We start from the raw sequence: 72,089 nt of genomic DNA on the forward strand, positions 1-72,089 counted from the left end.
TTCAAATCTAACGGCCAGTGATGATTGTAACCTCCTTATATCAAAAGCAAATAGTTTCATTATATAAATTTCTATAAATAAAAAAGGAATAAGCTGCATTTAACATTAACTAATATATTAACCAAGTTTTCAACCAAAATTTGAAAACTTGGACATGTGGGTCAAATTGGTCACCCACAATCCTAAGTCAAACAGCTGAATCAGCAGATACATTAAAAAAAAAAGAAAAAAAGAAAAATAGAAAAACCAACATGAAAAACACATAATCAAATAACTGATTTCATATTACATGGAGTGTAAATGAAAATTAAAATGCAAAAAAAATTTTGGATGAAAAGGCGGGGAAAAAAAAAAATCTATAATAAATAATTTTTTATTGGATTTAGAAAAACTGTTAAGATTTTGTAGATCTGGACCATGGCAAAGTTGGAAACAAATAAAAAAATTGGGGAGGGGGTGGGGTTTGGTTGGGTTTTGACCTCATGGTAAAAGAACTCAACTTATGGAGCAAAGGGTAATTTTGGTGAGACTATTCAATCCCTATGTAAATATCCTTTGATGCTACAATTGAATATCTCGCGAAGCAACAAATTATTGTGGGGCTTTAGAAATGAGAGTTGTATTAAAATTCATATCATATGCATTGCATCTTTTCAGTTTTGTGGACATGATAGTCACCCCTTCAGCCTTTAAATATAGCATGGCCCTTTTTCACTTTCACTCTTTTCTTTCTCATCAACTCTTTGTCTTTCGTTCTCACCCTCCATCTCTCCTTCCCTTCTCCCTCAATCTCTCTCTTACATTCTCTTTTTCACCAAATTTCTAGAATTATAGATTTTCACTACCCTCTCTTCCGCGTTTTTTGTCCTCTCTCTTCGGGCCTTCTTTGTTTTTCCACATGCGTCCAGACAAATAGCCAAGTTATATATCTTGTTATTATTCAGTTTTATGGAAATGGTTGAACAAAATATGAGTGACATCTTACCCGAGGGCATTTATGGCCTTAGGCAACTCGGGTTCTTAGGAGCCACAATGGGGTAGGTATTAGGCACCAAGTCCCTGGTAGGTATTAGGCGCCATGGCGGCGCCGTCCTACATACATTAGGTGCCCACCCAAAACCTGTCAAGCCCTGCTGAGGCGCACCCGCCCACGGACCTGCACCATAAGTCCTCCAAACTTGCCTAGCCATTGGGCGGGCCGGTCGTTTTCTATAAATGTGTGATAATTACTTTTTATTACATTTTCCAAATATTAATTTATATTCATCTCACTTAATGAGTCATTAATCATACTCATGTCATCAGGTCGAGAAATAACATCCAATAATTATAAACAAACAACAAACCATTTTTACTAACTGGTTTATGTTTCTCCTCATCCAAAGGAGTCTTAGACTCCTTATCAACTCAACTATGTATCTTTCTCAACTTAAATTTGGAAAAACAATAATCACTAACTGCCAGTTGTTGGAAATGTATCCTATCAGGCTATTTTTCTTCCAGAAATTCATTTATTCAATAATGGTACAAAAGCCTCATTGAAGTATATGGGAAATTCCATGTAATTAATATGAGGAAATGACATATACAGGATCCATTTTTTAGCTTTAATAAGATGTATCATTAGAGGAAAAACCTTGTATAACTGAAGGAAAAACCCGGTGATGTGTTTGGATTCCCTGTAAATTGTGGGAATACTTGGATGATATCTTATTATATGTGAGTTATTAGTGGACTAACGACTAGCTCATTACATAGGATTAACAGTTTGGGGTTGGTTGGTTGGGTTTTGACCTAACAGTAAGACAACTCAACTTATGAACCAAGGGGTAATTTTGGTGAAATTATCCAATCCCTGTGTAAATATCCCTCGATGTTACAATTAAATATCTCGGGAAGCGACAAATTATTGTGTGGCTTTAGAAAGGAGAGTTGTACTAAGATCTATATCATATGCATTGCATTTTTTCAGTTTTGTGGACATAATAGTCACCCCTTCAACCTTTAAATATAGCATTACTCTTCTCACTGTCACTCTTGCTTTTCTCATTTGTTCCTTTGAATATAGCATGGCCCTCTCACTTTCACTATTGTCCTTCTCATCAACTCTTTCTCCTTCTTTCTCGCTCGCCATCTCTTTCTCCCTTCATTCTCCCTCGGTCTCTCTCCTACATTCTCTTTTTCACCAAATTTATAGAGTTGTAGGTTTTCTATGTGCAGACAAATCGCCAAGTTATATATCTTGTTATTATCTAGTTCATGGAAGTGGTTGAACAAAATATGACTTATATATCTTGTTATTATCCAGTTTCATGGAAGTGGTTGAACAAAATATGGCTTATATATCTTGTTATTATCTAGTTTCATGGAAGTGGTTGAACAAAATATGAGTTATATATCTTGTTATTATCCAGTTTCATGGAAGTGGTTGAACAAAATATGAGTCACATCTTACCCGAGGGGCATTTGGCGATAGGCAACCCGGGTTTATGGGAGTCTGCAAAAGGGTTTCGCCAACCTAGGGCAAAAGAGTTACTCTAGGCGGCGCCGCCAGGGATGCGTTAGGTGCCACCCAAAACCTATCAACCCATGGGGCACCCGCCCAAGGACCTGCACCCTAAGTCCTCTAAGCCTGCCTAGCCATTGGGCGGGTAGTTTTCTATAAATATGTGATAATTACTTTTTATTACATTATTCAAGAATAATTTATATTCATCTCATTTAACGAGTCATTAATCATACTCTTGTCAGAAGGCCATTAAATAACATTCAATAATCATAAACAAACAACAAACCATTTTTACTAAATGGTTGCTTAACTCATATGTTTCTTGAAGTATTCGACTCCTTATCAACTCAACTACGTATCTTTCTCAATTTTAAATTTGGAAAAACAATAATCACTAGTTGTCAACTGTTGGAAATGTGGCCTATCAAGTCCATTTTCTCATAGGAATTAATTTTTTCAATAATGGTACAAAAGCCATATTGAAATATATGTGAAATCCCATGTGGTTAACATGAGGCAATTCCATATACATAGATCAATTTTTTTAGCTTTAATAGGATGTATCACTGGAGGGAAACATAGATCCATTTTTTTAGCTTTAATAGGATGTATCACTGGAGGGAAAAACTTTGAATCACTAAAGGGAAAATCCAGTGGTTCCCTATATCACTAGAGGGAAAATTCAGTGGTGTGTTTGGATTCCTTGTAAATTGTGGGAATGCTTGGATGACATCCTATTATATGTGAGTCATTAGTAGATTAATGACATGTTTAGCTCATTACATAGGATTAACAGTTTTGTGGTTGGTTGGTTGGGTTTTGACCTCAAAATAAGAGAACTCAACTTATGGAGCAAGGGGTAATTTTGGTGAAATATTTCAATCCCTATGTAAATATCCCTTGATGTTACAATTGAATGTCTCGGGAAGCAACAAATTATTGTATGGCTTTAGAAAGGAGAGTTGTACTAAGATCCATATCATATGCATTGCATCTTTTCAGTTTGGTGGACATAATAGTCACCCTTTCAACCTTTAAATATATCATGGCCCTTCTTATTTTCACTCTCGCCCTTTTCATCAACTCTTTGTCTTTCGTTCCTTTAAATATAGCATGGCCCTCTCACTTTCACTATTGCCCTTCTCATCAACTCTTTCTCCTTCGTTCTCTCTCGCTATCTCTCTCTCCCTTCCTTCTCCGTCGTTCTCTCTCCTACCTTCCCTTTTTCAACAAATTTATAGAGTTATAGGTTTTCACTACTTTATCTTCGGTCTTCTTTGTTTTTTCCACATCGCCTGCGTCTAGACAAATAGCCAAGTTATATATCTTGTTACGATGCAATTTCATGGAAATGGTTGAACAAAATATGGGTCACACCTTACTTGAGGGGCATTTGTGGCACTAGGCAACCTGGGTTCTTGGTAGCCTGCAAAAGAGTTGCGCTAGCAAAAATATTATGATAAAGACCTTCCTCAGTGATATCATCATGACTCTCGAAGTCATGTGCGTTGGCAATACCAAACAAAATATGGCGAGTAGTGGGGTCTTGAGCTAAGCATTGGCTGAAGCTTGGAAATCTTAATGCCATGACGCCTTTCAAATCCTCCTAGCCATTATCCTACCACAATAATTCTTGCTAAGAAGAATGCCCATGTTGTGGCAATTCCACCCAAAAGGTAATGGGTTACTCCTACAACACGTCCTTGGACAATGCTCAAGGCTCTAGGCTGAGTAGCAGGAGCAACTTTTAAAAAAGAGTGTTCTTTCCTGACATAAGTTCTAATTTATAATTGTAGTACGAATCAGATAGATCTATTATTCTACCTTTATTCTTGACTAGTAATCAGGGACCCTCTATCAAGAGGATAAGATTTTTGTTCGGCAAAATTGAAAATGAAAATAGAGAAAAAAAAGATTTCATGTTCTTGTTATGTATCAAATATTCTAATAGACTCATTCTAATTCTAATATAGGAGTAGGAGTATTGCATATTTATACATCTCTCGGAGTACCAGAACCCTTTCTTAATATGAATCCCTCTTGGATCGAGTTCCAACGAATCCTTTGAGAACTCGTGAGGACTTGGCGGCGCCGTCAGGCATACGTCAGGTGCCCACCCAAAACTGTCAATCCCTACCGAGGGGCACCCACCCAAGGGCCTGCACTTTTTATTACATTATCCAAGAATAATTTATATTCATCTCACGTAAGGAGTCATTAATCATACTCTTGTCAGAAGACCAATAAATAACATCCAATAATCATAAACAAACAACAAACCATTTGTACTAAATGGTTGCTTAACTCATATGTTTCTTCTCATCCAAGGAAGTCTTAAACTCCTTATCAACTCAACTACTCCTTATCAACTCAACTACCTATCTTTCTCAACTTAAATTTGGAAAGACAATAATCACTAGCTATCAGTTGTTGGAAATGTGGCCAGGCCCTTTTTCTCTTGGAAATTAATTTTTTTAATAATGGTACAAAAACCATATTGAAGTATATGTGAAATCACATGTGGTTAATATGAGGCAATGTCATATACATGGATCCATGTTTTTAGCTTTAATAGGATATATCACTAGAGGGAAAAACCATGTATCACTGGAGGGAAAACCCAGTGGTTCCTGTATCACTGGAGGGAAAACCCAGTGGTGTGTTTGGATTCCTTGTAAATTGTGGGAATGCTTGGATGACATCCTATTATATGTGAGCCATTGGTAACTTAATGACATGTTTAGCTCATTACATAGGATTAACAATTTGGGGGTTGTTGGTTGGGTTTTGACCTCACGGTAAGAGAACTCAACTTATGGAGCAATGGGTAATTTTGATGTTACAATTGAATGTATCGGGAAGCAACAAATTATTGTATGGCTTTATAAATGAGAGTTGTACTGAGATCCATATCATATGCATTGCATCTTTTCAGTTTTGTGGACATAAAGCCACCTCTTCAGCCTTTAAATATCTCATGGCCCGTCTCACTTTCACTCTTTGCCCTTCTCATCAACTTTGTCTCCTTTGTTCCTTTAAATATAGCATGACCCTTTCACTTTCACTATTGCCATTTTCATCAACTCTTTTTCCTTTACTCTCTCTGCATTCTTTCTCCCGCGCTCTCTCTCCTACCTTCTATTTTTCACCAAATTTCTAGTTTCTAGAGTTATAGGTTTTCACTAATGACGTCAAATTTAAATTGACGATATCCATTATCTTCCAACTCTTTGATTTATTTGCACTCGAAACCAAGGCGGGGGCGAAGTCCCTTACCCACATTTTAGAGTATAAACACCTCCAAACTAGTCTGGCCTGGGCAAGGCCACGATTAGGCTTTTAAGGACTCGTGCATGGCCTTGTCCAGGGCTAGCCTAGCCCATTCCCAGCTCTACCCTGTTGATATGATCGTTTTTTGAAGATAAACATCGGTGCATATGACCTATTATGCTATCAACGAGATTTTATGTACTTGCTTACGAAGTTTTTCTCTTTTGAAGCACACATGTTTGCATATTCTTAACCTTGGGAATCATTTACCGGGGCAAAAGAGTGAAAGAGCTAGGGAAACATCAAAAAGTTCACCCCCTTTCTCGATGGCAAATCAACTCCTCAAATCACTTTTTATGTTAAAGAATTATAAGTTCCTCCATCGATTTGGTTTGAACAATATCTCTTTCTCAACTTGAATTTTAAAAAACAAGAATCATCCTCTAGTGCACTAGTTTTATGAGTTTAACTTTTCTTTTTCCCTTCTCAAAATGAGGATGAGAAAGACACTTATGTGAGATGGTCATTTCAGTGTCATTGGTAACAATAGTGCTTCTTGAACATCACAAATCTCTTTCAATTTTAGAACGAAAGTAATTACAAACCTACATTTTCATGACCAAAACGAGGATAAAAGAAACGGGGAAAAAGAGAAGAAACTGCATTTTTTTTAGGTTACGTGAATATTGATAAAAGTGAGTGAGAATGTCATTTTTTTATTCCTTAGGGTGTGCCTTTTGTTGAGCATTGGAATGCCTCAAACCTTGATTTTGGATGCAGGGCAAACCCCAAGGAATAATGAACTTGATATTCTTTATCGAATCATAGTGTAGGAATGTAACCTAAAACGCCGTGTTGTAGCACCTTGCCACGTTTTTACCTTATCTTTAGGTTTGTACCTATTAGCTGTTGTATTATTTATTTATTCGAGGGAATGTTTAGTTTGGACATTGTATGTATGAATCGACCAATTAATAAAAGGATAAATATATTAATAAACCATTTATTTTTTATACAAAAAAATCGTAATTACTCTTACTTTTAGATTTCAAATCAGGTAGTTGTAAGAGTGTCATTGACCAGACTCAAATTTTTTTGTTCAAAAAATATTGAATTTTGTAATACACCTCAAGCCTCTAATGTCTAAGAGCAATTGTGCCCTCATTGTAACAAACTAAACGGTCACACGGTATACTATCTCTTAAACAAAAGACCAGCTTAAACACTTTATGTCTAAATTAATTAATTTTTATTACAAAATAACAAATGGGTGGTTTGAATAATCTATATCTAAACTCATCGGGATACTACAAAGAGGTTAAGAAGTTGAGCATAAATATATGACACCTATTTGAATGTTGAACTTTTGACCTCGGATAAAAAAGGGAATAAATAATAAATTTTTTGATTTTGGTGTAAAAAAATCCACAAATTCAAGGCACAAATATGAGGCAACCATTTTTTAAATTGGGACCATTTTTAATGAGTGTGTATGCATATTTTTAAGGACACGGTTTCTATGCGGCCAGCCAGCCCACATATTGTAGAAATGTGGGCTTGGCAATATATAGATTTTTTAAAAATAATTTGATCCTAATTTTGTAGAGAATATATAATCTTTAACATAGAGATCATGAATATGCAAAAAAATAAAATAAAATTGGAAGCTTGAAACAATAATTATATTAAAAAACATTTGGCCTGTTTGTTACAATTATTTTTAGATGGACCATCTATTTGTATCCATATATAAGATGGATGCTTTATACCTCTAGATTGCATATTGTGGAAATGCAGTCCAGGCCGCATGAAACAATTTTTATATTTTTAATGGGTGTTGGTTCAAGCCCGGCCACCCCAGGTCCTAGCCTAACCCTAATCCCTATAGGGCCGGACCAAGGCTGCCCCGTCCGGGCCAAAACCTTTGCCCAAATGCGGCCAATACTTTATTAACTTGGATGTTATTTAGAGAGGGAAACGGCGGTGACCCAGGTACTGTATAGAGGAAAACTTGGGTATTCCGACCCTGTTTGCTTCCCGCCACGGCCATAAGGCTTGCTCCTGAATCCCGATTGCCTAGAGAGAGAAAGTACGGCGATCTACATTTTTGAGAGAGAAGTTAGAGAAGGAAAATACAGAGACGCAGGCACCTTAGAGAGAGAAGGATGAGTTTCCTCCTCAATACCTTATCGAAGAAGCGCAAAGTGGACTCCATCATCAGAGATACCCTCGACAAAGTTCTTGTCCTTCGATTCGGAAGGCCATCTGATCCTGCTTGCCTCCAACTTGATAACATAGTACGCTCTCACACTCTCTTTCTTCGAAACCCTAGCTTAATTTTTTTTCATTATTGCTTCTTCTTTCCTTGTCTTCTTTCGATGCTATTTTCCTTTTTCTTGATTTCCATTGTTCCCATATCTCCTATTTTCTGTAGGGAAATTGATAAATGGCCTTGCTCTGATAATAATTCACTTCGGGTTCATATGCTGTTCTTTGATGATCATTGTTGGATGCATTTTCCTTTCTAATTAGGGTTTATATTTATTTGATGTTTTTGCTGTTACGTCTTATTTATTTCTTGTGTTTTTCCTCTGGTTTTTGGGTTGGACTTGTTAATGTGTTATTTAGTTTTAGTGTTGAAATAGGCAGCAAACAGATACCTCTGGTTTTTGTGTTGGACTTGTTAATGTGTTTTTCAGTTTTAGTGTTGAAATAGACAGCAAACAGATGAGATTTTCTGTTTACTTTATTGAATTGCCAAGACTTGTAGCTTTATGGAACTTATATATACATGCACATTTCTTTTCTTTTTCTTTCTTCTTGAAATCTAAGAAGCTTTATTAATGAAAAACAGAGTAACTATTAAATTCTTAGTTACATTCATGTATATTATATGTTGAAGTTTGACAATTGAAGTTTTGGCTGTCCCAGTATCACTTGTTTGGTTCACCATTAGGTTCTTTACCTGGTTTTGCTCTAATTACAGAGTTACATTGATCATACAATTGATAGTTTATTCCAATCGGCTTGCTCTAATATATTTTGAAGATTACACTTTCTAACCTTCAAATATGTTATTTGGTTTGAACAGCTTGCTAAATCAGCGAGGGAAGTTTTGAAGTTTGCAACCATTGCTCTAGTAGATATAGATTCAGATGATATCCAAGTTTATGTCAAGTATTTTGATATCACATTGGTACCATCTACTGTATTTTTCTTCAATGCTCATCACATGAAGATGGATTCAGGGTACGATTCATCCCCTACCCCGCTTTTTTGAATTTTCCATGTATTTGATCGAAACTGTATTTCATGTTTGAGGTTCTTCTTTTCTGCTTATTATGAAGATGTTTTATCTCCCCATGTGTTTATATTGTTCATGACATTTTATTCTTTTACATTGGTATGAATGTTTGTAGGAGTTAATGCTATGCAGATACTCACGAAGAGAAAATATTGACAAGAATAATCTTTTTATCGTACAAAATGGCAGTCAGATTATGTGCATTTCATTTCCATTGCCTTCTAGTTTTGGATGCTTATGCTAAATTCATATCAAAATATTTGCTTTAGATGCCACTGGTCTATAATTAGGTAAACAGATTTTCTGCTCTTGTATGAGATCGATGTTGGATTGTCACTCAAGATGATGCAATGCTCATTTCAGTTTCTTTGTCATACTTAAAGATGAACCAATATTAGCATCGGACTGATACTAACCTATAGGGAAAGAGTGTAATGTAGTGTCCTCATGATCTGTAAATTGTGTGTACTTTGATCTTATGAGTGTTGTTGAGATGATGTTTGTTACAGGGACTGTTAAATCTAGCAACATGTTTTCTTGATTGAAGGGGATCTTTTGATGGACATTAACTGATTCTGCTGATCAAGATGTGTTGGATTGTATATGAGTTGCTATAATCTTCGAACTTAGTGAAACAATCCGTATCTATGTTACTCAGACACAACCATGCAACATAATGCTAACAGTGTATGCTATAAAAGCTATATACTCTCCATAGAACTGGGCTGATTGGTGATTCATTTTGTACCCATGATTTTCGAAAAAACCATCTAAACATGTTCAGCCCCAAGTGTTCAGAGACAAGATCTCAAAGGGCTGACCATCAGAATGTTGAAACAAGCCTTTGACACTAGTTGGGGTTTGCCAATAGAGCTCTCATTGAAGTTCAGCTTTATTCCACCAAGAGACATGGCCAGATAGAGAAAAGCGTGCTTTACACGTAATTGAGAAGTTAGCCACAATCTTTCTTGTAAGTATTGATGGAAATTAAATGTTGTCTTTTAGCCCCAGGATGGAGGTCTCTTCAAAATGCAATCCATGTTTTTGGTTAGGAAAGGTAATACTCATCTGTTGCACATTTTAATGTATTTCTAAACCGTATATCTTTGACTTGTTGCCCATTTACATATTGTTTGAGGTATAAGTTGGGTAGGGTAAAATAGAAAAACTTCATGTACGTGCACAATTTGACCATTCAGTTTTTCTTCTGATTCGGGACTGGTGCAGTCAGCACTACATGGTGGTTGCAGATTGAACATTTGTTTAGGCAAACAGTATGGGTATTGGGTGACATTCAGAGGCATTTGAAAGTTAAGAAGTTCATCTTCTAAATAATAGCTTGTTTGGAGTCCATTTGGTTGCCGATTCTTGTTGGCGATTGATATGATTTTTGAGTCTACATATCCTATAAGTATAAAAAAGTTCTTTTATTTTTCCCATATCCAACATATTCCTCCAACACATAACTACAACTACTTTCATGGGGAAAAGTACTACTATTCCATGTTTGACACCTAACCAATGCATCCGATTCCTTCTACAAAGCCTTCCAAATTGGACCTGATGGAGCATTTGGAAACTAGTAGAGTTCTCTTTCTAGAAACAATAAAGTGGTGAAGGAAATTATTCATGCTTAAAATGGTTGTCAAATATTAATGTACTGGATCTAGTCTATTGTCCATGTGGACATGGTGGTAGATTATGTTGGATAATCTACAGATTGGAGCTATGGGATTGCTTGCCACCTTAAATGTTTTGATCTCTTAGTTTTGGACTGGTTTATAATTTTCTATCCTTTATGAAAATATCACTTATAAAACGTAACTCAAGAAGCATATAAATAGCTTTAGTGCTTTACTTTCTCGTTTTTTTCCTTATCTCAAATATTTATGCATCCTATGAGAATCTAGTGGTGATGAAACTGTTTGGAGTTTTCATAAGAATGCACTTGTTTCTGGGAAGGTATGTTCGAATTTTTTGGCTCCTATTTCTGCCTAGTTCATCATTAAAATTTAACTCTGAAGTGTTAACTCCGTTTTATTATGAACTTTAGTTTCTCTATGGGGATAGCTAAAAGATATCAATTCTTAATTCTTTGACATGTGCTTGACCTGATTATTGGCCATCCATCTTTTAAGAAGAGATACTTGACCTTGCCAAGTAGAAAAGCTCCCCAGGCACACTTTTTTTTTTTTTTTGGGTGGGTGGGTGGGTTGGGGGGGTTTGGGTTCGGGTGGTGGGGGTGAGGTGAGTGAATTGTGCACTCTATCTCTCTCACAATCTAATTTTCTTGGAATTCATCCATGACAACGTCCTGCATGAACAAAACAAGAAGGTAGGACAGTAGCAAAACTATTCCAACTTTGATTAAGTTGGAATCAAGATGATTCTTAATTAACTTGGGTGCATAGAGCATCTTCTATGGACCACAGGGAAGCAAGAGAAATGGATGCACATTGGGAAATAGACATGGAACACCATTTACTAGGTTAACACTACCACACTACCATTACCTTGGAAGCAAGAAAGAGAGTTTTCCATCCGTACATCATCCAGCCATCTCAGTCACTTTTGCCAATAAGTGATTTGCCTAGTCATCAGTTCCTTCTCAATCAGATGCTTTGCTCTTATTACCATTGTCTCACCAGTTCCTGACTCCCCTTTCGTGCCTATACTCCGTTGCTCGATCTATTGACTTCAGCTGTAGTGCTGGTAAACCTTTCCGTATTAGATTCAGGTTGCCGATGGTGAATACACCGCCGCCTCTTCATTTCAACATACTTGCAGCGGGAAATTGATGCTCATTTCTAAATACCTGGAGGCCCAGTCAAGAACTTGGGAAGATAAATATAATTCGAGTGTGTGTCGTGCTCCTGTGGGAGCATACTGTACAACAACTCCCTTGGGTAAAAAAGTAACTTTGGAGGATTTTTTTGATCTGAAATTTTGGGATCCATCTAAGTATCACCAGATGAGAATTAAAAAAAAAAAAAGGAAAAAAAAATAGAATTTTGGATTTTAACTTCTTGAACACCTAGATCTTTGCATCTGAAAATTGGATGGTTCATGTTCAACCTTGGGATGTTAGCTTTTTTGAGGCAAATAGAGAGTTCTATTTACATGTTTTATTTACATGTTTTTTCTTTGAGGTTGGTTATTAGGTTTTAGAGGTTACATCCCCAAAATTTGCGGTCCAATAAAAATTTATATGTGAATTTTACTCGAGGGAGCAAATGCACAGTATTCTTCTGCCGGACCAGTAATTCTTTTCACATATAATTCAACCTAGTTTGGTACCTCCAACTGCTATTTTTATGACTTGGGCTCTGTCTATAGCAAGCTAAGCTTTTGTAAGAACATAATGACTTGTGGAAAAACCATTGATGCTGTGACAGTCTTCTAAATACTATTTTTCTGGATTAGTTATATTGCAGCTGACTTGGATATAAAAGTAATTGTAAGCCTTAATGTTAGTGGAAGCAGAGCTGGTCGGACCTTGGAGTCTTGATTTAGTTTCTGAATAAATGTACCAGCAGTGTAAGGAAAAACTGCTTTTGAATGTCCATTTGCTCCAGGTCTTGGATAGTGAGTTCTGGAGTCAAGGGTGTGAATCCTCTAGTTTCCTTTCTGTGTGTTTTTATTTCTATCAAGTTTAGAAGGTACTGGTCATTTGCAGTATTTCCCAATATTTCTCTAGTCCATTGGAATTAAAAAATGAGTTTCTTCACCTACAAAAGGACAAATTGAATACTTAATTATTGAGACCATACATAGCATTAAAAATGTAAAAATCTCATATTGGTAGATTTTTTCTGGTCTTGTTTCCATTCAGACTCCAATTAAGAAGAAAGAAATCTCTAAGTTTTATTGTGAATCTCTTTCTTGATAAACATTTTCAAAAGGAAATCAACAATCCTGGAAACTTTGGTGGTTGTGTTTCTTCCAAAAGTATTGATGATCTGCATTTTTTTATTGTAGTGCCTGTAGCTTCTGTTTCTTGTTCTTATATTGCTTAGTTTTCAGGACTGCTGATCATACCAAGTGGATTGGCACTTTTAATGAGAAGCAAGATTTCATTGACGTTGTGGAGGTATGTTTTGTAGGCTAGTAATATATGACAGTTGTATTCTTTCTGAGAATCTCGAGTCTTTTTTATAAAACGGTGAATCAATGTAGAGTCAACAATTAAAAAAAGCAGTAAATCAATGTATGACTGTTACACAGAGAGAGAGAGAGAGAGAGAGAGAGAGAGAGAGGCAAGGATGGTGTGGAGAGTGGGAACAGGATCACTGGGCGTCTCTTGATCCCATGGACTATGATTTTTCGTAGTCCATTGGGCTATAGTATACTTTAGTATCTTTACCATACAAATAATGTTAATTACTGAAAAGAGTCTCCGTAGCCATTTTTTGATTGTTTGGCTGTATTCAGGCAATTTACAGAGGGGCCATGAAGGGGAAACAAATTGTGAATTGCCCTTTACCTCCTGAGAAGATACCCAAGTTTCAATTGTTTTTCAAAGACTTGTAAAGGAGCGGAGTGGGGCAGTTTGGATTGATGATTCCTTTGTATTTGTACAGGTATGTACCTCTTTGAGTTCTGAAATAAATCTAGATACTGCATTATACTAATGAATTGATGGCATGTGAATTTATTTAGATTTCTACTTGTTGGGGAAAAATTGCCTTGTTTACTTTTTTTCTTTATTTCTTTTCTATGTTTTTGATGCAGAATGTTAGAGAGAAGTAGGCTCATGGGGCCAGAATTTTTAATTCAAATTTGGTGCATATGTATGCTAGCTATTGGCATATGTGTGTCTGAACTTTGAATGGGGAAACAACTAAAAAGGAGAAACTTATGAAGAGTGATCCTGAAAACAATTGGATAGATATATATAGAAATCAATATAATTGCTAGTTATCCTAAATCGTGTTTAGAAGCATCATAAATAGTGGGCTGCCAAAACATTTGGCGGCTGCCTCTCTCTTTCTCTCTCTTCCCCCAACTAAAACGCAGTAGGGCTAAATAAAGAGATAGATACTAGCTTAAAAGGATGCTCAAACAATTATCCAATAAACAAGTGGCTATAGCTAGTGCTTGAGAAGTATATACTACCACAAAATATGCTTAAAAACACGATGTCCAATAAAAAAGCAGCTAGACTTAAATTAAGAAGAGTATAAGCTGAAGTTTCAAAAAAAGAGCGAGATGGATATGCTATATAGAAAGAAAAGAAAAGAAAAGAAAACCTTAAAATGCTTAAAAGAAAAAAAGAAAAAAGAAAAAAGAAAACTAATAAAACTATGTCCTATAAAGCAGCAGCTAGAGTCAAATTTAGGTATGCACATAAAAAAAAAAAAAAATGCCTACAAACAAAATGTCTAATAAAAATGTAGTCAGAGTTAGATCTAGAAATCACATCCAATTCCATACCCTGCAATAGCATGGATGTTTCCTTCAAATGAAAAAAGATAGCCAATAAAAGATTTTGAGTCGGCTTCAACCCATATTCCTAATGCTTTCAATTCCAAAGGCATGGGGGAGACCATAAATAAGCCACCCTAATTCTTCTTCAAAGCAGGTCGCGTCACCAAAACCACAAAAGGAATCTCTCAGGATATGGCCATCATGGCCATGAATAACAACACCCTCACCCCTTGCTTGTCCAGGATTGCCTCTAGAAGCACCTTCCAAATTAGTTTTGGTTCTTGGAGGGTGAACAAACAACTAGACTAATACATTGAGCTATCCTCAAGTGCGAATACAAATCCCAACCATAAGGAATAGAACTCAAGGCCATCTTTTTGGGATAAGGCCTGCAAACCGTTGAACATCTAAAGTTTGAGACTTGTGTTATGTTTCCAGACTCCTATGACAGTGGCTGCATGTGGAAACCTTGTGCTAGGGCTTGTAGACCACTATCACAGTGTGTATTATTTAGCTGCTCTCCTATCCCATGGACCATAATCTTATAGTAATATATATTGGGGTGGGTGATGACTACATTGTCAAATATAAAATTACAAGCCGAGTTGTTTGTAGTGAGTATATCGACATTAAATAGGAGGTTAGGGAGGCAGAGTCTGGCGGGGAGAGCGAGGAGGTCTACAAATGGGAGTGGGTTTGGGTGACATGGTATTGGAGAAGCATAAGGTTGAGATGGCTGATGTCTTTGGGATGGATTAAGGGGAAGAGGGTGGGCTTGATGGGGATAAGGAGATGGTGGTGGGTGGTGGGAGGTACTAGGCGTGGTTGTGGTCGGTCCAATAATTGATAACGTGAGTACTGATTATGTTTTCAGTTATGTTGTGGAGTTGAGGGCTGAAAGCACGGATTATGGTTTCAATTATGTCAGAAAGTTGAGGGCCAAGAGCACTATCGATTAGGGGTTTTCTCACGTTGTGGAGTTGAGGGCCAAGAGCGCTATCGATTAGGGGTTTTTCACGTTGTGGAGTTGAGGGCCAAGAGCGCTATCAATTAGGGGTTTTTTCACATTGTGTAGTTGAGGGCCAAGAGCGCTATCGATTAGGGCTTTTTTTACATTGTGGAGTTGAGGGCATAGATCTATCTTGGTGAAGGGGAGGTGGCTGAGGTGGTGGGATTTAAGGAGGGGAAGAAGAGGAAGAGGAGGGGGGGGCATGCCCTTGGTCATGGTGGTGGGATTAGTATATTCCAAGCAAAGCTTGTGTGTGTGTGCATGCGTGCGCGCGCGTGCGTGCATGTGTGTGTGCGTGCACGTGTGTGTTATGCACGTGCGATGCATGTAATCTGATATAGTTATGATTGAATAAAATTTCATTATTAAAATAATATATTTAAAAGGCATCATTTAGTAATTGAGGGAGAGAGTGTGAATTTGATGAATCCAAATCTACAATTTTGCTTCTTTCGATACTAATTAGAGCAAACATATTCAAACATAAATAAATTTTGTCCATATTCCAAAAAATTATAATTGATCACAGTTAAGTAAAAATGAGTTAAATTAAAACTGTAGGGAAATAAATTCATCATCACTCTTAACTTTAAATGTGAGCATTAAAAGTAAAACATAGAAGGATTTTTTTTTTTGTATTTACTGATGTAAATATTACTTTTTTTCTTTTTTATAGTAATATATAAAATGTCCATGTAGCAAATCAATTCCTAAAGACCTCTTGGACAGTGTCTTGCGTGCTTTTGATATGAGAGACAATGCGATACTTTGTGTCTTATGTGAAGTGGAATTGAATGGTATTTGTAAGTTGATCTTGAAGTTTATATTTCCTACATGCTTGATTACAATAATTTCTTAATATCGCTTCAGCTTAATTATCATTCACTAATACATGTAGAATCCACTGTTTTTATTTCACCAAAATCCATAAAATCTCCAAATTATGAGAAGTATAAAGATTATTTTCAGAATATATGTATTGACCAATTTACTTCTTTGTCGAGAAAAACTCAGTTTGGCGTTATCAAGGCTTTCTTTGGGATGTTACATAATCTATATGCTAATGATCATAAGGATGGCAGTATTGTCCACACTATGACCCAAATATGAGATTAGACTATATCCAAGAGATGCCCACATGAGAGAGAGAGAGACTTCTACAAGAGAGATTGGTGTGGAAATGCATAATACAATACAAAATTAAAAGAAAATTAAAAGTTTTAAGGGAACGTACCTGGGAATATTCGTGATGGAAAGAGAATAGAGCAAATGTCAATTCACACTATGGCAGAAATATGAGATTAGACCATATCCAAGAGACCCACATGAGAGCGAGACACTTCTACCATTCGAGAGAGATTGGTATGGAAATGCATAATGCAATACAAAATTAAAAAAAAATGAAAGTTTTAAGGAAACGTACCTGGGAATATTTGTGATGGAAAGAGAATAGAGCAAATATCAGTCCACACTATGGCACAAATATGAGATTAGACCATATCCTAGAGATACCGACATTAGAGAGAGACTTCTACCATTAGAGAGAGTTTGGTATGGAAATGCATAATAAAATTCAAAATTGAAAGAAAATTAAAAGTTTTAAGGGAACGTACCTGGGAATATTCGTGATGGAAAGAGAATATTGCAATTATCAGTCCACACTATGGCACAAATATGAAATTAGACCATATCCAAGAGATACCCACATGAGAGAGAGACTTGTGCTATTAGAGAGAAATTGGAATGGAAATGCATAATACGATGCAAAATTGAAAGTTTTAAGGAAACGTATCTGGGAATATGCATGATGGAAAGAGAATGTAACAAATATCAATCCACACTATGGCACAAATATGAAATTAGACCATATCCAAGAGATAGCCACATGAGAGAGACTTCTACCATTAGAGACAGATTGGAATGAAAATGCATAATACAATAAAAAATTAAAAGAAAATTAAAAGTTCTACAAAAACATACATTTGAATATTCGTGATGAAAAGAGAATAGAGAAAAAACTATGGTCTATCTATTAACCTCGCTATTCTTGCCCCACATATTCTTTTCTTTGCCAATTTTGCCCTACTAATTTTTAGTTGTGCCCCATTTTGCCCTTCTACTTCACGTTTCTCTCTCTACTCTCTCGTCCCCCATACCTTCACGCACCTCCTCTCTCTTTCTTTCATAACTTCTTTTTTAATACTCTATTCTCCTAAAAAATTGGTATATGTATTATTTTGAAAATCTTTTATGATCTTCTACTTCACTTTTCTCTCTTCTTTCTCCTCCCCCATATCCTCACGCATCGCTTCTCTCTCTCTGTCTTTCATAACTTCTTTCCTAATACTCTCTTCTTCAAAAAAAATTGGTATATGTATTCTTTCCTAATACTATTTTTTCAAAAAAAATTGGTATATGTATATCATTCTAGAAATTCTTTCCTAATACTCCATTCGCCCAAAAAATATTTAGCTTTTTTAATTTTTTGAAGTTGCTATCACTTGAGTGTCGACTTCTCTATTATTTAGCTTTTTTTAAATTTTGGAGCGTAGAGAGATAAATAGAAATGTTTTTAAAATTGGTGCGTGTAGGAGAGAGAGTCATTTTAAATTTCTATCTTAACTTTTCTATTATTTAGATTTTTTTTAATTTCCATTCCAATGACATGTCTATCATGTTTCTGTCTTATCTATTTGCTATTTTTCACTCTCTAACTAATACGATGTTTTCTAAAGAAGTTTATTCTAAAATTCAATCTTTTCATTTATCTCTCTCTATAACATCACCCAAAATATTAAATCACAAGATTCTTTATATTTATTTCATGCATTAATTTTGGGAACCATTCCGTTTAAGATAGCACGTTCCAAAAATTTAAAAAAGCTTCCTTTTTTAGCCTTTTTAAAATTTTTGGAAGTTGCTATCTTAAAAAGAGACGTTCCTCAAATTGCTGCGTGAAATAAATGAAAAGCTCCTGTCATTCAATATTTTGGATGGTGTTATAGAGAGAGATAAATGGAATGGTAGAATTTTAGAATGGGCTTATATAGGAAACATGTATTAGTTAGAGAGAATGGAAAATAGCAAATAGATAAGAGAGAGATTTGTCCTTGGAATGGTAATTAAAAAAAGGCTAAACAATAGAAAAGTTAAAATACTAATTTAAAATGACTCTCTCACCTGTACGCACCAATTTTAGGAACCTTTCTATTTATCTCTTTATCTATCTCTTTCTACACTCCAAAATTTAAGAAATGCTAAATAATAGAATTCCATACTCGAGTGATAGCAACTTCAAAAAATTAGAAATGCTAAATAATTTTTGGGAGAGGTGAGTATTAAGAAAGAATTTTCAAAATGATATACATATACCAATTTTTTTTTAAGAAGAGAGTATTAAGAAAGAATACATATACCAATTTTTTTGGAGAAGAGAGTATTAGGAAAGAACTTATGAAAGAGAGAGAGATGAGGTACGTGAGGTTATGGGGGAGGAGAGAGTAGAGAGAGAAACATGAAGTAAAAGATCATAAAAGATTTCCAAAATGATATATACATATACCAATTTTTTAGGAGAAGAGAGTATCAGAAAAAAAGTTATGAAAGAGAGAGAGAGGAGGTGTGTGAGGGTATGGGGGAAGAGAGAGAGAAACGTGAAGTAAAAGGGGACAACTAATAATTAGTAGGATAAATTAGAAAAGAAAAAGGCACAAGAATAGCGAGGGTATTTCTCTCGCTTTATATATATATATATATACATATAGAGAGAGAGAGAGAGAGAGAGAGAGAGAAGGAAGAAGAGAAGAGAAGGAGAAAAATGAAACCATGGGTATACAAAAATGTATAAATTCAATCTACAATCTATGTTGTTGGCCTTACGTTATTCCATTAGCCTGCTTGCTGTATACAAAACACACTCACGCACACACACACAGGTGTATGCATGCATGCACACACTCATGCAAGCCACACACACATAGGAAAAAGTTTTTATGAGATTGACACCTTAAAATGTAGAATTAAGGCGCACATCTAAAATTAAGGCGCACCTCTAAATTCCTTCAAAAAAAGGTTGTTTTGATGTTGGAAAAAGATGTAATTGATCATCTTGACATTAAGAGGTATAAATATGGAGACAAAAAGAGATTTCAAGTCGTTAAAAATAGTACATCTTGCAACACATTATCCGCGCTGTCCATTTTCAAGATTTTCACGTGTTTATAGATTTGCTTGATTTGAACTTATTTTTGGAATTTGAAATTTTATAGTTAGAGATAAAAATAGATTCTCGCACCATCCAAACAATTTGGACACCAAAATTGCATCTCATGACAAAATTTGGAGGTACACCTTAATTTGATTGTTTAAGATTGAAACCTTATGCAAATCACACATATATATATATATATATATATATATATATATATATATATATATATATATATATATATATATATATATATATATATATATATATATATATATATATATGTGTGTGTGTGTGTGTGAGTGCGCGTGTGTGCATGAGTGCGTGCCTGACACATGGGTGTTAGCTTTGCCTGGGGGTTAACACTGTAGGTTGGTTGTGGCCCCTGAGCTTAATGATACTTGATGGGTATTAAGTTAAAACTGGCCAATATGGTAAAATATCATGTACTTTAAAATGTATGAACAAAGACCTGGTTATCTTGCTTTAAAATTTGAAAAAATGCTGGTGTTGTATCCACTCCAAGTATAAACTGTTTTATTCCATATACTTTAGATGGCCCTTTCTGCTATTATTTTAGAAACAAACTGTACACTTTATTTCATATCATAGCTGCAATTTCTATGTATGGCTCTAGCCCCCTGTCGTTAAGGTCTATCATAATGCATTTTCTATCTTGCCCAAAAATGATGATGCTAAAAGCTACGAAGATCAGTTGGAAGCAGTGTATAAGTCATCACAAGAAACTGCCTTATTGGGGATAGGGAAAAGGATTTTCTTAAAATTGTACCCTCATACCTATTTTTTCGGGTTTACATACAATGGGGGTAGATTCATTATGTATAAAAGTCGTCCCAATACTGAGGGAAGGATCTTCATGTACAAAGCTGCATTATCCATGACTTATGGGCCATCTTACCGGGTGCTAAATTTTTGTGTGTGCTATGGAGGACATAGTGGTGGTGGTGTGTTTGTACAATCAAGCTGGAGACATGGTGGCATAAAAGTTAACCATGCGGATGTGATGGATCATGGGAGTTCCACCTAGGGATTCTTTTTTCAAGAAGGCCTTGTTAAAAGATGATTCATTTCATGTAGCCTAGCAAGGACCTTATGAATGATATCCATAGCAGTGATGATATGGTCCTCATGATGAACTAGCTTTCGCCATGTCCAGATTGGCCACATGAAAAGAAATGATGAGCTTCTTCAGACACTTTGAGCAACCAGTTTGGGGTGGATATAGCATAGGGATGATTCTTTTATATTCCTTCTTGATGAAATCAGTCTGCAAACGCTCTCTTGTGAGAAAAGCCCAATGGATCTCAAATGTTCCTGCTTGATTGATGATCTTCCTATACTCCGGTCTTCTTCATCCTCATTTTTTTTCTTAGTGCTTCAAGAGATCCGGTGGAGTATAAAGTCATAAATCACAGGTGACTTACCTGAAGAATTCACTTATGATATCTTCAGTCTCTAGTAGAGTTGTTCATGGAACCAGAATAATAAATAATTCAGTGAGGGTATAACGCTGAGGATGTGTTTGAAGATGTCCCTTGCAAACACCTTATTAGCCACTAATGTGAGTCTTGATATGGTCTAGCAGGTATTTTGCAGTACCTTCCCCCTTTCACCTCTCCTTTTTCTGAGTAAATTGCAGATTTATCCATATTACTCACAATAGGACTTCTGATAGCAAGAATGCCCAGGTATTGTTTGGGAAATGAGATAGGTGATATGGCTAGCCAGACAATGATGGTAGTGAGATGGCATTTAGAACCATAGCTTCAAAGAAGGGCTCTTCAATTATTTAATGCCTGGAGAGGGAGGAATATTGAATCTGTAAAACATGAAGCCATGAGGAACTGAACAGGGTAGAACTTTATGCCCATCAAGCTATGAAGAAAGAGAGCGGGATAGAATTAAAAAAAAAGCAAAAGCAATATAAACCATTTTATTCAATTGTGCTAATCTTTGGCAGATCAAGCTCAAAAGATTGAGCTATATACATATATGACTCCTATGTAAATCATAATCTGCCAATCCTCCACTAAATTTACGAAGCCAAGAACTTAATAGTCAATATGCAAGTTTACAACGCCTAACGTTCCCGTCCATGATTAGACAAAGTAAACTTAACCTCTAACATTCTTCCATAATTAAAAAACAAAGGAATCAGAATCCATATGATATATAAGAATCAATGTCCAAGATTATCCGATAGCAGAGCTGTGAAAAGGGTTGAGGCAGCAGAAAATATCACTGCAAAGTAATTGTGCTCTCGTGGAGCATCGGAAGTTTGAGATTTTTGCTTTCCTAGCTCCTCTTGTGACAAACTTTGCACCTATGCAGCATTACCATTTTGGTTGTAGTTTAGCCAATCTACTATCCCATCAACTGCAATCTTGTTATCATAGTATATATTGTGGTGGGTGATGACTACATCATTTAATGTAAAATTCAAAGCTGAGTTGTTAGTGACGAGTATGCTAACATCAAAGAGCAGCATAGGGCCCGGTGGAGAGGGTGAGGAGATTAGCATATACGAGAGGTAGTGTGGAATGACATCATATCAAAGAAATGTGGGTTGAGATGACCGATGTCTTCAGGATGAATTAAGGGGAAGAGGGTGGGCTTACTGGGGACAAATATAGTTGCCCTGGTAGGGAGGAGGTTGGGGAAAGTGGTAGGGAGGAGGTTGGAGAAAGAGTGTATGAGGCCCACCCAAATATTGATATCGAGCACACCAACTATGTTTTTAGTGATGTTGTGGAATTGAGGAACGAAAGCATCTATTATCCTTTTGATTATGTCAGGGACGACAACTGTGGGGTTTATCGTCTCCATTATGTCAGGTAGTTGAGGGCTGAAAACTATAGGATTTCGTTCTTGGAGCTCAGGGAAGAATAAAGGGGCCGAGGTGGTGTGATTTAGGTAGAGTTGAGGGGCCAAAGTTGTGAGATTTAGGGAGAGCTGAGGGGCCAAGGTTGTGGGATTTGGAGAGAGTTGAAGGGCCGAGGTGGTGGGAGGGAAGAGTTGAGGGGAAGGTAAAGGACTGGGCGAGAGTTGAGGGGAAGGTAAAGGGTCATAGCCGGTGGGATTTGGGGAGAGGAAGAAAAGAAATAGGAGAAGGGGGACACCCATTGTTTGAAAGAAGAGTTTGGAAGACAGAGAAAACCTCGGTGGGTTAAAGAAGAGAGAGAGAGAGAGAGGGGGAGAGGTAAGATACAATAACGAAATTGGGGCATGAGCATATATATAGGGACTGACTTCTATTGAAAATTGAACTTTGCAAACTGAACTTTACAAAGTTTATCCAAGTTAGATTTGATTACATAAAAAAGTGGAATGTTCACGAATGTGGACTCCTATTTCTAATGGACAATGTTACATTGCACGTTTTCCCTTGCTGTTTCTCAAGTCTTTAAAGTTATATCCATCTATGTGTACGTATTATGATCCCTTATAACAAATTATACATTTGGTCTTACAAGATTAAATTCACCTTGGACCTAATATATTCCATCAGATAAGTTTTACTATGCCTTAACACATGGCACGTTCCCAAGGGACCATGTAATACTGGAAAAGAAATTCAATAGCCGTTGTTAGGGAAGAAATGACACTCCATCTCGTTGATGGCATGTTAGCCAGTCAATCTCGTCGTTGACATGTGGCCAGTTTGAAGAGTGTTCGAAAGACCCGATCAATATCAGAATTGCCCAATTTAGATTCAGAATCGATGGGAACCGACCCGGTTCCAATCAGAATTGAAAATAGGGACAGTTCTCACATAACCAGCCAGTTCCTCGATGGTACTAGTTTTGTGTGGTTTGGTCAGGGTATCGGCAATCCACATTGGCTGGATCACCCGGTCCTACATATTTATTTTATTTTCATTTATTTTCAATTTTTTTATTTATATTGATCGATTCTCACCTGGGAGGATTGGTCGGATGGCCAATTTGGACAGGTTTCTCTGATGGCCGGTTCACCCAACCGAGCCGGGTTTTAAAAGACTATTTTGAAGGAAATGGTTAGTTAGCATTCTAATTGAAAACAAACAAGTGCTCAAGTCATTGGGTGAACCGGGTTTTAAAAGACTATTTTGAAGGAAATGGTTAGTTAGCATTCTAATTGAAAACAAACAAGTGCTCAAGTACATGACTGTATGAACTATAACCTTCATCGTCGTCTTAGGCATACGGTAGCTGATTTTGAGCTGAAAAAAGGAGAAATTCTTATTCGGTTGCCATTGTTAAGTATGGATGATACGGTGGCATATGGCATATAAAATTGCAGCATGGTATAAATTTAATGTTAAAAATCTACTTTTCATATTAGAAAACTTTTTAAAATATTTATTAAAAACATTTCATATACAAAAAACTTCCAAAAATCACAATTAACTTTCAAAACGACATTCCCTTCTAAAGAACATATTAACAATAAAAAATGACTGCCATTCTCTATTAGTGCCGAGTTTTAACACTCGGGTCAATGGGTTGGATAGTTCACTTATGGATATGTGTCAAATCTTTGGATTGCCGATTCGGATTGGTCAGAATCGGTGATCGAAAAAGTAGTAATAAACAATATCTCAAAAAAAAAAAAAAGTAGTAATAAACAAATAAAAAATTTTAAAACAGAAATTTATGGGTTGGGAATTTAAAGGAACTTAAGAAATATTAGATAAATTTAAAAAAAAGGAAAACATATAATGAAGAGGAGTTTTAGGGGAACCAGGCTGGGACCCCTACTATGATCCTTTAGTCCAATTTCATTATGATTGGCAATTCAGATTGGAAAGTATTGGGTTTTAAAACACTGGTAAGTGCTATCCTCTCTCAGTGATGGTGCCAACAAGCTAGGGCGAGCCTTGTTCGAGAGCTTGACTCGAGGAAAAATGCCTAGGTTTTTGGTATGTGTACCCAAAAGCGTAAAATAAATGTCTACGAATGTGCTCGAGGCCTGGGAAGTCAAGATGCCAGGGTCCCACATCACGACTTCAAGAGGTTACTTCCTACCAAGTATCAAGCCAAGATCGGGAAAGGGGGCTTGGGTCATAGTGGTAGCACCCCCATACTATAGTCACGTCATTGTGGTTTCCATTGCCATTGACATCACCGCACTAACCCATTCAAAAAACTAACTCCTAAACTTTTTGAAAAAATGGATAGGGGCGCATCATCCCCACGGAATTACCCAAAAAAAAAAAGATTCAAGCCTATATTCAACATAAAAAAAGAAATGCTTCGGTGGGATGGCTCATTTATTTCAAAATCTTCAATGAAGCACTGGTGACAAATAAATAAGGAAAACGTTAAAATAAAGTCTAGTCCTTATTAAAAAAGTAACTCCGCACCTCAAATCTCATTAAATTTGCAACTCCAGAGTCGAAAAACCCTCAAATTAATTATCCCAACTTTGACTATTATGGATAGTATCTATTGTAAATCATCTAGAGCATCCATTATCTAGTATCCATAGATCCTCAAGATCTATACCATTTTGGATTACTAAATTTTATAACCAAGGTAAAATAGATTTCTAAGATATTATAGGGATTTACATGCCAGAACATCATTGTCCGATGAGGTTTGAAGTGAGGCTTTAGTTTTTTCTATAAAACCTAGGCCTTATGGAAACTTTATCCAATAAACAAGAGCTGTTCAAATAGAGGTAAGTTAACTTTGGCGCACATTAAACTTTAACCTAATCAAATTGGAAAGGACTATAATGTGGCTAAATGAAAGTGTGGAAATTTTTGCTTAAATTAAACTTTATCAATTTTGAAAGGAATATAATGTGGTTAACTGAAAGTGTGGCATTTTGTGTTTAGATTATGTGAATGGAGCCTTGTACTACATTATAGTCCTTTGTTTCGAGTGCTAGACCTTTGGATAAGCATTCATGGGGATTTAAAACCTGGCAAAATAACTGATGAGTAGTGCTAAGATGGAAAATTGTGTTAGAAGGTTTCAATAATAACAATTTGTAAATTTGAACTAAGCTTGATGAGAAATTGTCCTCGAAGTTTTCAGCAATGACAATTTGAAGATTAAAACTAAGTTCCATGTTTTCTCGAAAAAAAAAAAAACTCCATGACTATTGTCGTAGAAGGTTTTAGCAATAACAATTTGTAGATTTAAACTAAGTTTCATGAGAAATTGTCTTTAGATGATTTCAGCAATAACAAAGTAAACATAGTAACCTTTAATTGGGAGTTCAAAGTCAGTGCAGAGATGAGCCTCATTGCAAGCGGATTCTTCAATTATGTACAATCCAGAGAGAGAGAGAGAGAGAGAGTGAGAGGGGTAAGAAAGAGAGAGAGAGAAAGATGCCTGAAGGAGAAGCACCACCAACTTCCTCTCACCACAGTGGTCTTCTCTTTCATGGCTCAAGGCCTCACCATCCCTTTCCTCCCCTCACCATCCCTTTCCTCCACCTGTGTAACGCCCCTCTCCACCATGGGGCACTGCGCCACTATTATATCCACCCCACTATATGCCTTCTCCATGAGAAAGACCCTAAACCCCATGACACCAGAATTTGACTCATCGAGCTTCCTTTCCCCAAAGAACCCGGGCTACGAGCAATTGTGAAAGCACTGATTAGCTCCCCTCTGTGGACCTCTTCGTCCCCTTCATCAAAGCCGATCAAATTCTCGAAGAAATGATGACAGTTGATCCACCCATCTGCTTCGTATCCGATTTCTTTCATGGGTGGACCTTTGGCTCAGCCATTAGACTTGGATCCTAAGACTCGTTTTTCATGAGTTGGGGGCTTGGACCTTTGGCTCAGCCATTAGACTTGGATCCTAAGACTCGTTTTTCATGAGATGGGTGCTTACTCCATGTCAATTTGTAAATCACTCTTTGTATACAACCCCAAAAAAGGGCTTAAAGATACCGAGTCCTTTAGGGTTCCAAGTATGCCGAGCCGAGTTGTAATTATTCAAGTCGACTTGAGCCCACCAGTGAAGGACTTGGACCCCAATGACCCATTTTTGAGCTCCCTTGTGAAGTGGATCCTGCCTGTATAGCAAGCTACAAAACATTGTTTGAAAAATCTAATTGGTAAATCGGCCTAATTGGGCAAGTCTCAGCTGGTAAAAAAAGTGTTAAAAAATAAAAAAAATACAAAAATAATCTTTAAAAATATGAAAAGTATATTTAAAGCATGATTAAACAAAGCTCATCGAAATGAAGTTGAAAAAAATGGATTTTAAAAAATAAATTTGTGCGTGGGGGTATTTTTTAAATTTTTTGAAAAAAATGAGAAAATATAAAAATAAGTATTCATGGCCAAAATATTTTCCAATCTTTGCCAAAATGAAAGAAAATATTAAAAAATCCATTACAAAAAAATTCCTTATTTTTTGATATTTTATATAATTTTTTTGATTTTTTTTTAAAAATACCCGGGCGGATCACCAAAAATAGCCAAATCTAAAACCGGTCACTGCCCAATTCGAATCTAATTGGCCGGTTCCGAGTTGAATCGACCAAGTTTGCGAACACTGTTGGTGAACACTTTTCGCGAGCTGGAGCCAGATTGGATTGAATGCTTACAAGAGTTCTATAAAAAGAGTGTGTGGGCCTGGTGCATGGGTCCGTTGTGCCTCTACGGCCTGAACCTACTTTGCTCAAACCCGAGCCTGCACCCATGCATGAATTGGCTCGATGGGCAGGAGGAGGGTTCGGCTGTTTACGTAAGTTTTGGTACACAAGTGCATGTACTAGGAGAGAGGTATGTATGGGTAGTGAAAGGGGAAGAGGGAGAGGAGTTTGAGGAGACATGGAGGGGTTATAATTGTTAGGGGCTGGGTCCCTCAAGTTTGGGTTTTGGGACACCTGCCATTGGTCGGTTCATGAGCCATTGTGGATAGAACTCTGTATTAGAGAGTTTGGTGGCTGGGGTGCCAATATTAGGTTTGGGTATGATAGCGGAGCAACAGTTGAATGTGAAGTTGGTGGAAGAGAAGTTAGGTGTGGGGATGAGGATTTTGGAGCAGGTTGGACGTGGGATTTGGGAGGAGGTGAGGTTGTAAGGAGGAAAGTGGTGGACTTAATTAGAGGAGAGAAAGGGATGAAGGCAAGGAGGAGGGCGGCAGAGAATGCGGAGGCCACGAGGAGGGCGGTGGCACCCGGGGGAGTCGTCTTACAAATGCATTGTTCTATCTTTTGGCTTGAAGGTAGAATGGTACCCTGGTGTAGCAAGTTGTAGTTTGTGGTCCTTCCAAAGATGAAATCCAGGTACATTGTTGCAATGTAGTTGAGGATGTTCTTGCAACATTTGTGTGTGGTTCCAAGCATTGAAGAACTTGTCACTTTATATTGTGGATACATGGAGTGACTGGCTTTCAAGATGGGTCTGGAGTACCGCGGGAAATCAAAGCACATTGACGTAAGCAATTACAATGTTCGAGATGTCATGACAAATAGACGGGTCTGACTCATGTCCCAACCATAATTGTCGAGAGTGGGAGCAGGAGCAAGAGCGGGAGTTGGAGCGGCTTCGGTTTTGGGAGCCGGAGCGTCGGAGAAATGTCTGCCCAAAGCTCCGGAACGAGTTCCGGTGAGGGTAAAAGTAGCGGATCAAGATCCCGTATGAATTGGGAGCGTGTTCCTAATACATCGGGATCGAGATCCCTATTTAACGGGAACACTTTTCATGTCAAATGGGATCGTGTTCTCACATTCATTAGGATCATACTCCCATCGACAACAGGATCGTGCCCCCATCTAAGAATGACCGTGTTCCTATTTGGAAAGGATCGAGCTCCATTCAAAGAAGGATAGCGTTTTGTGCATGATTAGTCCACGCTCCCATCGCAAAACTCCACTTTTATAAAAATTTGGCTTAAAATATAATAATTTTATTTTAAAATTTTTTTTTATTTAAGAAGTTTTTTTTAGGATGTTTAGGAAAAATAGGGATAGAGTTTCGAAAATGTAGGGATGACGCTCCTAAAACTCTGGGAGTGGGGATCTAATTTATTAAAAAACGAGATCCTAAAATTTAAGGAACGCGTTCTGTGCAGTATTGGGAGTGAGCTCTGTTGTGAATGGGATCAATAATCCTAAACATAGGAGCAAGCTCCCAAAAAGTAGGGAACGAGCTCCGATCAAGATCACGGCTACGGAGCACCGGAGTTGGGTTCCAGAGCGGAAGCGCCACCCTAGTTGGGCGCTCTTGGTAACTATGGTCCCAACCCGTCGGATGGTGGTTAACCTTGTGACAGATGGTAGTCAAAGTGGTGTATCATGCTCATGTTAGGAATATGAAATTACATGTCTTAGTGATGTCACAACATCGGTGATTAGTTTGCTTGAGAATTGGAAGCTCCATCTCTAGAGTATGCGATCAAGCATATGAGATATCTATAAATCCTTTATATGATCAAGCTTCAAGGATAGAGGTAGCTGATCATACGGATAAAGTTAGTAGATGGGAAACCAATTTTAAGGTTAGGATTCTGGAGTTCTATGATGAGGACAACAAGCATTCTTTAGAAGGTGATCCCATCTATGATGAGCTAGTTGATGAAGAGGGTCTGGAAGTGACCTATAGTGATCATGGGGACCTACCATTAATATTTAATGATCATGGGGACCTACCCATTAATATTTAATGTATACGCTGACGATTAGATTTATGATGAAGACGTTGGTGAACCTGCCTTTGTTGAAAAGAAAGGAGGTCCTATTTTCAATGAAGAACATGCTATTGGCCCGAAAGATAATGGTGGTGATGGTGTTTATGATGGTAAAGATCGAGGTAATTATGTAGGCTATTGCTTTGTTTTGAGTGGAGATCTCCAACAACAACTCACCAAGTCCTAATGGAAAGAGGTCGTGGCTGCAATGCATTCATCTCAACCCATTTTAAAGTTTGTAAGCAAGTTATCTCAGATATGTTCATGGGCAACAATACTATGCATTATGTGTTACAAATGTTACCATTTTCCATGTGGACAAAACATGAACGTGATGGTTTGAGTGTCTAAGACATATAGTAATTTGGAGTGCACTTCTCTCTTGTTTTCTTTAAGTGGGTCTCATCAAAATTAGCGAAAAATGCGTATTCCTCATTGATGATAGACATGTGAATCTGGCACTTATGTTGAAGGCAGTTAAGGATTGTCCAAATTGTTAGCATGCAAATCAGTATGCTATAGATTCTTGCTATATATGGCCTTGTACATCAAGATGAGAACCAGCAAAAATCCATGGACAAGATGGATCATCTCTTGTATGGTGTGGTGCACTAGAATGAGCTTTCCCTTATTTGGAGAAAGAAGCATGCCTTAATAGAGGTGAAGCACTAAATTTTGTCCCATGGTAGAATGAAGCTTCTTAGTGGGAACTTACTTTCTCTTACTAATGCCGCGTGTTGTATTTTCCAAGATTGACATGAAGGGGTTTCATGATCAGGTAGTGCCAAATGTTGTATTGAGAGGTTGCGATGTGTTTGATTTTTTATTTGGTCCAAACTATCCAAACTCGGCGATTGTGTTATCTGTTAAAGACAATTTGTGAATTCAAGTACTCATGGAGTGTGATGCCAAATATAAGGTAGCTGCTGACAAGCATCACCCGCATAAGGTTTTTATGTTGGAGATTTTGTGTTGGTAGTCAAGACAAAAGATAAATTTCCCGTAGGGGAATATCATAAGTAGAGCCAACGCAAGATTGGACCATGTAAAGTGGTGCAGAAGATTACTGACAATACCTACAAATTGAATCTTCACAATCATATTCGCATTTTTTATGTTTCAAATATTAAACATCTAATTCTATATCGTGGTGATACCTCTAATGACGAGCTGTTGAATTTGAAATCGAATTCTTTTGAAAAAGGGGCGATTAATGCAGCTTAGAATTCTTCCTATTTGCTAAACCCTGGCTCAAGCTATAACTGCCCTCAATGTCTAAGGCAGGACAAGACAAGTACACAAGGGGAGGTGTGTGTGGTTGCCTCGATTCGCAGCCAAAGTTGGGATTCCAAAGGGGACTTGACATGATTTTGATGGTGCCTCCATGAGATTATGAGGCCTAAAGTAGCTTCGTGTGAACAACATGAGTGTTTAGGAGGGCTTGAGGGGGGAACCATGAGGCACCTGGATGGTGATTGGTCACACGTCGTGAAGAGGCCAGGGTCCACATGGTGTATATAATTTAACATACTAGGTAGTACTAACTATTGTTGGAAAAATTGGCCGTTCTAACCAGTAATCCGCTGGTTAGATTGGAACCGGTCAGTTTTGGTTTCGGTTGGTTTTGGTGACCAACTGGGTATTTTTTAAAAAAATTAAAAAGTTATATAAAATCTCCCCAAAAAAGGGATTTGGTTTGTAATGTAGGTTTTAATATTTTTCATCATTATGGCAAAAATTGGAAAAAAAAATTCCCATTAATATTTTCTTTTTTACTTTCCATTGTTTTTGGAAATTTTAAAAATACCTCTAGGCACAAATTGATTATTTAAAATTCATTTTTTTCATTAATTTACAACGTCATTTAGATGTGTTTTGTTTAATCATTCGTTAAATATAATTTTCATATTTTATTGGATTTTTTGTAGCATTTGTTATATTTTTTTAACGCCTTTGTGACCTCTCGGGATCTGCCCGGTTAGAACGGTTGACTTGGCCGGTTTACTTGTTATACCAATTGAATCACTTCCGGGCCCATGGCCAGTTAAGCGTTCCTGTTCGATTTTCCTACACTGGTACTAACTTCTCCAAAGTAATTTGTTTGTGGCTAGTTTTTAGGCTTTTTTAGAAGCTTGTTTAAAAGCCAAGTCAAGTCATGGTTATTTTAAACATACTTTCCCTTAATTAAGTTAAGGTCAAGATAAGCTTTTAAAAGCCTTGTCAAGTTATGCTTATTTTAAACATACTTTCCCTTAATTAAGGAAATTTTTTTTTTAAACTTCCCTGAATTAAATTCAGGTCACGATTGGTGGTTCAAGCTCAAGTCGTATGCTCAAAGTTCTCCACCCATGCACTCAGATTGAACAATGCCCAACTCGTCTCAGCTTGTTGACACCCCTATTTTGATGCGACTTGTATGTGACTATAACGACATCATGACAACCTGGTTTCAATCAATATATAACAAATTTGACTAAGTAATGGTGCTCCCCAGCGGTCCATAGTGGACGGTTGGAAGAGCTGCCAGTATCCTGTTTGAAACCAAGTAGATACTAAATTACATGGACTTAAGATGTGTATCATCCCCTTGGATTCCCTAGACTTAGTAGACCTGACCCCAATTAGTTGGCAAAAGGGTTTTACGATGAGACTTTGTTGACTTGACTGGAAGCAATATTTCTCTGCTGCATGTTTCATATAATTTCTTTGCTCCATATTCAAATACATTAAGGAAAAATATCCTGTGCCGATTATTGTGTTGGGTAGTCACTATATATCCACTGTTCTTATTTTTCTATAGCGGGTGATGAGTTATTACCTATTTTTAAGCTCGTTTTTGTTTTGCTACTAAGAATGATTTCTCAAATAACTACCCAAGGATAAGTATGGGTGGTGGATGTTGGGTATGTTTGTATTATGCTTGTATCTCTCATGTTCGGGACTCATGTGAAATACTAGAGGAAAAGTCTCATATCCTCATTTTTAAGCTCCTTTCAATGGTTTGGATTAAACATGGCCACATACAACTACCACAAAAAAGTTTTCTATTGTATTTTTATCTTTTTATTTAAAAATCATATCTATTTAAAATTTAAGATGTAGATGTATTTTATATGGTGCACCAAAAAAAAAATTTAAAACAAAAAATTGACCAAAATACCTTTAAACTGTATCAAGGATATTTTGGTCAACTTTTTTATTAAAAAAATATATATGTTTTTTTAAATTTTATACATCATACAAATACATTTGTATTAAATTTCAAATAAATATCATTTTAAATAAAAATAAAATAAAATACAAAATTCTTTTTGTGCCTTTGGATATATTAGAGTCAATCTAAACCATTGAAAGGTGCTTGTGTACTCTTCAAGCATCCGCATGATGTGGACACTATACAATCCCGATACCAAAATTTATAAAAGTCTAGATCATATTTCCCCTGAGAATATATTAGAAGCTCAAAATGAAGGTTCGTGGTTTTGTTCTTCTTCCCCTCTCCTTGTAAGTACCAGTAAAGACTAAAGTAGAAATCTTTATCACCCCACTTTAACTTATGACCGCCAAATATTCCTTGTACTAATCTTTCTCACCGCACTTTACCTTATGACCGCCAAATATTCCTTGTACTAATCTTTCTCACCTCTCTCTCTCTCTCTCTCTCTCTCTGACGAAGTTTCCTATCATATGCTAGAGCTAAAAACGAACTTGTATTCTAAAGGTAGACTTCAACGATATACTCGCCCTAACATTGAGGTGAGGATACATGGTTCAAGCTTCCTCGTATTCCAAAAGGCAGACTACAAAGATATAAAAGTGAATTACACACGGACACAAAAAAAAACACTAAAATATGAAATAAGTTAATTTTGGGTCAAAATTAGGTGGAAGGTCGGTCAACTTGAGGTTTTTAATTTTTTTCAAAATTTTCTCTTAGTCCGGGGGACTACATTTTATTTTATTATTTTTTGAGTTTTTTTTTATAGTAGAATTATACCTTATTGTTTGGGGCCCCGATGTTAGCATCATTGGACCGCCTTTTATGGTGCTCTTCAAAGTGATTTGAGGTTGGCATCCTCGGACTGTAAAAACTAACTTCATTATTCATTGGAAGGTGGTTTGAGTTGCCTATTCTCGAACTGCCTGTTCAGGTGCTCTTAAGGGCGATCCAAGGTTGGCATCCTCGGCTTGCAAAGATTGACTTTGTTTAAGCATTCAAAGGTGGTTTGGGCTGACCATTCTTGAACCGTCTTATCTGGTGCTCTCCAGAGCAATCCGATATTGGCATCCTCGGACTGTATTAGCTCATTTATTTGCTAAGAAATAAGGAAGTTCGAATACCGACCTCGGACTGCCTTTTGCACTGGGCACCACCCTACTCACAAAAATCTAAAAACAAAAACATGAATTGACTAACCTACCACGTAATTTTCCCCTAAAATTAATTGGCCCATTTCGTATTTTTTTGTTTTTGTCCATATGTAAATTACTCAAGATATAATCGCCCTAGGTGGTGTACCGGATTTAATTGAGGGGAGGGTCAATGGTTCAAGCTTCAAAATTGAACTTGTCGTATTTGAGTCCTTCAAAGAGGCCCTTGGTCAAATAAAGATAAACGTACACGTTGGGGCATGTTAAATTTGAGAGAGCCCGAGAAGAAAAAAGGGTAATTTAAATAATTAATCGGAAGGAAGGCAACTTAAACAATCCATTAGAAGGGATTTTTATAATCAATTCGTATGGAATTTAAAGTACGCCAACAAGGTGAATGCATTTAAATAAGGAAATCTGAAGGGGGGTTTTGGTAGAGTCAGCTGTCTGTCTGTGTTCCCCTTCAAAGATGGATTTTGGATCCAAGATTTCATGGGTGTATAATCTCTGATGATTATAGATTATAATCTCTGATAATTATAGATCTCAGAAAATAAATGAGTTTCGATATTTGAAAGCAGTGTTTTTTTGAATTTTTAGTCATGCACCATTCATGTAATTATTTGCATATTGTCATATCTGCACCATTTTTTTTGGTAGTAGAAAGATGGATCACTAATGGAATGTATTTCTAGTGATTTAGGATGTAGTTTTATATCCTAAATCCATAGAAAACCTAGATAAACTCATGAGATAGAGAATTCACGGTAGACTTTTCCAAAGTCATGTGGTGATGCCCTATCCCAAGAAATAGTGGGCACATATTTTAGATGATTTAGGACCCAAAAATTTGCAAATCCATCATCTTAACCTCCGGACTAAGATCCTATAAAAAATAGGATTGGAACCCAAAGTGTCACACCTCCATTCCCATTGGTAATATATTTTCTATTTTTTGAAAAAGGAAAAAAAAAGAAAGAAAGAAAGAAGGTCAGGGGCCTTAAAAATGCATCATCATGATATCATCTCAACATGCAATCTGGACTATCTGTTTCAATGCACTCCAGATCAATCAGATTTATTTTCAGCTCCAGATCTATTGTTCTAACGCTGAAATAAATTTACAACAATTTAAAATGGTTTTTGGGTCGTCAATCCATAAAAAAAGAGGGGTTTCCATCCGGCAAGGGGAAGACATAACCATTTAAATATTCAATAAGAAAGGAACAAAGAGCATGATTAAGTAAAAGCATGGAGGTTTATGGATATATTGTAGTGGATGGAGCTGTCCGTCCTCCGTGTAGTCCTTGGTTGATTCAAAATGTGGGAGAAAGAATTCATTTTCAATATGTCATGTTACTCTCAACTTTAAGGATAGGGAAAGGGGCTTTGGTCGGTGGTAGCACCCTCACCCCCATGTAGTTTTTATTTTCAAAAAATCCTTCACACCTACTCATCACGATGTAGTTTTTATTTTTAAAAAAATGGGTAGAGTCCGTTTCCCCACTGAATTACCAAAAAAAAAAAAAAAAACTTTAGGGTATCATAGAAACTAAGGGCACTGAAGTTTACTACAGTAATTTTATAATCGCCTTAGCCATGAGATGTCAGGGCGGTTGGGGCCCTTTACTCAAAGTCCGTCAGCTTTTTGAATATAGCAAAGATTCCAATCTTGTGGTCGCAGTTTTAGTTGTAGTAGTAGCGATAGTAGAAATTGAAAATTGCTGATCAAATCAAGATCGGAGGGTCACCAGGGCCGATTTTCTCCTTGAATCAAGAATAGGCCCTGATCTCTCTATTTAACCAAAATCCCGGTAGTTTGTTTTTGTTTTTGTTTTTTGTTTTTTGTTTTGTTTTGTTTTGCTTTGTTTTTTTCGTTTTTTTGTGATTTGAACTCTAAATCATCTAAAAATAACATACTCCACATGGATACATGATGCTTTTTCTCCTTTTTTTGCTATTTTTTTTTAATCCTTTTTATTTAAAATTTCTCCTAAATCCCAATTTGGCAAATACAGAATGCCCAAATCGGCTGATCCAGAGAAGTCCAGTGGATGGCCGATCCACTTAACAGCAGGGTTTTAAAACATTAATTTGGACTAAATGTGCAAAGCATAAAATCAACTTCATGCGTTCATTTTGGACAAATTAGGGCATCTTGGATTTCTTAATGTTGCGAACTAAAGAGAAAAAGGACGCAGATTTTATTCCACGTTACAGGAGAAAAGCACAAGGATAGAATCAAAGACTAATTCCTAAAGCAAGCATTCTATGAATCGTCCATTTAACCCTGAGTTGTGTTTGCCTTCTCAACAGCATTTAAATAAACAAAGACTAATTTTCACAATTTCAATGCTTAAAAACAGAGATTTCGATCCAAATAACGTGTACAGATTTTGTTGGAGAAATTTGTCAAAAGAGAACGACTATGTCCATTAGCACGTAATAGCCGACGTGAGCTGACAAACTATCGACATCTTTTAATATTTGATAATGGTGTTTCTATTGATATTTCTGACATTATTTAATGTGGGATTGCATTCTTCTTACGCTTAGAATTTAAGCAGGAAGCACGAGGTTAAAGTCCTAGGCATCCACTTGGTTTATTAATAAAAAAAGGCCTTGTGTTGTAATCAGGGTTTGAAAACTCGCCCCGAGGCACCTAAAAATTCTTCACAAGTGGTAACTCATCTTACATATGTGCCCCCTCGCGTTTTCTACACGTGCAGTTGAATATTTATTACACAGGACTTTATAGAGAACAAAGCGACGTTCATCTTTCGATGTGGGATAATTCTCACGAAAATTCATTAAAGTAAGACGATTGAATATATATTATTATAGAAGCTAATAAATCACATTAGGCGTCGTGGCGGTGTTGGTTGACAACTTTGAATTTTTGGTGGACGTTTAAAGTTTGAACCCCTTAGTGCACGTCAAGGTAGAAAGTACTGTTGTAAAAAAATAGAAAAAATTAAAAATAAAAAGGTTTTTCACGATAAAGATAAAAAAGATAATATAACATTTTTTTATTTTTTTTATAAAAAAAATACAAGGTAATATAATAAGTATTTCTTGCAAAAAAATAAAATGTACTTTGATAGCATCATTTTTTTATTTTTCTTGTAAAAAAAATTAAAAGTAATACAACAAGAAAAAAAAAATGTAGTACAACATCTTCTTCTTTTGTCAAAAAAAAAAGAAGAAAAAAGATAATCAACAAGTATCATATTTTTCTTGTAAAAAAAAAAACGGATAACACAATAAGTATTTCTTGTCAAAAAAATAAAAAGTATTTCTTAATACAACCTAGGAATAAATGGTCTAATTATATTTTTTATTTTTATAACATGATGGTCTGTAACATATATTTAGTAATATTAATATAAAGATAGGATTCATACAATGAGGCCATTAAAAATCTCTCTCTTTCTACTAACAATCTCTTCCATAAATTTATTCTAGAAACCTAAAAAATTAAAGAAAATTGGTACGCATTTTAATAATTTCTACATTGATAACCAAATCTTGTATTTTTTTTATTAATTTTTGTATAGTAAATCTTGTAGTGTATTATTTTTCTGACAGCTGCCAATAATACATTTTAAATTAGATGATATGATATTTTTTTTTTGTTTTTTAATTATTTATATAATAAAATAATTATAAAATATTGTTGGTATATAATATTATAGTTAGTTAGGTTGTAATAATTTGGGTTTTTTTACGGATTAGGATTTTTTGCCAATTCGAGATTTTAGCGGCCAAATTTTTACCGATTTAGTCAACTATTTATTGTAGTTCATATATGATTATGTACTTAATCAGTAATTATTATATGATTTTTTTTGTGTGATGTAAATTTAATGGTCAACATAAGTTCATACAGGGAAAGAACATCTCAATATTCATAAATTAATGAAAATAATGAAAGTTAATAATGTAGTACTCCCATTTCTTATTGGATTATTAAAAAACAACATTTATAATGAATTTTAATAATTTTTTTGAGTTTTTTTAAGGATTTTTTCGGACGATTCGACTCGATTCTCAATCTGAATCGCCGATTCGCCTATCTGGATCGGATTTTGGGATGCCTGATCCGGGTCGCTAATCCGTATTTTAAACCATTGGTTGCAATGGTTAACCTACTTGTGTATGTTGAGCGCATGCACATTAGTCATGCAGGAGCATACTATACATCTCCCTCAGGCACAGAGCCTCCATGAGGTATGGAGCTAGCGATGGACCGGCCTTAGGCCGAGCTAGCTTTGGCCCTGATCCCTATAGGGTCAACCCGATCCCTGCCCAAGCTCGAACCGGGCCAAATATGCCCCAGCCTATGCCTTGTCTGGTTCAGGTTGAGCTCAATAGATCCAGAGAAACATTAAAAAATAAGGGAAAAATAGTTTGGCTAGGCTGGCTCTATTGTAGCCCTGGCTAGGCTCAGCTCAACACTGGCGGTTGTGGCCCGACACCCTCCGACCACATTTTATGGCCTAGGTCCTAGTGTTTTAAGGTCGGGCTGGGCTCGGCCATCCAGCCCATTGTTGGTCCTACTCAGGCAAAGCGCTACAAAGGAGGACTTTTTCTGTTTTGGATATTGGGACTTGAGAATTACTATATAATTATTTCAAAAAATAAGAAAAAAAAAATAGATTTTAATTTTGTAGACTTATTTTTGAAGGGCCAAAAAAATTAAAAATTCTCTAAATATTTTTAAAATATTATTTTCAAGGTAATTTTTATGTTATTTTATTGTATATTTTTCTTTTTTGAGATTGCCCCCCTGCGCTTTAGAGTTAATCGAAGTCATTTATGGCGCTTCTAGACAATGTGTCATATAACAATAGGAAGTGCAGTTCGCATACGGATGCATCCGTAGCTGTAGAGGTAAGATGCACCTTCAAATTTTATCATGGTATATAATTTTCATTTAAAATGTTTTTAAGATTATCTCAAAATCTATTTTTATATCTAATTATAAAACTTTAAATTTAAAACACGGTTAAAATCAAGTAGATCTATAAACATATGAAAATTTTGAAAATGGATGGTGTAGATGATATGTTGTAAAATGCACTATTTGTGAGACTTAAAATCTTTTTATTTTTCATGGTCATACATCTCGATGTCGAGATGATCAATGAACAGGTTTTTCAACATTAAAACTACCTTTTTTGATGGATTTTTTAAGGGCATATGTAGTTCTGCATTATAAGGTTGGATCATCGTGACATCGAGATGTCTGAATAGAGGAGAAAACAAAAATATTTTGAGTCCAAAAAATGATGCACCTTGCAACGCATTATCTAGACTGTTCAATTTTTAATATTTTCATATGTTTATAGATTGGAAAATTATAGAATGAGACCATTTACCTTTGATACAAAGTGATCACATTTAATTTTGACCATTGGATGTGTAATTGGGTGGCTACGTTTATTCCATTGATAAAACTCAAACTTCAAAAGAAATTTTTTCGAACTTTATAATACATCCAAGCTATCAAATTTTACATAGGATGATTGTAAATAATTGTGACCACTTTGTTTCAAAGGTAAACAGTCTCATTGTATATAATCTTTTTTAGATTTAGTTTAAAATTCTATAATTAAAAATAAAAATAAGCTTTTTGATAATTTTTAAGATATTTTACAACAAAATCACATATAATGATAAAATTTGGAGGTGGGCCTTTATTGAAGTGTTTGAGGTTGCAGCGTTATACTAATACGTCCTGTAGACTTTCTCACTTGCTTACGGCTTACACATGATAAACGGAGAAGACGGAGTTGAACCGGTGGGACCACGTGTATCTTGCAAGAGACATGAGGTCATCTTTTAAAAACGGTCAATTAAATTTTTAAAGAAAATTAAGCATGTACTCCAAATTTGAGAGTAATGATTTTGTGAGACCATCCCCTAGCCCAACTGCTATGAGACCCTTACTTATGGCCGTAGGATGTATCACGAGAGGGGTAGCAGAAATTCTGATTAGGTTTTAGAGAGAGAAAGAGCCTAAATTCTGAATGGATTTTAGAGAGGAGTAGATGTAAACAAGCAGCGGAGCTGTACAAATGGTAGGCAGATGATGAGAGAGAGGGAGAGATCCAAATGGTGTCAGCTTTTCTAGCATCATGAGACCAAATGTAAAAATCAAAAGAGCGGCTCAAATAGTGAGCTGAAAGTTGAAATCTAAATGGTACTGTAAAACCATTAAGATGTCAAAAGTTTGAAAAGAAACTCAAGTTCTCAGGACTCACTCTTAGAAAGAGAATGGGGAGATGTATTAGCTAGAGAGAGAGGCTCCCTATATTTGACCAGCAATCTCATGAAAACCAAATACCTACGATGATGATCGTATAGGCCATCTCAGCTCCCAAATTATTGATTATCACGCAATTTTGTAAAACAATTGGTCCCATCTTTTCAAATGATTTCCCATTAATCCATCACAAGTTGTAGAAATACTGCACTCATAAATTTCAGCATAAATTGCTCTGAAAGCCTCCTCAAATCGTAACTAAAATCGTCAAGAAAATTGTAGGACTCACACCCTAGACTTTCAGAATTGCAGGAATGAACACGATTCCAATACTAATTGCACTTGTTGAGAGATTGAAAATGGCACCTGAAAATGAAGCTTCATTGATGTTTTGGGAATTTTCTGTTGGTTTTAAAAGGGGTGCCCCATTTTCTTGCTCATCGTCAAGATTTTGGGCTATGGAACACCGTCGGTGTTGTCTTTGTCGGGGGTTTCTCTCTCTAAAACTGATAAGCTTTTGTTTTGGTGGGTTTTCAGAAAACCAAATCTCTGTCGATAGATAGGAGAGTGAGAGATTTGAGAAGACCTAGACGGCAAACCAAAGCCAGGGATAGCAAGTAGAGGAGCTTTAGAAGGGAAAAAGTTTTAAAAGGGTACGCGCTTTTTCCAAGAGAAAGCTTCTCTATGTGGGTTAACCGGGTGACTACTGCCATCCCATTTTCTTGAGATGTGGATGCTACGGTCATGAGTTGGGATGTCATACACTTAGGTAGAAGAGGGTCTCATAGGGTCATTACTCCAAAACTAATTTGAAAATAAAGATCCCCATTTTTGTAAAAATTTTTTTTCCGGCTTTTCAGTTGAATATTGCCAAAATCAGACCAGATTTTTGTTTGTATTATGATTTATGAAAGGATTTAGGGGCACTACTCAAAAGCTTAGAGGCTCCTTTGAGTCAATCTGATGTTCATATCATCGTGCAGATGTTCCCTTCCTGGAACTAACTGAGCGGTCCAATATCTGAAATATTAGACCGGTAATTTTGATTAGACATCACCAATTCGATGTCACAAACATCGAACCGGATGAATAGTAAAGTTTAAGATTGGTTGAAGGTCGTCAACATTGGACGACCCATTTTTAGAGATGTCCGATATTTCAAACATCCAACTCTGTCTACAAAACTTATCACAACCAACGGCAAAAAAAAATCTAAAATGCTTGGATATTGGCAATATCAAACCGAAAGGCAAGGTTATTCAAAATTTTCATATTAACCGTACTTTCAGCTTGTCTTATGGCCCCTAGTAGCTCCCCTCCCAAAAGATTTCGTGCTCCCATGAGAACGTTATCTCGATCTACTCTCGCATATATATAATAACTCAAGGAAAATTGTTTCATGCCTGCACCGCATGATTACATATGCGGTCCAAAAAGTGTGAAGCATCCATTTTAAAGATAGATATAAGTAGGTGTTCCATTTAAAAATAATGAAAAGTAATGGTCTAAATGTTTTCTTACTAGAATTATTACTTCTAGTTTCTAAAATTTATTTATTTTTTTATATTGATGATCTCCATGTTAGAGATTACATGTCCTTAAAAATTAAGTCAAAAAATCCATCTCAAAAATAGATTTATTAATAAGCCCATCTCTACATATGCGGGCTTGGCCGAGCCGTATAGAAACTGGCTCCATAACTCAATGGCTCCAAATTTTGGAGATATAATTTGTTTAATCCGATGATTTAAAAAACGAATCGGTGGCCTTGATCGGGCACCCCAAAAACCCATCCGGATCTACGAATCGACGATCCAGATCGAGAATCGGCCGAATCGTTGGATTAATCTTTAAAAAAATCTAAAAAAAGTATTAAAATTCATTAGCAATGTTGTCTTTTAGGAATCTAATAAGAAATCGGGGCACTACATTATTAATTTTCATTTTTTTATCAATATGTGAATCTTGAGATGCTTTTTCTCTGTATGAACTTATTTTGACTATTAAATTTACATCACACAAAAGAAAAATCATAGAATTATCATGGATGAAATATATAATCATAGATGGACTATAATAAAGAATGATTTTAATCGATAAAAAATGGCCACCAAAATCACGAAGTGGTGGAAAACATTATTGAAATTGAACTTGTTGGTTTATATTTTGTAATTATTTTATTATACAAATAATAACAATTCCAACCTCTTATTTTTTTACAATAAATATTTGTTGTATTACCTTTGATCTTTTTATTTTGACGAAAACCTTTTATTTCTTATAACAATACCTTACAAAAAAAGTTATTTTGTAAAAAAGAAAAAATTATTTGTTTGTGAATGAATTGATGGCACCTGGGCAGAAATTGATTCCGTATCATCCAACGCACTAAAACAATGCTCTAACCACCATGTCAAATGTTAAGTTGTGATACAAAGATGTCGCTCAATACTTATATCATATATCTTTTTGAGCTATCACCTTGACGCAATTGTCTCACATCAAACCCACAGAACAAATTTGGTAAGGATAAATAGTCTTCTGCTATCAAAGCTAGTCGCGGGTGATAACAGTGTGGGTTTGTGATGGAGCACGTATTTTTTACCATGGATGCCCATAGTAACTAAAAAATATACCAAAATACCCCTTGTGACTCAAGAAGTCATGCGCGGTAAGTCATGACGTCATTAAGCGATTCACCCGATTTTACAATAAAATCGATCATTATTTTACAAAAAAATCGACATGGAATGACCAATTCCGTGCCGATACGCTTTTAAACACTAAAATCTCAAATTCCTTTCATGAAAATAATCATACGGGGATATTCTTGGGTGGAACGTAAAATATAGGTCGGTGAAAAGCTCCCAAACTGCTCCCTAAAATGCGAAAATACGCGCATGATATGCTCCCGCGGGAGTATAGTAAACGAATCCATTTTCAAAAAGCTTGGCGTTAATTACAATAAATTTCTCAGCCACGTCATATGATAATTTTCCAAACATCAGTGAAAATTAGACCCCATTCAGACGGAGCATTCAATTCCATATGCAGCTGAATAAATCGCAGCCGTCCATTACGACTCAATCTCCATAACAGTAGCTTCCAAAGGACAGTCCCCCGTCCCTCTTTATAAACCCCCCACTCGTCACTCTCCGGCCGGCAACAACTGTAGAGAGAGAGAGAGTAAGAATCTTTGTGAGGAAGAAAGGGTGGCATTAGACACTGTCTGAGAAAGAAGAGACCCATTTAGAGAGAGAGATAGAGGAGAGAGACTTCCAAAACAGAAGAACAGAGAGTGCTAAGAGTAAGGAGAGAGGAGTGAGATTCAAACAGGGAAAGAGAGATGCCTGAAGAAGCACCACTAACTTCTTCTCACCACATAGTGGTCTTCCCTTTCATGGCACAAGGCCATACCATCCCTCTCCTCTACCTCTGCAACGCCCTCTCATCCATGGGGCACCGCTCCACCATTATAACCACCCCACTCAACGCCATCTCCATGAGAAGAACCCTAGACTGCCAAAATCCTAAAATTCGACTCATCGAGCTTCCTTTTCCGGAAGAACCCGCCGTACCAAGAAACTGCGAAAACACCGATCAGCTCCCCTCAGTGGACCTCTTTGTCCCCTTCTTGAAGGCCACCCAGAAGCTGCGCCCACAGTTCGATCAAATCCTTGAAGAATTGACGGTCATCGACCCACCCATCTGCATCGTCTCCGATTTCTTTCATGGGTGGACCCTGGACTCGGCTAAGAGACTCGGGATCCCGAGACTCGTCTTCCACGGCATGGGCGCCTACTCCATGTCGATTTGCAAGTCGGTCTGTGTACACTACCCCCAGAAAGGCCTCACAGAGACTGAGCCCTTCAGGGTTCCCGGCATGCCTAGCCCAGTCGTGATCACTCGAGCCGAGCTGAGCTCACCGGTCAAGGATCTTGATCCAAACGATCCGTCCTTCCAGCTCTTGTGCGAAGTCGGTCTTGCCGACATAGAGAGCGACGGCGTGCTGGTAAACACTTTCTACGAGCTCGAGCCCGCGTGGGTCGACTGTTTTGAAGGGTTCTACAAAAAGGGCTCGAGGGCCTGGTGCGTGGGCCCGCTCTGCCTCTACAGCCGGAGCCCACAGGACGCACTGGACTCGAACCCATGCATCGACTGGCTCGGCAGGCAGGAGGTAGGGTCGGTTGTGTACGTAAGTTTCGGTACACAAGTGGCTGTATCGAGGGGTCAGATGAGGGAAATAGCGTTAGGGCTAGAGAGATCAGGTGCGAAGTATCTTTGGGTAGTGAGGGGAGAAGAGGGGGAGGAGTTTGAGGAGAGAGAAAATGGGTTGATTGCCAGAGTGTGGGTCCCACAGGTTGCTGTTTTGTGCCACGTGGCAATCGGAGGGTTCATGAGCCATTGTGGATGGAACTCTGTTCTGGAGAGCCTGGTGCATGGGGTGCCAATATTAGGGTGGGGTATGATTGCTGAGCAACAGTTGAATGCTAAGGTAGTTGAAGAAGTATTAGGGGTGGGAATAAGGGTTTTGGAGGAGGGCGAGGGCGAGGGCGGGAATTTGGTAGAAGGTGAGGTTATAAGTGGGAAAGTGGCGGAGTTGATGAGGGGGGAGAGAGGGAGGAAGGCGCGGCGGAGGGCGGCAGAGGTGGCGGAGGCCGCGAGGGAGGCGGTGGCGCCTGGGGGTTCGTCTTATACTGCCTTGGCCAATCTCGTGGAAGACCTTGCAGGCAAGCGGAGATAGTTCTCTGTCACCCCTGCCCCCCAACTACCCAACATACTCTCTCATATTTCCCATAAAGCAAACCTCTCTCTCTCTCTCTCTCTCTCTCTCTTCCATTTTTCATTGCCTATAAACCAACAACATTCTCTCTCTCTACATGCCCTTCTCTCTCTACAAGTTCATAGACCAAGTTTCCATAAACCAAGTCACTCTCTCTCTCTACACATGGTATTTCTCTGCAACAAACCAAGATGGTCTCTCTTTCTTTCTCTCTCTCTCTTAAATCTGCTCTGCAAAAAACCAAGATACTCTCTCTCTCTCTCATGGAAATTCGAAGTGTTTTTAGTAATTTATTATTTGTGTATGCAAGCCGATGCTTGAACATTTATTGTGCATGTGGAGGCTTGGCTTTTTAGACGTGTTGTTTATTTTCAAGTAGTCGGATTGGTTTGGCGTGTTGCGTCTGACAAAATCTAGACCGTTCATGGAGTCGTCTTAACTTCTGTCTTTACATCGTATTGTACTTTGTTTATAAGGGTGATGCATATGGGGCGTATATAATATTATGTGATACATGGGTGAGGTTCATCAATCTTGTGTAATAAACTCATTGAGGTGGTCAAATTTTTTTTATTTTGGTATTATATACTTGAAGAGTATTTTTTTTTTTGGTAAAAGAAGTTTGTCTTTTTTTTTTATTTGGTGCACTTACGACACATCTTTAACCACCTGAAAAATTGAACCAACCCTTTTACCGTTAACTTGAAATCGGGCCGGTTTCGAGAGCAATTCGATTTTTCAAACACCGAATGAGTAACCAAGATGTAGAGTTTTGGTGGAGTAGAATGTAATAGGATATTGATTTGAGTTGTAACTTTGTTTTCTTCTTTTCGATTAATCATTTTTTTCATGGTTATATTCTGTTTAACCAATGAATTGAAATGTATTCTTATCAAATAGAAAGTTGCCTTTTTGTCACAAAAAAAAATAAAAATAAAATAAAATACGATGCACTAGGAATGGTACAATAAGAAGAAACAGTAGGAATAGTATATAGTAATAGTAGTGTGGAGTAATGATTTACATGTATAGAGTTAAGATAATCACGCAAAGTCTTAATCAATGTTCACAAAATCGAATCGGAACGGTTAACCAGAAACGATTTAACCTGTCTAACCGGTAAACCGATCCATTCAATCGTTTTAACTGGACAAGTCCCAAACAATAAAAAAAGTGTTGCAAAAAAAGAAAAAGATACAAAAAAAAATCTATCAAAATATGAAAGTATATAAAGAATATGATTAAAATAAAATACACTTAAATAATTGAAAATTAATGAAAAAAATAAATTTTAACTAATTGATTTGTGTTTAGGGGTTTTTTTAAAAAAAATTTAAAAAGATGAAAAAAATATAAAAGTAAGTATCAATGACAATTTTTTTTTTTTAATCTTTACCATAATGTAAAGTATTAAAATAATATTAAAAAGTCGACTGGACCAACTCTTTTTAAAAAAAAAAAAATGAAAAAAAAATTAAAGTTATATACAATGTAAGCCCTTCTTTTTTAAAGTACATAATAAATTCCATATTGATTAGTGGGTCTAATAAGCAATTAAGTATTAAATGGTGTATTGGCTAGTGGATCTAATAACAAATGAGTTATTTAAAAGAACTATCAAGTTCGATTCAAATTTTTTGAACCAATGTAATAACTTCTTAGTATTGGTTAGTGGATCTAATAACTATTGATTAGTGGGTCTAATAAACAATTAAGTAGTAAATGGTATATTGGTTAATGGATCTAATGCCAAATGATTTCTTTAGAAAAACTATCAAGTTCGATTCAAATTTTTTGAACCAACATAATAAATTCTTAGTATTGGTTAGTAGATCTAATAAATAACAAATGATAAGAACTTGCAAGTTCGATATAAGGTTTAATAGTCAACACTAACCAATACATCATCTTGAAGTATTTGATATAAATGTAAAGTAGTATTGGATTTAAACTTTAAAACACTAGTTAATCATCAAAACTTCTCAAAACCGAAATCGGTTACTTACCGTTTCCGATCTAGCCGGACGACTAGCGGTTGGATCGGCCCGTCTTGCCAACACAGACCCAACAACGTAATAGAAGCAACTACAAAAAGCAACTTTTACGTAGTACTGCGTCTCCAGAAAACAACCATAAGCAACCGATGCAAATTAAAGCTGACAAATCGTTAAAAGAAAAGCATCTCTCTCTCTCTCTCCTTAAAGACTTCGCCTTGAGTTTGGGATGCGTAATATGAGAGAGAAGAGAGAGATTGTGGCCAACTGTTTCGAGAATGCATTCTATTTTATGCATGGATGTCAACAAACAATGACGAGGACAAAGACCACATGCCCTGTAGGATCAGGTGCACACATTATGCTAGTTGGATTGTAGGACCATTTACTCTAACTTAAAATTTTATAAAATTTAATGTCTGCTTCTCTATTATTTTATCAACTTGCACTCTTTTTTTTTTTTTTTGTTAAATAGTCCTTTTTTTCTTTTCTTTTTGTAGTGTTATGGCTTAAGAATTCATCATCACCGGCTATGCATACAAATGTATGCCTTTGTTGCAGACAAAAAAAAATCAAATTCAAAATTCAAACTACAATTTTATTATTATTTATTTGTTGAGCTTATCTTCTAATTTCAGCACAGGAATAATTAGGTGCACATACATTTATTTTTGTGTCTGAATTGATATTGATCAATTGGGTTTGTCACTTTCTAAAAAAATAGGAATATAAATAGGATAAGGTTAAATTTAAGGGGATTTATCTCTTAAACAGTAAGATAAGTTCGATTAAGAAAGATAAAATAAAGATGAGAGAAAAAATAGGTTAAGAGAGATAAAATAGAAAAAGTAAGAGTGATGTTTTTCTTTTGGTTATTGATTATCTTTTTCTTGTAGTTTATTTTAAAGGAGATCTCTTTTTATAGTAAATCAGTGAATGAGTTCAGTAAAATTTGGTCTCGTGAAGCTGATTATTTTTAAAGGGGATTCCCTTTTGATATATCCTATCAGTCTTTTCTTTTTTCTATTGTTATTATTCCCGTATTATTTCCCCTTCATCAGCCTTCATATACAATGTACACAAGCAAAATTGCATACACTCGTGTATGCCTTCATGTGCATTAGGCAATGAGACATGTATATACATGAACACACAAGCAAAAATGCATACACTCGTGTATGCCTCCATATGCATCAGGCAATGAGACATGTATATACATGAATGCCTTCATATACATTATGCAATGGTACATAAATGAACACGCATTCACATTGAATGAGTCCCTTTTGTTAAATATATATGCTTAGACATGCATATATGTGCATCATGAAATCACATAGATGAAGGTTGCAGGTGCTGAAGGGAACAGACCAATGCTAAAGTCTCCATACATGTGTGCACAATAATATGATACATTGATACTCATGCATGCCCTTTGAATGGGGAGAAAGAACAACATCCTTACATATGGAAAAAGTTTACATACGGTGTCAACCTTGTAGAAGTAAGGTGCACCTTAAAAATAGGTTGGAAAAGATTGTTTCGACTTTGAAATCATTTAATTGATCATCTTGATCATGAAACATATGGATATGAGAAATTTTAAAAAAAGGATTTCAAGTCTTAAAAATAGCGTACATTGTAATACGTTATCTGAACTATCTATTTTCAAGATTTTCAAGTGTTTATAGTTCTACTAGCTTTTGTACCATTTTTGCATGTTTGAATTTCATGAAATTCTAACACTAATTACATCTTATTGAAAAAGTTTAGAGGTGCACCTTACTTTGATAGTTTAAGGTTGGCTTCTTATGCAACCTGCACCCCTCATTTTTATGTACTGTGGTCACAAGCAAAGATGTGCATAACCTTTAAAGGGGAAATTACATGATGAATATTAAAAATATATATATATATACAAATAATACCATTTCCATTTTCTTTTAGAACAAGAAAGTCAAAATTACCTTAAGTAAAATTCAAGAGTGGAGTATATATCATTGGCCATGATCAATGACCCGCATATAATGTTTTGAGCTTTGTGACACAACCTAGTCACACAATTTCCCATGTCATGGGTTATTGTCATCACTTAGGGTAAAACTCTATCTATGAAAGTCTTTAAGCACCCAAATTGAGTATGAAACCTTCTTAACCTACCAAACAGGCAAAAAAAATAATCATGTGCTTATATGGCTTCAAAGAATAACATACCGAGATTGAATATAGGCGATCCAATTTTTTAACAGTCCATATCTAAATATGTAGAGACCCGCATATAATGTTTTTCTCTAAAAATATCAATCATAACTGGATACGCAAATTGGGTTTGTGCTCCACCTCTTTGAAACTATAAACAATGGTGACAAAACGACAATGAAATAGAAAAGTTCAAAGCCCCACAGATATAAGGACATGCCATCTCCCTCACTAAAAAAATCCAATACAACTCACATTGGGACAAAAATGTTATTTTTAATGAGATCTTTGAACAATCAGATATGGATGTCTAATAGGAATTCAACATGATAAAGAGCTGAGTTTGTGAAACGGAAAATTATACTGGGTCGTGATGATAATACCCATATGCTTAGTTACCATGTTGTAGTTTTCAATCCCTAATGTCACTTCAAAAATAAAAATAAAAAGCTAACTCCTTAATCTATATGAAAAGGGCATGTTTTCCCACTGAATAACCCCAAAAAAAAAGAAAAAAAAAAAAAGAGGAAAAAACCATACAACACAACTATTTACTTTTCTCTTCTTCTTTTTTTTGAAATGTCAATACAGAGATACAATTGTTCTTATCATTGTTCTTGACTATTGCATGTGAAATCAAGCAATTAGAGGTGTTGCATTGACCAAGTTCAAAATCCTAAAAAAAAAAAAAAAAGGCCCAACTTTGCTACAAAACCTTGTTTGTCAGATTTCACATACGAAGATCAAAGGTGATTATGCCTTCCTCATACCAAAATAACCAGTATTCCTATTTGTTACTAACGTTACTGATGTGGGAGAAGACTAAATATATGAGAAAAAAAATATAATGTCAAAAATGGAATTTCCTCCCAATAAATTGTCATCTTTAATTTACTAGCACATCTTTAATTATTCAAGTAAGAAAGTTCCAGTATAACATTTTACTAGGGAAGAATACATTATTAATAATACATCAAACATTAAATTTCTCAAACTTTTTGCCCTCCAAAATTTGACATTAAATGACAAGTTATAGCTTTTCTAACAAAAATTTTGAGTTTTTTAAACAAAAGCTTTAGCCTACAATAAAAGAGGGAAAATGTTTATATAAGGTTGCAACCTTACCTCTACAGCTACAGATGCACCTCAAAAATCCATCGGAAAAGATAGTTTTAATGTTGAAAAACTCTTTGATTGTTCACCTCGATATCGATATGGATGACCATGAAATATAAAAAGATTTTAAGCCTCAGAAATAGTGTATTTTACAACATATTATCTACACCATCCATTTTCAAGATTTTCATATGTTTGTATATCTAGTTGATTTTAACCATTTTTAAAATTTTAAATTTTATAATCAGATATAAAAATAGATTTTGAGATAATCCTAATAACATTTTACATCAAAATTATATACCTTGATAAAATTTGAAGGTTCACCTTACCTCTATAGCTACGGATGCATCTGTATGCCAACTGCACCCATAAAAGAGATTGTACCCTCTAATTCAAGGAAAACGTTTATATAAGGATGCTATCTTATAATGTAGAACTACGGATGCCCCACAAAAATCCATCGGAAAAGGTATTTTTAATGTTGAAATTCCCTTTGATTGATCATCTCGAAATCGAGATATATGATTATGAAAAATAAAAAGATTTTAAGTCTTAGAAATACTACATTTTAAAACATATTATCCATCCCCTCATCTGATGTGTTGACCCGACTCAGACCCGACCAATTTGCAAGCCTTTGACGGATGTTACAAGTATCATGCTAAAAATTCTTCCTTGAAAGGTAAACTTTCCTGTTGCACTTAAATTGTAAAACCATGGAGGGGAAAGTGTAAATTATTAACGATGATCTCTCTCTGCGTTTTAAAAATCGAACCAGTGGGTCGTCCACAGCTTCCAACAAGGCTTTGCAATTGTCGAAGTTTTTTTTATTGAAAAAGAAAGTAAAGAAAAACCAGTGAAAATCGGTAGAAAAACAGGAGGTCTTAGAGACCTGGATTGGTACCCCTATGTGTTAAGTAGGGGGTAGTTCAAGAGGGAATGGGTCCGAGCCCATTGCAGGGATGGAACTCACTTTCTGGTGTCCCACCACCCTAATCACCTACCCATTCCTAAGCTGGCGGTTTCTCTATGCTAATTAATTATGTATTTCCTCCATTAATTAAAACAGGAAGGTACCAGACAATGTAGGGAGAAAATGATGGCAATGCCTTAAAATTAATGATATTTTTTTTTTTCTTTTCCCATAACTCTGTGGGCAAATCTCCGGCATAGGACTCGAGCTTGGAATCTCGGCACTGCGAATTTTATCGTCGGACGTGCTGTCCAATTTCATTATCACATTTCTTTAAACAGATCAAATATCTGAGGGAGAAAGTGATGGCCATGCCTTAAAATTAATGCTGAATTAATAATCGTATTTGTTTAAAACTTTAAACAGATCAATTTTTTGCCCAAATCGCAAATCGTGAAGAGACGCATGCATCGCAGTAGGTAAAATCCAGCCCCTCAATGTCAGTTCCTTTCTTCAATTGACCTGATTTTTGTTAATCTTATTTTACAATTTTTTCTCCCGTTAATCTCCTCCCATGTTTTACGAATTTTTCATTTAGATATTTCCTAAATTCATTTCCCTTGCTGATCAAGGAAAAAAGAAATCCCGATGCCTTCTCAAAGAACACATAAATATGGCAAAGATTCCCACAAGAGTTTTAACAATTGCTTTATATTTTCTTTCCTTTTATCAATATTTCACACATTTTCTTTTATTCTTCATTTTTTTTTTTATGTTCTTGTTGAGAAAGTTTATGAGAATACAAAACTAATTTAGAGAACAAGGAGTCCGAGATTTGATGTGTGATCACCAGTATAAAAAGGATGGGGATTTGGTGGGTCAGCAAACTTACCTATTCAAATACAGGCTTCTTTCAAAAATCTCTCTTAAAAACTGGTTTTGGAGTTAGAATTTCACCAATAAATAAGATCCAACCACCTAGATCTATCATAAAGGGGGATTGTCTACAAAGAGACCATTTATCTTTTCTATATCATAACCATTCCCACTCATTAGTGATCAAATTAGAATGTTTGGGGTGAGTCACAAAGTTAGAAAAACTTTTTTTTAAGAACTTTGTCTATTCAATGACATTCTTATAACCACTCATTTTGAAATTGAAGGAACTAGAATGATTATGACCTCAATGTACAAAAGATAAATGTTCACTTTGTAGACAGTCCCACTAAAAAATAGATTTTGAATAGTAAAATAGACCATTTTAAACTTTGTTTTTCAAACCATTTAAACTTCATCTTAGTTATCCATGATCATCAAATCTCCACTATTTTTTGAGCTGCAAAATCATGGATCCAAAGAACAAATGCAGTTATAATAACATATAATTCCCTAAAAACATCGCTAAGAGTTTTAAAAGGGGACCGCATTCGAATATGTGCATTGGGGAATACAGCATAGACTTTTCCATTAAAGGGTGCAGCTTGAATACCGACGCATCCGTAGCTGTAGAGAGGTAAGGTGAACCTTCAAATTTTATCATGGTATATAATTTTGATGTAAAATGTTCTTAGGATTATCTCAAAATCTATTTTTATCTCATTATAAATATATTTCAAAAATGGTTAAAATCAAGTAGATTTATAAACATATGAAAATCTTGAAAATGGACGGTGTAGATAATATGTTGTAAAATACACTATTTCTGAGACTTAAAATCTTTTTATTTTTCATAGTCATATATCCCGGTGTCGAGATGATCGATTAAAGGGTTTTTCAACATTAAAACTACCGTTTCCGATGGATTTTTTATGGGCATCTGTAGTTCTACATTATAAGGTAGCATCCTTAATAAACTTTTTCCAATAGTAAAATAGTTGCTCAGTACAATATCTTAAGCTTGTCTTACTGATTTAGTGATAATGGTTGCAGGGTCAAATTTAAGAATCTCGTTACATAGGAATAATCACATGCGCTTGGATTAAATTGGTTAGCGATTGACGATTTGCAACATTGCATTCTAGGCTCAATTCCTATCATACAGGGCCTCTCCCTACTGTCTCACCCAAAAAAAAAAAAACCAAAGCGCAAAATCCTTTACATTGAGCAAAACACAAAATAAAATCCATGAAACCAAGAAAATTTTATGAGAGGTTTCTCTCGATTTTTAAACACAGATCATCTCTTCTAGAAATTTCGACTGGTTTTCTGGTTTACGAGGTTTTCGCCACATAACCTGAGTAACCTCATTTGAGAATAAGCAGATCCCCAAACTATACATAAATTCATGTGCTCAATTCAGTTGTCCAACAGATAAGGGTATTCCTCCTGTATGAATTGTTGACATTCAAGAATTTGTGATTGGAAAGTTAAGAGCTCATGCACCTCTCTCTAACGGGTTGTAAAGATATCAGATAAAAAGAACTAACAAAATCATGGGAACTGAACCAGCAACCGAGGCAGTTAGATTGTTTAACCAAGCATTTCTCCCATTGAATAAGACCATCGTCTGCTTTGAACCGGCAAAAGCAGTTAGTTGAGGCCACTCGGTCCAGGTAGGGATCAATCTATTTAAGGCAGTGCATGCCATACGGCCTGTGTGGCATACAATACACATCCACCAGCCTTTCTCAAAATGGATAGAGGGCATCAACCATGATTTCCAATTTCAGCCTTCCTCTTCAGTATAGTGAATCTCTACCGTCCATTAAGTTCTCAAACAGTGGATGACCCAATTGTGTGCAATATAACAAACCAATGTTCCATTACTTAGGTGTGTCGATTCGGACTCAGCCCAAGTGACTTTGGCGCAGCTCATTGCCTTGTCCATCCCCACGTCCACCTTAAAAAAAAAAAAAAAAAAAAAAAAAAAAAAAAAAAAAAAAAAAGAGAAAAAGAAAAAGAAAAGAAAACGATGGGGTACCTAAATGAATTAACATGAGTAAGCCAAGTACTTTGGCGCAGCTCATTGCCTTGCCCAACCCCAACTGCCCATCCCCACGTCCCCCAAATCAAAACTTAAAAAAAGAAAAAGATGCGGTACCTAAATGAATTAATATTTAAAAAAGCATATAATAAGGCCATTTACTTTTTTAACATAAGGAGGTCACAAATACTATTGATCGTGAAATTGGATGGCTGAGGGCATTTGATTGGGCTCATAACTTAAAATAACTAAATTGTTTGAACTTTGTAAGAGACTCAAGCTTTTGGAATTCACATCTAAGGTGATTGTAACCTCCTTGTATTAAAAGTGAATGGTGATATAGTATACTAACCGACCCACATAATAAAGAAAAGCTATGATGATGGTATAGTTTACGGTCCTTAAATAGTTTTGTACCGTACTTAAAATTTTAAATCAATTATATATGACTTATATTTCGTTTTGGTCATACTTTTTAAAGGTTTTATCATGTTATTTATATTTTTCTCATTTCTCTAGGAAAAATATCTCTAAAGAAATTTCTTTTTTCTCCAAAACTCTCTCATGTTTTATATACATTTTCTGTTCGTTACGCTTTTCTCTTTTTCTTTTTAATGTTTTAACATATTTCTAAAGAAGTTTTTCCATTTTTTTAAGGGTGCAATTTGCCCAGATCTAAACAATCAAAGTAAGCACACCTTCAAATAGTGTCGAGAATTGTGGTTTTAATACTAAAACTCTCTGTGATAACTTTAAAATATATTTTCATCTTTACTTATAAAATTTAACGTTTAAAAAATAATGTAGATCGAGCATATCTATGAAAATTTGAAAATTGATAGATCCAAAATGCGTTACAAGATGTATTATTTCCAAGACTTGAAATCTATTTTTTTCTCATGCTCATGCATCTTGATGCCGAGATGATCAATTTGAGGACATTTGAGCATCAAAACAACCACTTCTAGTAAAATTTCTGAGGCAGGCTCTAATTTGATTGTTTAGAGCCTTGGCCCTATATAAATTTTTCACTTTTTTAACCTTTTTGGCTTCTTCCATTTCCAAGCTCAGAGGGGACTAGGGTAAGTCAACTTGGACTTGCCCAAGTAACACAGCAAGGTCAGTGGCTGAGTTCCAACCGAACCAAGTATGGAAACCTTGTAGGCATTACAAGGCATAAAGCGCCCCCCCCCCCCCCCAAAAAAAAAAAAAAAAAGAGTAAAGGAGAAAAAAAAGAAAAAGAGAGAGAGAGAATCCTGAACCTGTTCGGTTTCACTAAGCAACTATAACTAAAAATTTTCGACGACTAGAAAAGAAGATACACAATTTTCCGGAGCAAGGCCTTTGTTAATTCTAATAAATATATACCAAAGAAGACCAAACTGCAACTAAGTTTCAATCCATAGCATTATTTAGGCCCATTTTTTAAACCAAACACGCATGTCCTTGGTCTCAAACTTCACCTTAAATGGCATTCAGAACCACAGCCCCATCATACCCTATTTCATATGAACCCATAATAATCAGAATTATTCAAAGATAAATATAAGGCAGATAATATATAAGAGAAAACCCATACCTCTAATAAGAGTATTCTCTTCATATTAACAACCTTTCAGAGGTTCACAAACACCAGAAGAATGCTACCTGTGGTTCTATGACCATCAGTTTTTGTATCTATGTAATATATGTACATACACTTTCAGCTTAATCTAAACCACTAGATATTAAATAGTGATAGTGTTGGATCTCTCATAAACTGATCCAAAGTTCTCCTTCTTGACATGGGCCTTTTCATGTACCTACATTAGGAGCTGGAGTGAATACTGGAGGACCATATGAATATCTCCACTGCCCACAAGCCAAGCATTTATCCAACCGAACTTCATTCTCTAGCGTACAAAATTTACACGACCATATCTTGTATTTGACTCCAGTATCTCTAGGCCTTTGGGAACCACATGCTTCACACAACAGAGCCAACGGCTGCAGCCACAACCACCACCATGCTCAACTCAAGAAGCAAATGTCAAAGTAAAAGAAAGTAACTATATGGAAGGTACAAATATAACCTGTGTGGGGAAAGTTTAGCTTTCCAATTGCATCTCACAGGGACTCAAGGAACTCTAGAAACAACAATTAGACATATATGGCAAACAATAGCATTGTTCCCTTTTCTTTTTTCTTTTTTCCCCACTTCAAAAATTCCAACTTTTAGACCGTTCCAAGTTCTGTGAGAAATTTCCTTTTTCTCTCTCATTCAATATAAATCAAAAAATTGAGAAATCTCCTTTGATATCTACTCAACGAGAAATCTCAAAAAGAGAAAAACTACCAATGAATCAAAGCAACGAAAGACGGTGTCACCTGATTGAAAAGAGTACATGCACCACATTCCCATATAGGCGCCTCCTCCCTTGAATCTTTCAATTGAGAAATGGGGGGTGGCTTAGACCTCAAACCTTCACCACTAGAACTAGATGGCAACTCCGAACTACCAGATATACCAACTTTCCCATTACTGTGAGAATCATGAGATACACCATTCTTGTTGCCATAATCAACCTTTGAGAACCCAACGGGCTGGCCTAGTGAATTATCATCATTTGCCTCCACACTATTTACAGAACCACACCATAAATCATCCTGTAATCTCCTTTCTGCAGCCATGGCAGCTGCTTGAATTGGACTAAGTGCACTCATAATATCGCCATCACCACCAAGACGCTTAGGCCCAGATGGCAATAAGGCTTCGAGGCGTGCTCTTTTCTCAGCGGCAGCTAATGCAGTTTGTCGAAGAGCAGGAAGAGGGGGATTACGAGAAAACCCACCAAGCCGTTTTCCGGGAAGATCAAATCCCTGGCCACTACCAGTTATCCCTTTTGCCATTAGTTCATCACATTCCTACATGAGAGAGAGAGAGAGAGAGAGAGAATTAATTGGGTCTTTAAGAACAAGGCACAGAAGAGTAATGACTCGTACGCAGTGGTAGAAGGTACTCGAGAAGATTTGAAATTGGGTCTACTTCAGTGAGAGTGCTTTCTGCGTAAGTACTTATGGCCAATGAACCTCTGACAAGATTTTAGATAGCACATGGGGGTACCGGGATTATCTGAACCTAGACAAAGTTTTTTCTAAAATTTGAGTGGCTTGCAAAAATAGGACACATTCTAAGTGGCTTAAAACACCCAAGCACACCAAAGAAGATAGTAAGGAGGCATGAACTTCATTTACTTAGTCTCAAAATTTCCAGCAATAGTTACACACTCCTGAAGCTTCAGTTACAGCATGAAAGGTTCCTAGATAATACAAGAGAAAGGTGAAAACAAGGACATCTCTATTCTAGTACTATATTGGTCTCATAAGAAAAAACAAGAGGGACCTTAATTTCCATTAATGAACTTTCCTGAGCTCTTCATGGTCCTTACACATCCCAAGGTACCAACGCAAAACATAAAGACCTTCATTCTAAGGCATTTATTCTTATATATTCATTTCAAAATTGAAATAAAAAATTAACGTATTTGAGCCCAAGTATTCCGCTCCTTAAACAAATAATTATTACCATCAGCTGTTCAATAGCTTGCTCTGAAAGGAAAATAATATGAACACAATAACAGATGATGAAAAGAATCAAGAAGATCAAGAATGACTTTTGAAATACACTAATTCTCTATTCATATAAAAGGAAAATAATATGAACACAATAATAGATGATGAAAAAATTCAAGAAGATCAAGAATGACGTTTGAAATACACTAACTCTCTATCCATATTATTGAAACTGTTGTTTTTGTGCTTGTCAACCAAACAAACCACCGTTGAACCACTGCCAGATTAGCGTGATGACAAATGGAGAAAGTGATCGACTACAACAATATGTTTTTGAGCCATTTGAGGTCAGATAGTGTGCAAGTAGGAGACAAAAAAACATAAAAAAACCAGAAAATAAAACAACAAAAGGAGAGAATACACCTCTCTCTAAGCCTAGAAGGGTATACACACCCCAAAATTGAGAGATATGGTCCACCCTCTACGCCAGGAAGGAATCTTCCTCAACAGATCTCGTCACATTACTTGAACATCAATTTCTCTCTCTCTATTTATGAAACAATGTACATATAGTTATAAGAAAAGAAGACCTGAAAAACTAACTTGACTCACATGAAACCTAATCCTATTTACTTAAGATCCTATTTTACTTCTAAATTAGCTATAAACACAAACGCCCACAATCACCCTGAAAGATAAATGAAAACCTAGTTCCCACATCATATTCACAAATTCCAGGTTTGGGAAAAGCTCTACCTCAAGCTTTATTGAATTCATCACATCCTTCAAAGACCTCTCCAATAATTGGTGGCATAGCCCTACATTTTGTCTTGGCAGATGGCACTCTTCCCGTCATAATTTTCCAATCAATAGAACAATTACTTTGAAGCTTATGAAAATTTGAAAACTCTACAACGATAATGCAGGTCCATCTCGCCCTTAATGGATCATATTTCATATCTTACTATTAGGATACGGTGGTGTTTAGTTTATCTCATCAGCATTCAGATTTACATATTTAAGTTTAGTGGTGTAATCTCAAAGGTTGAAGCTTGCTGCCGGATCTATCAGATTATAATCAGCCTCTTCACGAATGACAACCCTTTTTTTGCCATCACTTATTAAATTCACAGGCGTACTTGAAAGTCCTCTCAAATGCTTCAAGGCCTGATTCATACTCTCCTTGATTTGTTGATTTACATTCTCTATGAAATATTGCGACATATCCTCAATTGCACCGTGATGCAGGGGTGGGCTTTGGAGGCACCGTCATGCAGGGATCTTCTGAAGCTCAATACTACTTGATGAAGAGAGGAAGAGAGAAGGAAGATAAATAAAAAAAATGAGAGAACATACGGTCTCTAGGTTTGCAATGGAATCCACCCTAGTGAGAGACTTGGCCTCTCTCTAGGCCTGCAAGAGAATCTATCCCAAGCGAACTTTTCACAAGACCAAAAAACTCAATTCTTCAGTCTTTACAAAATATAATACATATATTTATAAGAAAATAAAACCCTAATAACTACCTTAAAGACTCACAGGAAGCCTAATCCTAATTACTCCCTAATTTACACATATAATCTCCAAAAACACAAATGACCAAAGTAACTGTAAGAAATAAAGGAACCCCTATTTCCTAACCACATTAGTTATGGTCAGTAGGGCAACATTTACGACTGGCACAAAAAACTTTCAAAATCAACATTCTCAAGCAAAAAAAATTCAACTGTTTAAGGAAGTGTCAGCAATAGGAATCAAACTTGAGGTGTAGCACAACAATCATTAACAACTAACCAATCAAGCCCAAGTCCTATTACAAATTCAAAATAATCAAACCACATACTAAATTTGGTATAGATTACCCAACAAATTTTTAAAAATTACATTGGGAGCTAGTTTCTGTGCCCAGTATTTTAAGTTACAACACCATATGCACGATTGATACTGTTTGGAGATTAGTAAATGATGGGTCTGAATAGTATAGATGGGCATGTTTTGCAAAGACTAAATGTAAAAACTAGCACCCGATTTATTTTTCTTTTACAAACATTTTGAAAGATTTAGATTCTTTTGGATTTAAAAAAATATTTAGAATTAACGAACGAACTTGCTTCAATAGGTATGAATGTATGACATGTCGGATTTGTATAAGTAGATTGCATTCAATTGAGTACAGTTGGTCGGGGAAGTCATCACTTATGTAGAATTGTTTTGTTTGGTTGAATATTGCTTGAACCAATAGATATGCATGGAATCACATTGTAAAATACAAGCACCTGACATGGTATCTATAACCGATTGAATCTGCCAATCCAGCATATTGGAGTTGGAAAAGTGCTCAGAAAGGATTCAAGATATTACATTGACATGAGAACAGTAACATCCACAGCTTTTAGATGCCCTGGTTTGTGATTTATTTCACCATATGACCTACCCCTTTCCAAGAAAGTTTTAACATCTCATTCTAAGGTTATTGAAACCAATCTTAGGTAAAAGGTCATCTAAAACTGGCACCTTAACCGCTCATCTGGACACTGCCCCAAAAAATGCTATGGCGCTGTTGGGGGGCATTTTAGGTCATGCCAAGTTTGTGGTCGCACTTACATCTGGGCACACACCAAAAAGGACACCTTTTTCTTGATGAGAAGAAAAGTAAAATGCTAGTTTTCATCCCACTTGCAAAATGCAACATTTTGTTGGAACTCAAGACACGTTGCGCAAAATTTATCTTGCAGCCAAACTATGTGTAAGGTTACAAAAGTGATTGCTTCAGCAGTTATTACGTGGGTAAAATAGAGGTAAAGAACCTGTTGACAAAAATTCAGTTCCGAAGCATCTCAGGGAAAATATGTTAGAGGCCTTCCTTTCCTTATTTATTGCTATCATCCCACTTACGGTCTTTACACTACTACTGTGATGTGAATACTTCAAATTGTTTGCCCTGCTGGTCTACCGAGATAATTAGCCAAGCCACATTGTCTGTTCATAACGAATCTCTAGTTCACTTTCAATTGGAATTTGAAGGACCGGCAAGTAAGACAACTTGCACTCATTTATCCTTCCTGTCAGCTGTCTTTTTTAGGAAATTAGTCAAAACCTGACATTCTCGTATTTATCATTACACCAAATGGGAAATAGCCTCTGGGTTTTACCTTTTTCTTTCCAATTATCCATGTTTCAAAAGTGGTTTGAGGCAGTGGGAGGTGGGAGGGGAAAAATCTGCCATGCGTAACCAGGCTACCACCATGATGCAAGTGCCCAGCATCATCACTATGTTTTGAAAATATATATATAAAAAAAAATTTCAACTTTTTCAATATTGGAAAAAACTTTGCAAGAAATCAAAATCAAAACCAAGCTTTTTGTGGATTAGTTTCTTGGCGAAAACAATCAAGGCAGTTCGAAGATGGGTACTTGAACCATTTAGAGTCATTTAGGGCGTGTTTGATAACAGGAAGTTAGAAGATGAAGAAGGAACTTTACCTATTACTGTTCATGTTATGTGTTTGATAAAAAGTGGAAGATAATTTGAGAACTCCCCTTTATTCCCACCTTTAGGCTTGAGTAAAGTTCCATGGGTAAGCCATGGAACTTGAAAAGGGAACTTTTTATTTTGTCCATGATGTATATATATATCTATATATATAAAATAGATATTTATAATATTATATATTATAATATATTATATATACAATGTATAATATATTATATATAATAAACATATATTATAATATATTATATTATTTTATGTAATATAAGATAATTTCATATATATATATATATATATATTTATTTATTTATATTAAAAATAAATATAAAATACAATATATCATGTATTATAGTATGTTATAAATATTATATATTTCTATTTAAATTATTATCTATGTAAATATAAATATAAGATATTTACCACATATCCCAGGAGTTATCAAACACAGAAACTATGAACTTCTTAACTTCCTAGGGAGGTTATCAAACACAGAAACCATTAACTTCTTAAGTAACTTCTAATTTACAATTTTCAGTAACTTCCAATTTCCTGTTCATGTTCTTGCTTCCTGTTATCAACCACGCCCTTAGAGTAAGCATTGTATCAAGACATTGAAGATCTGACATCAGGCAAAAAGGTGAGTTTTCATTTCAAAATATCATTGTATTTGGGTATTATCACAATATATATCGTATAGAGACATTCTTTAACAAAAATATCAAGAAATCCAACATTCTAGTGAAAAAACCTTACATCTCCTGTTTTGGGCCTCCTCAATATTAAGACAGCCGCCTAGGTGGCCAGAGTTCGCTGGCTGCCTAGGCTCTGCATCATGCTTTTAAAGACACTATCATTATTACTTAATTGTATCACATCAGGAGACAACCATCATCTGGGTGGCTCCAAATAATGCCTTCTCAAAGATAGTAATAACGCATCATATGATTGAAGGTAATATGATGGCAAGATTATCTTCTATCAGAAGATTCCTAAATGCATTAAACCTTTCAACACTCTCTTCAGGATTACTGACCATGACAATAATCAAGCATTTACTGTATCTTCCTCAACTTACCATCTCTCCCCATCATTCAACCATCCTCCTTCACACAAAACCATCAACAAAATCTCATAACTTGTGGCATCAGGCCTTAATCCTCTCTCTACCATTTGCTTAAATGCCCTCTCTGCCTCATCAATCCTCAACTCTCAAGAGAGAAAAAATCCAAACAACCCTATCATTGGCCAGGGTTTCTGCAACTAATTCTCCAACAATGGGAATTTCTAACAACTCGTACAATGCCTCCAATGAAACTATAAATAAAATCAAATTGAATAAGAATGACTCAGTCCTAAACCAGGAATTGCACTCGGGCTTGAGTGATTAGCAACGCTACGTCTCAAGTTCGAGTCTACGGCTGAACTACCCAAAAAACCAAAAACAAAAAAGACTCATTCCTCTACTTAATATTATAAATCAAAATCGTAGAAATATCAGCAACTGAAGATAGCCAAGCAAATGAAAAGTAACACATTAAAATAAATTAACAAAATAACAATAAAAGAAGTCCTAAATGCCAATGAATACCAAATAGATCACCCAATTCTAAATAATGCACAATTAACCATTCAAAATGTGATAATGTGAGCAACAACGAATCAAATAACAGTTCAAAATGTGACCACACAAGCAACATTTCGTTCGATGAAGGCCTACCAACTCTGGCAAGAATATGCATAAATCACCACTCAAATTCGCCAAATTCAACAAAAAATCCAATTTGTTAGAAATGGGTAGGGACCAAAAAGAAACCTGTCGAAGACCATCCCATAGCTTATAGAAATCAGCATTGTGAGGGCCATGTACATTGTGACAAAGCTCATGGAGCATGGTGTCAAGAACCTCCTCAAATGAAAGGAACTCCCATTCTCTATTGGGTTTCCTCAATCTTAGCCTCACCTCCACGCCACCCCCTACATTCAACCCCAGCAAATTCTTCGGACTGCAACATGGCCAGATTAGAGAGAGAGAGGCATCAAAAAAGATGAAGGACTTTCACATGAATCGAGAGTGAGTGCGTGAGAGAGAGAGATAGAGAGAGAAAAGGAGGTTGGGGAGATGGGGGAGGATACGAAGGATGCCCTTGAAAAGTAAAAATCGGGGAAAAGAAGAACGAATACATGAAAAAGAGTGACAGAGACGGAAAAGATTCAGAGATAAAATCAAGAAGAAAAAACCTAGAACTAGAAAAATGAATCTCACCAAAACTCAGAGAGAAGCTTGACTCTCCATTTGTGCTTGCGCATAATGGGCTGCACCTGTTTGGCGACCTTCTCAAGAAACTTTCTGGCATCCTCTTCTCCAGGCTTCTTCAGAACCTTGATCTCCCATACCTTGTACAAATCCCCCAACTCCATGGATTCAGGTTCGTCAGGTTCCTTTGGACTTCAAAAAAAAAACCCTAAAAAGAGTTGCAGAAGAATTTCAAAAGTCTTATCTCATTTTTGTACGCTGTCTTGAAATGAAGGCCTCTAATTAAGAGGGAAAACCTCATCGAGGGTATAATTACAGTTTGAACGTTTAAAAGTTTCTCGGCCTTGTTAAAAAAAGTTTAAAAGTTTAAAGTTTTAAACCAATGCTGATGGGCGAGGGTGGTCTAGTTTGGAAGGCCAAACCGCATTAGTTGACCGTATGAAAACAATTAGTAAATTAAAAATTAAATACAAATACAAATACAAATATAAAAATAAAAAAAAAGCAAAAAAATTAAAAAATAGGTATTCAAGTACATGAAAGTGCGAGGACGATATATTTTAAATTTTTAATAGAGTTAAATTATTTAATCTCATTTATGGTGGGTTTTTTTTATTCTCTTGAAAAATAATCATAATATATTGCATAAATAGTAAGCTTATAAAGAAAATATCCCCAATATAAATTATCCCTAATATCAAATTATCCCTAAATCAAGTTAACTTGAAACTAGAAACCTTAAAGTTCATTCAATCATACAAAACTAGAACAAGTAAAACAACATAAAATTCTTGCTTGGAGGAAATGGTAATGACTTAGAAAGAGAGAGAGAGATCACAAAAAAAAGCAGGTAAAAACCCACACAAAAAAGCATATAAAGAAAACCACAAAAAAGCATTTTCTTCATGTAAAAAAGGCTGAAAAAGAACCTGCAGAAATGGACATTGGATTGAGATTGAGTGATCAATAATCAATAATCAATAGATTCAAAGCTCATTATAAGATTTCCTGCAGAAACCCACAAAAGAATCCGAATTTTTCCTTTTTTTCCAACAATAAATCAAACAATAAAAAAAGGTTGAATTTATTATATACCTCGTTGGGCCTTAAACAAGGGTGCACCGAATTCACCCTGGAAAATCGCCTGAAAAAGCCCAAGGACTAGAATATTTGGCACAGAGTGAGAGCAAAATTTTTACAAATGAGCTCTCTCTTTAATATTTTGTTTTCCAAAACCTTATTCTTCTCTTTAATTAAATTTGATAAAAATGCCCCTAAATGGATTTAAAAATGACCAAATGAAATATAATAAACATGAGAAACTTCAGTATAAAGTACATACTAAAAAATAATGGACCATACGGTCCACCATGCTACACTGGACCGAACAGGCATCCGGTTTACAAGTTTCCTGATGGAACCGGCTAATTTGGTATTGTTCTTACAACATTGCGTTAAACCACCTTGGTCAAATTATCTCATTTACAGTTAAAATCTTGATTTTTAAATTGTTGTTAAACTCTTGAACCTCTTCAAATAATTTTTTGAAAAGTTTTTAATTGTCAAGATTGGGAACTTAAACATTTAGGGATATTTCCGTAGTTTGGTCCACTTAAATGTCACTAAGTGAAACGATGATAAGACTACTATTATGTAGGGTTAGTGACACAGAATTGCCAAAATGATATTAATGGCCCCCTTTGTTAAGAGTTTAGAGAGGTAAAAGTCACTTTTTATATCATTCAACTCAAGTCACTTAAGCATTGTCAAATTACCAAAAATATCTCTGACCATTCAAGTTTCAACCCTAAACAAGGTCAATTTGGAAATTTTAAAGAAGTATCCAACAGCGGTAAATGCGATTATTGGACTACCTAAATGATTTTGTAAAGTGATTTGATGATTTATACATATTTTGACTTCATTTTTTTTCACCTTTTCATTTATTATATTTCTCTTTAATGGAAAGTGTACTAGAATGATACGGCAACCTAAAAATATCATTGAAGTGATAAAATCAACCAATTTAGCATTACAATAGTTACTTTAGAAGATTTCTTATGGTGAGGTGCCTCATATTCGAGATAAACCCTACATAATTTGAGGCATTGCAGTGATAATAGCATTAAGGTGGTAAAATAAACCAATTTAGCATTAGAATAGTTACTTTAGAAGATTTCTTAAGGTAAGGTGCCTCATATTCCTGATACCCCCTAAATAGTTTGAGGCATTGTGGTGATTTGGCTCCACTTAACTGAGCAAAACAAATGATACCATTAGCTATCCGTGCAGAATGCTGGAAAATATTTTTCACATCAAAATATCTTATTCTAGGCTCTCCTAAAACCTAAACAAATAGGTGAAACACGCTATATGAATCATCGTACGGAATCACAGTCGTCTTGCTTTGTTACACTTTGATTAAAAAAAATACTTATCAAAGCCATCCTAAACGAATAGGTCCAGACCGCTTCGAGTCCTTATAATAGGCATAGATCAAAGTAATCTGGAACTAATAGTTCTAGGTCGTTCTGATTCATTACAGAAAGTATAGATCAAAACAGTCTGGAACTACTTCGCCTGAGTGTTTTAAATATCTTGGATAGGTTTATCAGTTACATTAGCAAGAGAGCGGTGCCAGCTTTTAAATATTTGAAATTCTGTGTTTTAAATATTGAAAATTCAGTGTGAGGCACCTGTGTGTGTGTGTGAAGAGAGAGAGAGAGAGAGATTGAAATTTACACCTACAACAAACAATCATTTCTCTCCGTAGTATTTTTTTTTGCAGAAGTCGTCCCAAGCGGCACCTGCACTAACCACAAATAGCTCACATATCCTCTTAAAACTCTGATTTTTTACAACAGCTGCAGAAATACAACTCTTGATAATTTCAAATATTCCTAAAAGAAGAAAAAATCAGTCTTTTCACGAAAGTATTGAAACAAAAGTCCCCTTAGCCAAAACAGCATAATTTGGTAAAATTAACGAAACGCTTCAATTTTCCAAGCTGAATCTGTTACTTCACTGTTTCTAAGAAAGGTACAGTTCGAACATTAAGATGAGTTGTTGATTTATCTTACGAGACAGATTTCTCAATACAAGGCTACATTCTGGTTCTAGATTCCCTCACAAGATTCAAAGAGAGGCAAATTAAAATTACAAGCCTCAAGACAAGCAATATAATCATTACCAAAAGAGTGAATAAACCACAGAATGGATCTGATAAACCTATTCATCTCCCCCTAAACAACATACACTCGTGTCATCGGACCATAAAACACCAGCAAATAACCCCTTTTGATACTGTTAGTTTCAATGATGGAGGGATTAGGGTCTCCCATTTGCCATATCTGCTGCTTAAGAGGCAGCATTTTAGGGGGAGCATGTCATTCAGGAGAACCCCCAGGAACCAGCTGCATTGAACGTGAATCTAGTTAGAATATGGGGGAGATGAAAGGAAAATTTATCAATTTATGGTAGCTGAATTATTGCAGAAGACAAAGAAGCCTTCTTAGCTCAGAAGAATCACAGTATTTTTATCGATTCAGGAAATTTTAGGGTGCCAGGAACCACACAAAAATCAAGATAGTGGAGGTTTGCTTACAATGGCAATATTGTTTCCATTGAGTAAAATCTGTTCAAGTTTCGTTATTCTCCGCCCTTCAGCCGTGATTTCACTAAAACAAAGGGGTACAGAATTAGTATGCATTCTGAGATGGAAATGACAGGAACATCCAAAACTGTCTTCAACAGTATAAAAATTTGAGCTGGTAAAAAGAAAAGAAAAGAACAGACCATTCAAATGCTATCTTCCTATCACTTAAATGCTAAGGCACAAGAGAACTTCTATTTTGTAAATATATTTTGATTTCTCTTTCTTCACTTTCTATTATTCTTTTCTTTTCTATTATATATCAGCTTCTATTGTTAAGTTCCAATTTTTAATTCAAAGAAATAGAAAGTTTTCAACATTGTATTGGAATGTATGTATTCGACCTTGGTCTTTCACAAGAGAATTCCCCACCCTATGACACAATGCGCAGCAGTCATTGGGGATGCTTCTTTTTTTTTTTTTGGGTCAATTTCACTGGGGATGCTTGTAATCTTACAGCGACTTTTTGACAAGCTTTGATTACTATTTAGAAATACAACCATATCCAGATGGCTAGGGCACTCCCATATGTGGTTTTATTTGAGACTGTAGTATTTATCGGTGTTTATTGCCCATGATGGAATGATTTTAGAATCATGCATACAGCAAGTTTTAGTCCATAACGAAGAGGGCTGTGGGAGAGCAAAAGTTGAAAACTAATGTTTGGGGTCACAATCCAACACTTCGCGTATATGTCTATAGTTTTAGGAATATGAAATAAATGCATGTGCTCGTTAAGACAGCAAATATTGTAAACTCAGATTATCAAAAAAAAAAAAAAAATGTAGACTCGGGATTCATGGAAAAGTTTTGACAAAGTTCTACATTAGCTGCCTACCTAACACAACCCACCTCCTTTACCCGGGCTTGGGAAAGTTTAAGATCCTCACCCTGCTCGTTAAGACAACAAGCCCTTAATAGAGTAAAATGGCATATCATGATTCGTACAGCCAACCCCAATTAATTGGGAAAAGACTCTAATGATGATGATGCTCGTTAAGATAGCAGAATAACAAAACTGTGATTCCATCACCACTTTCAGCTATTCCTGTATGCAACAAGAATGGATTTTGTTGCAAAATGATAGAAGTCCGTGTGTAATTTGTGAGGACATGATATCCATCTGTCCATAGTGAAAATTTTATGACAAATGCGTACAACTATTTTTGTCGTTTACAATGTGGCCTGAGGGACCATTGAGAGGTGAAAACTAGTGCCAGAGCAACTCCAAAAGATGACAGCAAATATAAATTTATTCACACTTTAGGATTACCACATAAATGCACATGGTTGTAAAGATAGTAAACAGATAAAAAGAGACAATTCCAGGTGCATTTTTTAGGCAACATATTGTTATGAATTAACTACAATAGAACACCAGCCCCAAGCTCTCGGAAGAAGCGATATCACACTACAACAGGACCTCATAGTTAGGTAGAGAACTGGCCGTGCAAACTCTTAGAAAGCTTTTAATAGTAGACAAGACATCCAAGAAATTTTCAACTTCAACTGCCATTTTCTTATTTTCTAGGTAAACTGCTTTTTGAAGGTACAAATTAAAAATCCACAACCCTCCTCCCACATAGTCACACTTCATTAGATCAAACAAATCACACCTATTAGGAGGTGCGAGTTACTTCAGGTGGAAGACTTAAAAAGGGCAAGAAGTAGGTCCAAAAGGACATGATTGGAAGTAGAGAGAAAATATATGGGGAGTTATGGCCTTATTGAGAGTATAGCCCTTAACAGAGCAAAATGGAGAATAAGGATTCGTGCAGATGGCCCCAATTAGTTGGAAAAAGGCTTTGATAAGGATGAAACCGCAACCGCCTCCCCTCCCCGAGCAATGTTCCAACACGCGGAGACAGCCGCCTAGACAGCAAGGCGGTCGCCTAGGCGGGCGCCCGATAACTACTAGGAGTTCGGAGGGCATTTGGTGTGTGTGTGCATGCACGCGCGTCCATGTGCATGTGATAGAGAGGTCTCACATCGACCACTTAGAGGACATGTTCTTCTTTTTTCTTCTTTTTCACATGTAGAAAGAGAACATGAGTTTGTCAATTGGGGTGGGGTGGGGTGGGGTGGTGTGGGGGCGGGGGGGGGGCGGGGGGTTCACATCAAACATTTGGAGGTCACCTTCTTTCTCTTTGTCTTATATGTACGGTGCGAGTATATAGGTCCATGTGTGTGTCTGTGTGCAAGAGAGCCCTTGCATTGAACAATTGGAGGGTAACTTCTTTATCCTCTTTTTTAGTTCTTATACGTTGAGAGAAAAAGCACAATACCCTATGAGCGAGAGAGAAGGGCCTCGAGCCCTTAGCCATTTTAATAGGCCTTAACTATTAAACAATGGCCTTCCCTTGAGGATCAAAAGAGCATTTGGTGGCCTTCCCTTGAGGATGGCCTTCCCTTGAGGATCAAAAAGCCATTTTAATAGGCCTTAACTATAAAAGGGAGTATGTCTCTCCCCATCTCTCTCTCTCTTAGGAACTCCTCAAGGACCACATGTTTGGGCTTCGTTAGTCTCTATAAGAGTGCCTTAAGGTTTGAAGTGTTAGAAAATATATTGAAACTACCTCGTTGATAACACCACCCAATGTATATCTCTTTGTAAATTAGGATAAGATAAAGCTTTTTTATAGTTTGAATGAGATTAGTATAAGATAAAGTTGTAACAAGTAGTTATAACAAATTCTTATTTTGAAAGCTACAACGCCTACATACGCGTTCAAACACTTGTATAAATATATGGGGTTTCCCCCACGTGAATGGGGGGAAATACATTTTCCATTAAATTGTCAGAAGCCCAACTGATTGCACTCTTGCTATATGTTGAGAAATCAATGGCCACTCCAATATCACTCTCACCTGGTTAACTGAATACTTTTGCGAATGCCAACAGATTTCATCACTCTGATACCATGTTAACTAATGAAAAATGTATTTCACACCATTCACTTAGAGGAACGCGTATGTACGTATTGTGGCCTTCAAAATAGGAATTTGTTACAAGTATTTGAACGCGTATGTACGTATTGTGGCCTTCAAAATAGGAATTTGTTACAACTACTTGTTACAACTTTATCTTATCCTATACAACAAACTAATCTTATTCAAATTACAAAGAGCTTTATCTTATCCTAATCTACAAAGAGATAAACATTGGGTGGTGTTATCAACAATGTATTTTTGATGTATTTGCTAATATGGAATTCATGAGTATATATAATGAGAGCAACGTTGTCAAATTCTCTTCGCTTTGGTGGCCAAAGAGGCCGAAGCCTAGTGCTATCGCTTTGATTAGATTTGGGCATGCTTCGGCCTCTTCGGCCTAAGCAGAGAAATATCTATATAAAATTATTTTTTTATTTTTTTGAAAATTTTTATTTTTAAGTTTTTTTATTTAATTTTATATATTTTTATATATAAATATCTAATTTATTTATATAAAATTTTTTTTTTTTAAAAAGGCTGAAGTATTCCCTCGAATAGGCAGAAGTACTGAATTGCTTCATTTTTCTAACCAAACTGAAAAAGACTCTAAAGCGAATCTGACAACATTGAATGAGAGAGTTAGAGTTTTGAGTTGGCCTATGTATTAGATTAACTTAGTACCAAACATCATGAGTATGGATGGCTTGGAGAAAAGTTTGATCCTAGCCTTTCAACCGCATAATTAGCTATCAAAAATGTGTAGTTGAGATTCACCACCTTTATACCCCTATGTAAAAGAATAATTAAATATTTCTCATTTTTCTTAATTTTATAAATACATAATATTTTCGTCTCATAACTGCACATGGTTTTCCATAATTGTGTGAGGTAAAAAATAAGTGAGGGGTATGCCCCTCGAATCTCTACTCTTTTCGTCACTCAAGAAATCAAATTTGAAATTAAAACTAAGGAGCTTTCTCTTACTACATCTCATCATCTTCATACACTTGTATCATATGGCACACTTAGTGACATACCCTCATGCGTGATCAATGAGATATTAACAACTCAGGAGAAACTTTTAGATCTCTCTTCTAATTAGTTTGAGCTCCTTAAACCATGGGAAATATCAAGCTTGACTACACTAGGCACACACCGCACACACACGCGAGAGCACATACTGACATACATACATGTGGGAGTAGATACACATGTGAACCATAGGAACAAATGCACAAATGACAAACCAACCCCCACAAGGGGGGACGCCAGCATATGGCTAACATGGTGTTGACATCAACAACCATGTGGACATGGCCATGGGGCCCATTGGACATTTGGGACGGATGGTTTGTGTCCTTGGGTGCTATTTTTTAATTTTTTTATTTATAGAGAAATTTTTACCCAAAAAATTCCAAAAATTATTTTAAAATATCCAAAAATCATTGTCAATATTTCTCAACTGCTTTAAGAGGCACAATTCAGTACAAGCACAAAAATAAATGGGAAAATACCAAAAAGGTTTTTTTTATGCAAATATTATGCGGAAGGTCGGTTGGCTCGTGTTTTTTATTTTTCCCATTTTGCCTTTCAGTCTGATGTTAGGAAAATCATACTAGTTCAAATTACTGTTTTTTCTCCCCTCAAATGTAGGGTTGTGACTTTAGGACGGGTTCAAGGCCAGGGGACTTGCGGCTTTGGTCCACAGAGATAACAATCCGAGGTTAGGGACCTCAACTGCTAATTTTGTGGCTTTAGGCCACATAGAGAGAGGTCTGAGGTTCATGACCTCAGACCACCAGTTCATGCCCTCAACTTGCGCATATACCTTTCGTTTTATTTTTTTGCATGAGGTGGGGTAGGGTGGGATCCAAGGGGTACAACTAAATGGGTTTTGACATGTATTGCAATATTGATCTATGGAAGAAACTACCAAAAGTTGGCAAACTTTAGTATGTGTCTAATGCCAGCCCAGGTCTGATGTCCTCAACATCAGACTCTGCATTTTAAGGACATCGGACCAACCTTGAAGTATGCCCAAACATAGAATACAACCCCATGTATAAAACTGGTCGAATGTTAGTAAAATCGGACCAAGAGGCAAAATGGGAAAAATAACAAACCACGAGTGAACTAACCTTGCGCATAATTTTCAAGGAAAACAAAAGCTCGTTTTATATTTTCAAGTTTGTTTTCGTGCCCATGTGTAAATTTGCCTGGTTCTTGAGAACAGAAATTCTCTTTGGAAAA

General features: G+C 36.1%; 4 protein-coding genes across 8 annotated transcripts in view; 2 read left to right on the forward strand and 2 right to left on the reverse strand.

The window, feature by feature from the left end:
* The first annotated feature begins 7,769 nt into the window (after positions 1–7,769).
* Positions 7,770–33,948, forward strand: LOC18435468 (mRNA splicing factor, thioredoxin-like U5 snRNP). Of its 5 annotated transcripts, none has more exons than XR_016046361.1 (5): positions 7,770–8,076; positions 8,871–9,028; positions 13,107–13,173; positions 13,515–13,663; positions 33,502–33,948. XR_016046361.1 is itself a non-coding variant. In XM_011625516.3 (4 exons), exons 1-4 carry the CDS (start codon positions 7,945–7,947, stop codon positions 13,611–13,613), a joined length of 456 nt encoding a protein of 151 aa, XP_011623818.1. In that variant the 5' UTR covers positions 7,770–7,944; the 3' UTR covers positions 13,614–13,764. The 5 variants fall into 5 exon arrangements, 1 of the variants encoding a protein (XP_011623818.1); XR_966702.3 differs by lacking the exon at positions 33,502–33,948 and adding an exon at positions 31,686–32,124; XR_016046362.1 differs by lacking the exon at positions 33,502–33,948 and adding an exon at positions 25,970–26,783.
* Positions 33,949–42,281: 8,333 nt separating this feature from the next.
* LOC18435470 (putative UDP-glucosyl transferase 73B6) lies at positions 42,282–45,373 on the forward strand. The gene has a single exon (XM_006845515.4). The coding sequence runs from the start codon at positions 43,373–43,375 to the stop codon at positions 44,768–44,770; it is 1,398 nt and encodes a 465-aa protein (XP_006845578.1). The 5' UTR covers positions 42,282–43,372; the 3' UTR covers positions 44,771–45,373.
* A 10,160-nt stretch (positions 45,374–55,533) lies between these two features.
* LOC18435471 (zinc ion binding protein) lies at positions 55,534–64,376 on the reverse strand. Its single transcript, XM_006845516.4, has 4 exons — positions 63,263–64,376; positions 62,813–63,002; positions 56,325–56,861; positions 55,534–55,943 (listed from the first exon to the last, which is right to left on the reverse strand). Exons 1-4 carry the CDS (start codon positions 63,415–63,417, stop codon positions 55,752–55,754), a joined length of 1,074 nt encoding a protein of 357 aa, XP_006845579.1. The 5' UTR covers positions 63,418–64,376; the 3' UTR covers positions 55,534–55,751.
* Positions 64,377–66,251: 1,875 nt separating this feature from the next.
* The window catches only part of SAD1 (Small nuclear ribonucleoprotein family protein), a 14,463-nt gene continuing 8,625 nt past the window's right edge, over positions 66,252–72,089 (reverse strand). The window contains exons 3-4 of the mRNA XM_006845517.4: positions 66,858–66,930; positions 66,252–66,666 (exon numbers count right to left, since the gene is read on the reverse strand). Coding sequence (XP_006845580.2) covers positions 66,640–66,666; positions 66,858–66,930 — 100 coding nt within the window. The 3' untranslated portion in view covers positions 66,252–66,639. The remainder of the gene's footprint in view (positions 66,667–66,857; positions 66,931–72,089) is intronic.

The sequence above is a fragment of the Amborella trichopoda genome, chromosome 12 (genome assembly GCF_054954075.1).
Source record: "Amborella trichopoda isolate Santa Cruz 75 chromosome 12, AtrichopodaSantaCruz75HAP2 v2.0, whole genome shotgun sequence".
Lineage (NCBI taxonomy): Eukaryota > Viridiplantae > Streptophyta > Magnoliopsida > Amborellales > Amborellaceae > Amborella > Amborella trichopoda.

What these genes read in the sequence shown, in the direction of transcription:
- LOC18435471 (XM_006845516.4), bottom strand. Translation starts at nt 63,417, where the DNA reads ATGGAGTTGGGGGATTTGTACAAGGTATGGGAGATCAAGGTTCTGAAG. An exon ending in AAGCTTCTCTCTGAGTTTTG is followed by an intron (nt 63,003 to 63,262) that starts GTGAGATTCATT and finishes GCCATGTTGCAG; the next exon opens with TCCGAAGAATTTGCTGGGGT. An exon ending in CATGTACTCTTTTCAATCAG is followed by an intron (nt 55,944 to 56,324) that starts GTGACACCGTCT and finishes TTGTGGCTGCAG; the next exon opens with CCGTTGGCTCTGTTGTGTGA.
- LOC18435468 (XM_011625516.3), top strand. Translation starts at nt 7,945, where the DNA reads ATGAGTTTCCTCCTCAATACCTTATCGAAGAAGCGCAAAGTGGACTCC. An exon ending in CACATGAAGATGGATTCAGG is followed by an intron (nt 9,029 to 13,106) that starts GTACGATTCATC and finishes CTTAGTTTTCAG; the next exon opens with GACTGCTGATCATACCAAGT. An exon ending in ATTTCATTGACGTTGTGGAG is followed by an intron (nt 13,174 to 13,514) that starts GTATGTTTTGTA and finishes GGCTGTATTCAG; the next exon opens with GCAATTTACAGAGGGGCCAT.
- LOC18435470 (XM_006845515.4), top strand. Translation starts at nt 43,373, where the DNA reads ATGCCTGAAGAAGCACCACTAACTTCTTCTCACCACATAGTGGTCTTC.